Here is a 65,786-nt window from a genome sequence, read left to right on the forward strand (position 1 = left end):
CGTAGTATTGCAGCTGATCCATGTTATTATGCACTATGACTGTTAATCTCTTACTGTGCCTGATTTATAAATTTAGTTTTATCAAAGGTACAGGTATGTATATATAAGAAAAAATCATAGTATAAATAGGGTCCAGTACTATCCACGATTCCAGCATCCACTGGGGGTCTTGGAATGGAACCCCTGCAGGTAAAAGGGACCTACTGTAATTGTGGAGCCAGGCAAGACTAATAGGAACACAGGAAACAAGATGAGGACCAGCATTGTGGCCATAGCAGGTTAAGCCTCCTTGAGCATCCCATATGGGTGCCAGTTGCTCCACATCTGATCCAGCTTCCTGCTAATGCACCTGGGAAAGCAGCAGAAGATGGCCCAAGTGCTTGGACCCCTGCACCCACGTGGGAGACCCAGATGAAGCTCCTGGCTCCTAGCTTCAGCCTGGCCCAGCTCCAGCTGTTGCGACCATTTGGGGAATGAACCAGTGGATGGAAGACCTCTGTCCCTCTCTCTCTCTGTGTAGCTCTGCCTCTCAAAAAAAAAAAAATAAATTTAAAGAAACAAAAACAAAACGAGATGAGCCCTCTCCCAGCCTGGCGAATGACACCTCCTGTGGGTTCCAGGCTGCCTCATCCTCCCTGGCCCACACCCTTGAAGTCATGCTTTCTTCCCCACCCCTGAGCAGCACTTGGAGTCTCTGCCCTTGGACAGGGAGCACTCATCTCTGCCCAGCTCTGGAGGGCGCAGGTCTGCTTCCCGACAGCTGCTGCACCTCTGGGACCTGGGGTGGCAGGGAGCCAGCTCCCTGATCCCCTCCCCCGGGACCTGCCTCCAGCAAGCTCCTTTAATGGTGGAAATGGAGACGCACCTGAGAGGAGGCCCCTCTCCCCCTTCCGGTGCTCTGCGAACAGTGGGCTCAGAGACCCTCAGGCCCTGCTCTGGACAGACAGCTCCCACCCCCTCCCCCACACAACGGCACCAGAGAGCCTCAAGAGCCATACTTCTGAACAGCATTAACCCCAGTTGTCTTTGGGCAAGAAAAGGCATTTTTGGAGGCCCTGGGGTGGGTACTGGGAACAGAGTGATACATCAATTTAGCTCCTGCTCTCAGAGTTCCCAGTCTAGTGGAGGGAGGTGAAGCAGTAAGCAGAAAATAATGCACTATGGGGCAGGCACTGTGGCGTAGTGGGTAAAACCACTGCCTGCAATGCTAGCATCACATATGGACGCCAGTTCGAGTCCCAGCTCCACCACTTCCAATTCAGCTCCCTGTTAATGCACCTGGGAAAGCAGTAGAAGATGGCCCAAGTCCTTGGGACCCTGCATCTACATGGGAGACCCAGAAGAAGATCCTGACTCCTGGCTCCAGTCCTGACTGCTGTGGCCATTTGGGGAATAAATCAGTGGATGGAAGATCTCTCTCTCTCTCTCTCTCTGTCTCTCTCTCTCTCTCTGTAACTTCTTCAAATAAACTAAATAAATATTTTTTTAAATGCACTACAAGTTGTTGGAGCCCAGGAAAAAGGATGTAATCCCAGGCTAGGGGGGGCAGGGGTGGTAGAAACACTTGAAGTGGGGGTGACACCTGAACAGGAAGCAAACCAGATAGAAAGGGGGGGAGGAAAAATTAGACCCATGACCACAGAATCTTCTGCCCTTGAGCTCATTAATGGGTAGACTCCTAGACTCATTCTTTTAATCAACAACTATTTCTTGTGCCAACCACCATGCTGGGTAAAGAGACAGCACTGGCTCAGCTCCCAGAGCCAGGCTGGCCTCCACTGCCTGCTCTGCAGGGATGGGCTACCTCTTCCAGCTCTGAGGGCCTGGGGACAGGAAAGGGGTCTCAGGATGCACTGGGTGTGGCGTTGAAGGCTGACTCCCTCCTGCCACTGTCCAGGGAGGGCTATCCCACTGGGAGCTCTTTGAGACAGACAATGGGAGGGGTGCTGGCTACCTGTAGCCAAGTGACAGGTGAGCCCAGTGGTCAGAACTCTGTTGGCTGAAGTCAGAGTCAAACAGGGTGGAGCTGGGAATGATGGCCTCTCCCCTCCACAGGTTCTAGCCCAGCAGAGCCCAGGAGCAAATCCCCCCAACCCCCCAGAACCACACCCTGAGGCTGTTCTGTCTCCCTGCCCCAAAGGCCAGATCAGATTTAATTGTGTGTGTGTGTGTGTGTGTGTTATCTCCCCCATCACCTGCCACCTGTCTCGCTCATCACTGCATCCTCAGCATGGGGCAGAGGAGCAGGCTCAAAGTGGGTGACCAAAGGCTGCAGACATGAAGTCAGGCTGATGGGTGGGCAGACGAACACCCCAGCAAGAAGGGCAGCTTGGCAACAAGCTCCTTTCATTGTACAGAGTGGGGCCCAAAAGAGGACAGGTGCTGCAAAAATGAAGTTGGGGCTGGCGCTGTGGTGCAGTGGGTAAAGCTGCCACCTGCAGTGCTGGCATCCCATATGGGCACCGGTTTGAGTCCCGGCTGCTCCACTTCTGATCCAGCTCTCTGCTATGGCCTAGGTAAGCAGTAGAAGCTGGCCCAGGTGTTTGGGCCCCTGCACCCCCATAGGAGACCAGGAAGAAGTTCCTGGCTTCGGATGATTCATCTCCAGCCTTTACAACCACTTGGGGAGTAAACAAGTGGATAGAAGACCTCTCTCTCTCTCTCTCTCTCTGTAATTCTGCCTTTCAAATAATAATAGTAATAATCTTTAAAAAAAAATAAATAAATAAAGCTGCCTGCGTAGACAGACAAGGTGGAAGTGCAGTGAGGCCTGGCGCTGGGGGCCGGGACACAGACACAGAAGGGCACACGTGGACCTGGCCCCCAAGTCGCCCTAGCCTCAGTACTGTCAGTTTCCCCTGAGGACGCTTCCCTCCCCACACCCTCGCCGCCTTCTTGAGGTTGTGAACTTCCCGTCTGTGGCTGCGGGATGTGCACAGCTGTGGCGGCCTCCTGTCCACCCAGGTGTCCCAGAACTGCCTGAGGGGAGCAGAATGGAGCTGCTCTGGGGCAGCTGGGGCAGCCTGTTGGGGTGCAAGAGCTCCGTGGCTCCGGGACGAGGGCGAATCCAACACAGTCCGGGTGCCTGTCTGTGCAGGGTGAGCCTGGCCGGCCTGAACACACAGTGGATCTGGCAGCCCCAGCACAGCTCCCTGGCACAGGATTTGGCCCCCTCAGTTTGGGATCACCCCTGTTGGCTCTAGGCCAGGCCCATTACCCCCCTACTAGGCTAGGGTCATCCTTTGTAGCACCAGGTCATCCGGCTCCACAGCAAGGTCATTCCAGGTTGCAGAGTCAGCCTCTAACGGTGGGACCACCCCAGCCAGGCTGGGTCATCTGTCAGCTCAGGAGAAGCTCCAGGTACTTTGGGGCCAGCGGCGCCCCCAGGTGGCTGGGCCCGCCGGTGTTTGGGGTCCAGTGCCCGCAAGGGTTTCAGGAACCTGGGTCCTGAGCACTGCCTCTGGCTCCTCCCATCCTGCAGCTGGAGTCTTGCCCCCCAGGCATTGCACCTGCTTCCCAATATTCTTTACACACATCTTCTGGGACGCCTCTGCTCACAGAATGAACTCGGGCAAGAGCACATCTGTGCCGAGGATCCCTGACACGGGTGGAGAGAAGACTTGGCCCTGGGGAAACCCAGTGCCTGCTCCCGAGAAGCTGCTACAGAGTCTGGCCCGCCCCCTTGGCCCCCACCCCGTGTCTTGGTTCTCCCACGCCCACTCTGCTCTGTTGCTCAGAGGGCTGTCCTCCCCGCCAAGCTCTGGGCAGGTCAGCTCCTAGGCTTCGAAACTGGAAGTTCTCAAGTTTATCCTAGGGTGGGGCCATCTGGGAAGGAAGCAGAGCCCATCTCCCTCCCCACTCTGGCTCCTGGTCTCCAGCTCTCCCACCTACCCCCTGGGGGCAGGGTGAACAGAGATGGGAGTAAAAGGGAACAGTATCGCTGCAGACCCAGGAACAGGGCTTAGCACGGAAAGGCCACCCATCTTCACGCTCATCCACACTGCCCCTCTTCAAAGGAGGCAGAGCCACAGAGAGCAGGGGACCACCACGCCCACAGCGACTTGTCCATCGCTCCAGAGCTCTGCCTGGGGAGGAGAGAGCCCAGGAGCTTCCTGGATCCAGAAAGGGAGCAAGCCCAGCTTCATGGAAGCCCTGGGGTGGCTGCTGCAGCCGTCTCAAGTCCAGCACGTCTTACCCAGCACCCTCCCTGCACAGGGAGACCCGGGTTGGCAGAAAGAACCCTGAGACGGAGAGGGGGCGGTGGGGAGGTAGTTGCTGACCCCAGACCCAGGAAGGCACGCACACTTGGCTTACAGTTACCCCACAAACATATCTCAGTGCCCCACCCCCCGCCCCCCGCCCCCCGCCCGGAGGTTCTGCCAGCACATCTTCCTCCGTGGTTCTTGCCAGGGCTCCCTGGGAAATGGAGCACCCGGATTGTCTGTCTTTATTCTCTGCTGTGGAGGGCTTAGAGTTGGGTGGGGCACAGGAAGCCAGGCTGGGAGCAGTCAGGTGGGCCAGCTGGGGGAGATTCTCCAGGGGGACTCACAGAAGCCGCCAGGGAGGAAAGCCACCGCATCCAAGAACTGAAACGAAAGGGGCGATTCACTGGCAAACTCTGACCATTCCCCACCCCTTCCTTGCCTGCAAACAGGTTGCTGGAACCAGACCTTCTGCACCGGAAATTCCAGGCTGAGGACAGCGCCTGACCCCCTCGCTGGCCTAGGCACCGCCTCTCTTCCGCGCTCCCTTTGCTTGCCTCCAGGTGATCAAGCTCGAGCCCCATCTATGCAGAACAGTGGCTGTTCTACTGCACCTAGCTAGCGACTCTCCGCCGTCCTGCCCCTGGGTCCGAAGCAGCAACGGCCTGGACAACACTGAGATGTCCCTGGGTTTCTTCCAGGTGTCTGGACAAGTGCCTTAATCATCGTCTTCGTTGGTGCATAAAGGCTGCTGAGTCCAACATTACCTCCGGGATCCCACAGAGCACTTTAGGCAAACCCTGCCTCTCACCCCCGTCCCTACAGTGTAGGCAGCAGAGAACCGGCAAGCCGGTGTTACAGGCTCCGCAGTCTGCACTTGCACCTTTCATGCAGGCTGAGTGTCTCCGGGGAACAGAAGGGGACGCTCCAAAGACACACAGGGCTGACAGCCAAGTCCCTGTGTGCAGGCTGCAGAGGAAGAAGCACCAGGCTGGAGAGCAGGTCCTGGGCCCGACAACGGAGCCTCTAGATTATTCCGGAGCAATCTGGAGCGTGAGCCCCAGACAGGCTGCAGAGGCTGGACGTGCTGGGTAAAGAGGAAGCGCGAGCCACTGCCCGCCAAGTCACTGCGCCTCTCACATGCTTCGCGCTGTGCTCGGGATCCCAGACTAGTCTGTGGCAAGGAAGGACAGGTTGCAATCTGCTAAGGAATAAAGGAAAAGGCCCGGAACTGAGGTCTCCTCTCCTGCAGGGACCCATTCCCAACCCTCCACGCACATCCCCCAGTCTCTGTCCAAGCCACCCAAGCCAACTCCCCACACTTTAGGACTCACACTGATGCAGCCACAGACAGACATGCGTGCACATACGCAGTCATTCACAAGTACTCACCCTCAGTGGCCTCCGCACACTGACACCGCGCCTATTCCCTCTCACACAAAAACAGTCACCCAAAACCCCACAGACTCCAAACACCCAACACCCACCTACACACCTGCCGCCGTGACGCTGGAGCCTTCGACATCAAGTGGAAAGCTACGGCCTTAACCTTTAAATCCTAACGCCCCCCCCACACACACACACACACATACTTTTTTAAACTTAAAATATGGTTATAATAGCTTGTTTTACTTTTCCTTCCATTTTCAATGGCTGAATTACACTTCTTGGAATGACACTAGGCTGTTTCCTGCTGGTACCTGCAGGACAATGCCCCCAGCACCGTGAGCTCCAGAGAGAGAGAAGGAAGGAGATAGGGAGGGAGCCAGCCAGGAAAGATTCCCAGGGCCACGGACAGCAAATTCACTGGCCTGTGCTTGATCCTTTTCAGGTAGGTCCTCAGGCAGGAAGCTGTTGCTGACTGTGGTCTTGCGCTGCTCCAGTGGTCAGCAGCCGGCAAGATCCAGGGGTTCAGAGAGGTCGCCTTCCCAGTCATCTGCCCTCACAGCCCTGTGGGTTCGCGAGTAAATGCTCCCCATCATCCTCTGGGCACCTCAGCGCGAGTGACCGGGTCGCGGTGAGCTGGACGCGAAGCCGGCCCACCCTCGTTGCCAGCCCTGGAGTCCAGCTCCTCGGCTCCCTTTTCCAGCTCTGCACCAGACCTGCCGAGTTTCACCTCAGCCTGCCCCTTTCCGCCCGGGCCCTGCATACACTCCAGCTCCGCGGTCTGGGTCCTGGGCTAGTTTAAGCGGTAGCCTCTACAGCTGCTCTCTTTGACCCAAGTGTCTCCTGGGGAGGGGGCACCTGGTGCAAAAAGAGTGGGGCACATGCAGGCAACTTGCAGCTGAGGCGTGAGCCCAAAGGACCAGGGGAAAAGAGGTGGCAGGGAGAGAAGGCTCTGCCTGGGGTTAGGGAGGACAGGTAGACTGAAGGCACCGGAGTTGGGGGGGGGCACCCAGACATCTGCATCTGAAAGGGAGGGCGCTTCAAAGCCCACGACCCTCCTGCCCCACACCTGCTATGGGCGCAGAAAGAGCGACCTCCGTGAGCCGCGGCGAGTTAACTTCAACAACGTAGCCTCCGGCAGGCTCAGGAGCTCCCCCACCGACCCCCACACGCCGTCTGGGAGTGTCTACGCAGATGATGTGAAACACACCTTTCAGATCCGCAATGAATTTTAGGAATCGAAGGGAGGGATTTAAATATTTTGTTTCCGAATAATTCGCCCTTCCAGTCCTAAGATTCTACCTGAGCAGACAGGAATCCCCGCGTCCCCCAGAGGTGAGCCCATCCTCAGTTAATTTTTCAACATCCAGGGAAACTGAGCACAGCCCTCCCGGGCCCTGGGTTCCCGCGGCAAAGGATGCGGGTCCAGGCAGCCCTGGCCGAGCGCATCCCTCGGAGCCGCACGCACCGGGTCTGATGCGTCTTCCTCGGGAGCCAAGTATCCGGGCGGGATAAGGTCTGGGGGGAGGCAGTAAAGACCAGGGCTCTATCAACCCCCGCCAGGACGACGAGGTTTTGGCAAGGAGGCTGGCGTGCCGGGGCGAAGGCACCGCCAAGAGAAACGCTGTCACGGCCAGCAAGAGACTCCGAGTCCGCGTGGGACGAAAAGACGGCGCTCGGCAGCGACCGCAGCTCGGAGCTGGCGGCAGAGCGACGTTCAGAAAGCACCCGAGGGTGTCGGCGCGGAGTACAGCGGCAAGACACGCCAGAGACCGCCTCCCTCCCACCGCGGTCCGGAGTCTTCAGGCCTCCCCAGCGGCCGCCGCTCCGGGCGGCCGCGCTTGCTCGGCCAGGAAAGGAGGCGGTGCCGCTCCGCCCCGCGCCGCGCCGCGCCCACAAGCCGGCAGAAAAATCTCCTTCCCGAAACCAGAGCTGGGAACCTCCGTCCTCCTGCAGTCTCTCTCTGGGTTCGTGTCTACGCCGCCCTTAACAGAATTATTCCTCTCCAAGCGTCCAGGCGACACCGAATACCCAAACAGGCGAAGCGCTTTGGAGTCTGGATTACCCTATCGGAGCAGCGCGCCCACCTCTAACGCTCTTTCCGTTTCTCCCGAAACCTCCAGCGCCAGACCCAGGGACAGACGTAGGCTGGGTCTCCCCAATCCGGGGTGGCCCTCCGGCACGCCTCCCCAGGCCCCAGCCCAGACAACCTTCGGAGTCGCACATTGGAAGAATTTGGGCGCAACTCCGAGCTCGCCTCGCTTCCCTTGGGCGGGACACGCGGGATTCAGAGTAAACTCCGAATTCGGTCCGTAAAGACGCGGGGCCGAGCCGCCGCGTCCCTCCTCCCCCTAAGTCCGAGACCTTCCAAGGCACGCTCCGCACTCGATGGCTTTTCTCCCTTTCTCTCGCGGGGTCCCTCGTTTCAACGGCGTCGGCGCCTTTATTCGCCTGACCCTGCGCGCAGGAAAACCCGCCTGGTCGGTCATTGTCTGGTCCGCAACTGCCCCCGCCCCCGGCCCAATCAGTGTCACAAAACGCCCCTTTCAACAGATTCCAAACCCTCTTCACCCGGGCGCACCGAGCCTTCAACTTCATTAAGTGCGCGCTGCGGCGGCGCTGGAGGAGGCGAAGTTTAAATAAACCGGAGCGGAGAGCGAGCAGGGGTGGGCCTGGGAGGGCTGCTGGTTGAAGGGGTGGGGGAGAAAGAAGTGTTTTTGAAAAGGGGGAAAAAAAGCCTGGAGGGGGGAGCGCTTTGTAACCACGAAGACGCACCCGCGGTGGCGAGCACAAATTGGATACGGAGGGGAAGTGTCCGCCCCCATCTCAACTCCGGCTCCTGGGTGGTCCGGGGAGCCCCTGGAGAAAGAAAGAAAGATGTGGAGGAATAGGCGGTGAAAAGAATTAACCGCTTTAATTGGGCTGCACGAGACGAGCGCGGAGAGGCGCACCGAGGTGCTTCCGTCACCCCAACCGAATGCCCTTCCATAAAATAAAATGTCTGCCCCTGGCCACGGCTGCAAAACGCACGTCACGGTTGGAGCACCGCGATTGTCCTCAGCCGTGGAGTAAATCCTCGAGATCGGGGAATTCTTCCCGGAAAGGCTCCCTCCCCCTCCTGTGGCCTCGGGCCTCCCGGCGCCGGATGAAAAGGAATGAAATTGAACGAAATTGAACGAAATGAAGTGAAATTGACCAGCGAAATTCGCCAATTTTCTTCCCCTTTAAACTGCCCGCTCTGAGCAGCACTCTCGGAGCCCCGGACCGATTTCTTGCCCTTTTTTTTCTTTCTTTCTTTCTCACCTCGGAGATGAAGGTGTGCCCTGGGTAGTTTCTGATTATTGCTACCGATTGTTGGGGCTTGCTTGGGCAGAAACTCCGCTGCCTCCACGGGAGCTCAGAGGGGATGGCCCAGTTTCTCCCCAGGAGGATGGGCTCCCTTAAGGAGTGAGCCCCCTTAAACTTAGCACCGAGTCCTCTACGCACAAACCCTGAGCCCCTCCAGTCTAGAAGGGGGTGGGGCAGCCAGGGAGACTCTACCCTTTCCTAAGAGGTTCCCCTGGAGGACAACCTTAGGAAGTTAAGAATGTCAAACGCCATCCCTTCTCCCTGCCCTTGTCCCTGCAGCCTCTGGGGCTCCCTCAGTAACTCTCTTCCCCCGTACTTTTGTTGAAGCCTTTGGGCATTAACAGCTTCTCTCTGACCACCCCCCCTCCCCAGCTGTGATCGTCTCTGGCTCGGTTCTGACCTTCTGGAACCACTGAGACATTGGGGTCCGAGTCGTGGATCTGGGCTCCTGAAACCCCTAGAAGCCCCTGTGAGAGGGGCTCTCACTCTTTCCCCAGTCCTCTTTTTTCTATCTTGCCCTGGTACGCATCCTCCAACACACACAGGCAGATGCCAAGCAGTGTGTTCAGATGCATTCGCACGCGGAACGTGCACGCGCACACATCTTCACAGGCACAGTGAGAAGCCCACGCAGCACACAGCAATTGTGCAAGTATCTTGTCTGCCCACTATCAGATAGGAATCCTGGCTGACTTCATTCGCTCTCTTCTGCAGAGAAATGATCCATCTTTTCTCCAAACGGTCGATCTTTTACGTAAAGCTCCAACCTAAGGTCTAGGAGTGACATTTGCACGGTTAACTGAGGTCACAAAGCTGCAAAAGGCTTTATGGCCAGCACCCCTGTGCACACGCCCACGTCAACATGGTTACCTCCAGTCTTCCTCCAACAAGAAACGAAATCTAACTCAGAGCCAGGACTTCAGGCAAGCAGCCACTGGCGCCAGTAGACACTCGCCACCCCTCACCTTTGAACCTAACCCCACCTGGACCACTGGACACAATGGTGGGAAGGTGGCCCCCTGCCTTCGACCTCCCTCCACTCCTGCTCTCTCAACAAGATGGAGGACAGGGGCACCCCTCCTCTGGCAGGGGAACTGCATTTCCTAGTGCACCTCCAACCTCAGCTCTCTCCCCTGGGGGAAGAGGATGAGAGACTCTGTAGCCCCAACAAGCCTACCCCAGCTCCAGTGCCTTCTCCCCAGCCTCATCCCGATTCGGGTCCTCTTCCTGCACAGGCCTCTGTCCTCAACCGAGTCCTTCCTTCCTACAGCCCGCTAGCCACTGACGTCCCGGTGTGAGAGGCCCGAGGGGCTTCTCTGCCCGCCCAGCAAGCTCTCTGCACCTGGGTCTCTGCCCCCTTCCCCGTGTGTCACTCCGTCTTTCAAGCCTTGCTCTCCACAGGTGCTGGAGGCTGAACTGCCTCACCCTGCACCTCCACGCTTCTGCTCTCCTATGACCTCGGTGGCACGCAGAGAGAGAGAACTAAGCAACCATGTTTGCTTCCCCCAAAGCAGCACCTTCACCCCAAAACAGCAGGTCTGGCCCCTGGGAGACAGGGCACAGGCAGAGCGGGGAGGCTCCACAGGCTGGTGCAGGCTCCAACCAGGACAATGGACGTGCACCCGAGCAGTTTTCCAGTGAGGAGCACAGCTCCAGGGACTGGGTGGTGTCTCCCAGCAGAGTGAGACCTCACCGGCAGCCACTGTACACCTGCACTCCTCTCGGGCCGGAGGGAGGTTTCCCAGAGCCCAGTTCATGCCCTTCCCTCCACATGTGGGGGCAGGGGACTTCCAGAGGCCCCCCCCCAGCGGTCAGAGAAATCTCTGTCCCCTCCGAGACAGACAGCGATGGAGAGTTCCAAGCACGTGCACAGAGAAATAAAAACGCAGGTGTGCTACGATACAGGAAGAAAGTCGAAAAGCAAGGATTCGTGCTGACTCAAACACAAGAACAAACCAGCAGCTGCATAAAAAGCCCTGCACACAGAAACCCAGAGAACAGGCAACAAGACGGCTTCACCTCCGACCACCTCTAGCAAGCACAGTGTTCAAGAGCCCTTCAAACCCAGATCTGCCCAGGCCAGCCTCAGAGCTCAACCAGACAGAGAAGAGAAGCCTCAGGTGCATCTGGAACAGAATCCTGCCCAAGCTCAGGCAAAATATCCCTTCCAGGACCAGAGTGAAAATGAAACTGCTACACGGGTCACAGCCTTCCCAGTGACCTGGCCCCACCAGCACCTGAAGGCCAAGGCCACAGGGCCCCCCAGAGATCTGATGAGCCCCAGCCCTCCTCCATCTGCCTGGGCCTCCCAGCGGCCTGCGCCGCACTCCCCCTCTGCTGGGAGCCTGGGGTCTTCCAGGAGAGCCGCCCGGGAGCAGCGAGGGCAGCAAGCACACAGCTGGTGACTGCGGAGGTTCACAGACATTTATTCAATTGACACCAATGGGAAGTCTGGGGGGTGGGGGTGGGAATCAGATTTTTCTTTTCTTCCACACAAACCATCAGACGATTTCACAATCTCCTTGGAGTGGAGAAGTCTAAATCGATGCACAGCCAGTGGACAGGGAAGGCAGAGAGCAGCTGGCTGTACAGGTATTTACAGTAATTACAGGACCCCCTGCCACCCACCTCTCCCACCCATCCTCATTGCCTTTAGCTACAATAAATACGGCAGGGCCTGGGCCCGAGCAGGACGCCGGGAGAGAGCCGCCGGCCCTGGATGGCTGGACCCAGCCGGCCACCGGGAAGGGGCAAGTTCCTCTAAAAAGCACCCGAACAAAAGAGAAAGGATTTTCCTCAGTGGGCTGGGCTCTGGGTTCCTGCCGGGATTGTGCAGACCCCTGCTTCACCTCTGCGTTCAGCTTCGCTGGTGTAGACACTGCTTTGGGCTTCAGAGAGAGCGAACTTCCTTGGAGAACAGCAAGAAAAAAAAAGTTGAATTTTTCTCTTAAGCACGGAGCCGAACTAGACGTCTTTAAATTATAAAACCGGACAGGCAGGGTCTGAAAGTTGAGCTTTCAGGACGCAGGGCGAGCAGAAGGGGAGAGCTCCCTCCCGGCGAGGTGGCTGCTTCTGGCGGGCCCGCGGGCCCCGGCGGCGGCGAGGCTCGGAGCGAGGGAAGCTCAGGCTCCCCGCTTGCCCTGCTCACACCGCAGTGGCACGGTGGCCGCGGCCTCGGCGTGGCGCCCGCGTGGCCCCAGCGCTCGGCGAAGCTCTGAGCGTGCAGCGTCGAGTGCCAGGTCGCGCGTGCTGCCCCCTGGCCCGGGGACCCTTCATAAATAAGACTCCCTGAGTTCCGCTGGGACCGCAGGAGCTCCAGGGAGGGGCTGAGGAGTGCGGGCCTACCTGGCCCGGAGCCCGCCGCGGTCAGAAGTGGCAGCCACTGAGGCCGGCGACTTTGCCGGTGAACGGGGGCGCTGAGGACAGGAGCGCGTCCCCGGGGTGCGAGAGGCGGATGTGGCCGGCCACCGGAGCCAAGGCCGGGGCAGTCAGCATGGCCAGGACCTGGGCTGGGCCCCCGGGACCCGCGGCGGCCGCGAACGGCGACACCGGGGAGCCCTCGCCGCCTCCCGGGGGCGCTGCCCCGCCGCCACCGTGGCCCATGATATGGTCTATGGAGAAGGAAGGCCTCTGCCCGGCTCCTGCGCCCGCGCCGCCCGCACCGCCCGCGTCCGTCTTGAGGCCCTGGCGCAGGAGTGCGGAGGATAGGCCCGCCGCGGTGCCGGCGGCGGGAGGGCTTAGGGACGCGGGGTAGAAGGCTTTAGCGCAGCCCAGCTCCGCGCCCAGAAAAGCGGGCAGGCCTGCGGGGCCGGGGCCCGACCCCGGGGCGGGCGCGGGGGCCGGAGCCGAGGCCGCGCCCGCGAACACCGAGGCTGTCGGAGGTCCGGGTGGAGGCGCAGCGGCGGCGCGGCCCGCGGGGACCGACAGCTGGCACGGGGCGGCCGCGGCGAAAGCGAAGGCGTGCGGGTGCGGGTGCGGGGCTGGCCCCGGGGGCGGCGCGCCGTAGGCTGGGAGTGCCAGCCCGTAGCCGTAGCCGTAGGCGCCGTAGGCGGCGAAGCCCGGCAGGAAGGCGCCGGGGTCGCCCGCCGCGGCGGCCCCGCCACGCAGCAGCAGCTCGGGGTGCGGGTGCGGGTGTGGGTGCGGCGGTGGCAGCGGCTGCCGCTTGAAGCGCTTGCGGCGCCGCAGGAAGCTGCCGTTGTCGAACATGTCGGCCGACTCCGGGTCGAGCGTCCAGTAGTTGCCCTTGCCCGGGTTGCCCGGCTCGCGGGGGATCTTGACGAAGCAGTCGTTGAGCGAGAGGTTGTGGCGGATGCTGTTCTGCCAGGCGGGGAACTTCTCCCGGTAGTAGGGGAAGCGGCCGCTGATGAACTCGCAGATCTCGCTCAGCGTCAGCCGCTTCTTGGGGCTCTGCAGGATGGCCATGGTGATGAGCGCGATGTACGAGTAGGGCGGCTTCACCAGCGGGCTCCGCGTCGCCGCGCCCCCCGACGGCGGCGGTCCCGGCCCGGGCCCCGCCGCGCCCCGGGCCGCCGTCGCCGCCGCCGCCGCCGCCGCGCCCGGCCCTGGGCTTCCAGCGGCGGCCGCCGCCCCCCGGGGCGCTAGAGCGCGGGGCTCGCCGTCCGAGTAGCCACCCGACTCCTCCTCGTCCTCCGCGACGTCTGCCTCGGCTTCCTCCGGGGGAGGCTTGTGGCCGTGGGGGAGCACGTCCCGGGGGGCGCGGGGCCCGGAGCGGGCTGAGAGCTCCCCCCCGCCGCCGCCGCCGCCGCCCACCACGTCTATGTCTGCGTCGGCCTCGGACAGCGCGGCCGGGGAGCTCTCGGAGGACATGATCTCGCAGCAGCAGCTGCCCAGGGTCATGGTGCCGCCGCCGCCGCCGCTCTCCGGCTCCGCTCCGGCCGCGGCTCGGGCTCGGCCGCGCTGCCTCTGGGGCGAGAGTGTTTTGCGCGCGGGCGGGGAGGGGGCGGGGGACTGAGGCGGGCAGGGAGGGGTGTCCCCCAGCTCCGCAGCGCCCCCTGGTGGCCCAGCCGGGCGGCTCCCGCGGCCCGGTGCGTAGCCAGCCCGCGCGGCTCCCCCTGCGCAGTCCCGGGAGCCGCCTCTGGAACCTGCACCCGGGGCGCGGGCGGAAGGAGCCGAGGGCCTCGCCTTACCCTGACGGGTCTCAGCTCCCCGTGCCCCGGGTGGGAGTGGGGGGTTAGTCCCTCCCGCCTAGCGGCTGCCTAAGGCGGAAGAGCCGCGGGCCGGGGCGGAGCTCCTGGGGCGGGGCGGGGTGGGGAGGGGCGGGGCGGGCGCCGAGTGCCTGAGCGCCGGGGCCCGGCGGGAACAAACCGCGGCCGCGGCGGGAGCTGTGCTGGGGTGGCCGGAGGCGGGTCCTCCTGTGGTTCCCGCACCTCCCGCACCTCCCTGGAGCCGCCTCCTTCAGTGCGCTCAGCTCTTGGATGTGAAGGCTCACGCAGGAACCAGCCCGGAGCCCGGAGAAGTGGCGACAGCCTCTTCCCGCGGCGACGCCCAGGCCACCAAGGCCGGAGCGCACTTGGAACGCGAGCGGGAGCCTGAGACGCCCGGACCAACGTCTCAGAGCTGGGCCCTACGCAGCCTGCGAAGTTTCCGGCCCATGGGACGGACGCGCCCGAATGGTCGAGAGGAGCAAACTTGGCGCTCGCACACTCAGAGAGGTGAGAGATTCGCACCGAGCCCCTGCCTCCCCTCCAGGGCGGGGCCAGCCGGGCATCCCCGCGCAGCGGGACTCCGCGACGCGCACCCCTGCTCCGGGTCCCGGTCCCGAGGCCTCTAGGCGGCTCGGGGCCGCCGTCTCGGACGCGGGCCGGGCTGGCGCTCGGGGTTTACCCGGGGCTCCGACCCTTGTGAGTCCCGGGATCCGCCCGTCTCAGTCTCTGTGACCGCGTCTCTTACGCTCCGTGACGTTGTCGACATTCTGCATGTGAGTGTCCTGGGTCCGTTTTCCTCTCTCTGCAACCCCAGCCTTGCTGAGACCTGCCCCCGCCCCGCTTTCTGGCCGCGGGACCTGCAGGCGCCCCACGGAGACTTCACGCCCTGAAGCCTGCACTCAGCCGCAGACGGGGGTCCCTCTAGCGCTCAGGGTCGTGGGCACCCAGGGTTACTCCTGTGCGCTCTTTCTCGCCAGCCACGTTCCTGCCCACGCGGTTTGACCCATTCTTCCCAAGGTCCCCTCCAGGACTCCGACGCGAGTGGCTTCAGGCCAGACTGGGCCCGTTTCAGCCTAGAGCGTGGAAGGGGCGACGGGCTTTGCCAGGGGGCGAGAACCGAGCGAACTGCGGCGCCGCTGCCCCGACAGCGCCGCTCAGTGGCCAGAGATCCGGCGCGGCCCGAGTCCCCGCGGCGCTCGCTGTCACAGGGCTGCGTGAGCGTCCTTGGGGTACCTTCCCTTCCGAACCTCAGTCAGGCTCGTGGGGTCGCACCCTTGTCCTCACTACTTACTCTAGCCTTCATCTTGGAGGAGTTTCCTAAACGCTGCTCCCCTCTTCTCTGCACAAATGAGAGTAAAAACACCTCCCACGTGACTACTGCGTTAAAGCTAGTTGTATTCGGAGCTGTTTAGGAAGAGGACATTGGGAGCGCACCCTGCAGAGCCCAGGCCCCCTAGGGGGTTAGGGCTGATGGCACCTGCCACCAGGAGCTCGGGCCCTGGTTGCATGGCCTCTGCCAGCCGCCTCCAGCGCCCAGAGCAGGTGAGAGGAAATTCACATCCTGCAGCCCAGGGTGGGCACGAGGGTGGATGGATTCCAGTGTGGAATAGCCTAGTGTGAATCCAACTTGGAGGCCCAGAGAAGAGGGTGAAAGGCCCTACCTCTGCTTGTACAAGATACAGCAGGGGCGGGCCACACCCCAAGCTGAGAGCCCGCAGGTGGTGGCTGGACCCCCACCCCCCACCCCCACAGCCTCTGACCACAAGGGCCGATAGTCCTCCACTGGGGAGAATTTTCCCACAGGATTCCACATACACACACATACCTGAGCTTGTGGCATGTGGCAGATGGGTGCTGTCTGGCATCCCGGGGATCCCTCCGGCTTTCACGGTACTACATGGAACTCTTTCTCACGCTCCTGGGATCCTGCTCGCAGACACCCCACACCGTGGACCACACACCAACTGCAGCCCAGCACGGCTCCGCTAGTGTCTGAGTTACGGAGAGAAAGCGAGCATGGTCCCTGCCACCCGGTGTCCCGGTGTCCCCTCCGGGGAGTCCTCATTTCTGACATGCTGGACGGGAGCCCACACTGCCTTCCTCGCCAGCACTCTTGGTCCCCAGGCTCCAGCTCTCCAGCTGGCTTCAAGGTAAGCCACTCTTCCAGCCGCTGCTCCGACCTGGTCCAGCTGAGCAGCCCAGGCTGTGTTCTGCAGGGCTGGGACTGGGCCCCGTGTGAAGGGATCATCCATCACCCTTTACACACGCTCGCAGGAGTGGAAACTGAGACCCCTGCGATCGTGTTGCTTGGCAGGCTTTTGAGGGGATGCAGGTGGCTAAGCCCCAGGCCCAGAATTAGTAGCCGGCCCTGCTGGCGCAGCACCACTGCCTGGTGCGAGGGGTTTCTGGTGGCCTCCCCATCATCTCTCCCAAGGCCCCGGGGCCAGCTTGTTTTAAACAACGCCGGGGGATGCACACTGGGGCTGGCGGGAGGCCACTTTGGGGCTCCTTTCCTTTGCTTCCTCTGCACCCTCCTCCTCTCTGCAGTGTTGAGGCGGGTGTGCAGCTGTGGTGAGTCGGTAGCTCCTGGGGGGAAGCTGGGCTCCAGCACCCACTCCTACAGCGCCTGCGAGGAGCCGAGGCTGCAGGCTCTGCGGGTCACAGTGCCCGGCCTCCTCCCCAGAGCGGCCCAGAGTAATCGGGAGGAAGGCTTTGGGGAAGGGGGCGGCTGTTGCATGCTCCTGCCCAGCCTGTCAGCGGGGGTGGCCTCCGTTGCCTGTTACCCTCTGAGAGCCCCCAGTAGACCAGTAAACGTGCTGTTATCCGCTCGGCAGAGGCAGCGCCCTCCACGCAGATGTTTTAAGTCGGTTGGGAAACTGACCAAGAGCAGCCTGGCTGGCTCGGGACTTTGTCACAGAGTCGCAAGGCTGAACGAACGAAGCGGGCTTTCGAGGCCCGGATCTCGGTGAATGCCTGAGCCTGCCCATGGGCGCAGCCTGGCTGCCCCGGGAAGCCAGAGTGCAGCACGGGGCACTACCCAGCACACGGCTGCAATCTTGCTACACGAACCAACCAACCGCCCAGCCTCCACCAGTGCGGTGGGGCCAACCCTGCCTAAGCCCTCTGGGACACACAGCTCTGGGGCGACCAGTGGCAGCCCGCACACCTTCCGCCCCCGTCCCAGCTCCCGTCATCGCCGGCTCCAGCGTGGTCAGCTCACTGGGCCAGGTGCAAGGCGGGAGCCTCTGGAGCGCGCGACCTGCAGGGAAGGCTCTCGGGCGTCCGGGTTCCCCGGACAGGGAATTCAGGGGCTGCAGCCCGTGCGATCTTCTCTAATGCACCCACCTGCCCACCCCTGGACGCCTTTGCCTTCCTCCACACCTAGGAGTTTTCGTCTTCCGCTCCTTTCACTATGCCGGGCAGCCTCCCACAGTCCCGTTTACCCCACCCCAGCGCGAACCACGTGGAGGACCCGCGTGAGCTCCCTGCGGCCCCGAGCGCGGCGGTTGGAGTGGAGCGAGCTGTGGAGCCGCCGACTCCGTTTCGCGGGAAGAGGGCTGCACGCTCAGGAAAGGGGAAACAGCGCCGCTCCCACACCCCGGGCCGCGGGCGCCCCTTGGCCGACTCGCGGAGTTCGCAGCGACAGTGGTAGGGCAGGCGCCTCCCGTTGGAGGGCAGCGAAGCGGCCAGGCCAGGGGAGCGGGGCCTCTGGGCGAAGTGCGCCCTTGCGGGTCCCTCGTTCCTTGATCCCAGGGTCTGCTTCTCTGTCCGTGTGTCCGACTGCCCTGCGGGCGCCGGTGGCCCTGTGTGGCCCACTCTGCATGTCCTGTCCTTGCCTCTGGGTGTCACACCGTGTGCTTGCAGAACCGCAATGACGGGGACGTCCCTGGAAGGCTCGCCATCCAGGTCAACGGCTTCCCCCAGAGCCTGCAGCGGAGAGACCTGGTCGGGGCCTGCAAGCTCACTTGGGGCGGCAGCGAGACCCCGGCCCGCAAGGAGAGTGAGCGCGCGCGCGCGCCTGGGTGGTCTCCGGGGACGCCAGCTGGGAGAGGGAGGAGCACGTTCCGTTATGGAGCTGCGGGAGGGCGCGGCGGCCTTCTTCCTGCCGCTTGTGCGTGTTTGCTCCAGCGGCCGCAGCTCCGGCACAGGGGCGGCTGTCCTGGGCTCCGAGTTGGGGCCACCAGCCGGGTCCTCCCGTGCACCCTACGCGTGTACCCCACGCACACCAGCGCGCGTCCGCCTTTAACCCAGACAGGGAAACTGGCGAGGCCATACGTGCCCGCGAGGGCAGGGAAATACCGCCGGGTTCTGGCGTCCTCTGGGCTGGATGAGGAGCCGCCTAAAGCCTCGAGAAGCCCGGCGGGAGCCCGGGCCGGATTCCTGGGGAACAGCGACCTCTGGAGGAGTCTCGCATCCCCGCAAGGAATCAGGAACTAGGGGACCAGGGCTCAGCCCACGGTCGCCCCACGCCCTGGACCCAGTCGTCAGGACTCGGGATCTCCGGTCTCCTCTTCGCTCACCTTTGCATCCTTTTCCAGTCTGTGCCCATGCTTCAAATCCTGCCTCCCCCGGAAAGATGCTTTCTCTCCCAACCTTGCCCCTTCCTGCTCAGAGCTCCTCTGAGCCTTGGACTCCCGGGGTTGCCCACCACGCTGCACAGTCGCCCTGCTTCCGGCCTCGCCTTTCTCCAGAGAGACCTTGGCGCACACCTTTCTCCAGAGAGACCTTGGCACACGCCGTCAGCCCCTTGGAGCACATGCCAAGTGTGCCGCCCACGCGCCTCTCCCTCCCTGGAGAAGTCTGAAGTCATTTCCCCCACACCGGGACAGGAGGTTTTCAAAGCCTGTTTCTCAGAAGGGGAGACGGAGCCAGAGAGGGCTGACCTCCCCAAGGTCACAGCAGATGGGTAGAGTGGTGGAAGTGGACCCCTAGTACCAGGTGTCCCAGCCCCAGCCGCTCCATCTCACACGGATTCGGGGCAGGGCTTATTTTGCTGGAGGAGACCTAGGTGGGGACGTTCTGCCCCAGTAAGGGACAGCCAGAAAGGCAGAGGCAAAAGCTGTGGGGGAGGCGGGACACTTGCTTCCCCAGCTGCTGCCCAAATCAACATACTCTGAGTGGTTCCGAATGCCAGGACTTGGCTGACTGTCCTAGGTTAAGGAGGAGGTGGGGCTGAAGGTGAGGAACACAAAAATACCAGCCTCCTCCCACAACTCCCCCACCACTGAGGGGCTGAGAGGCTGAAATGCCTCTGGGGCTAGTGCACATCTGCACCTGCGTCTGAAAATAGGAGGCCTTCCGGTGCTTGTAACTCGAGAGGGGGGAGCTGGGAAGGTGCTTGGCAGGAGGCCCCTGAGACACCTGCCCCCCTGAGACACCTGCCCTGCCCTTGGAGGGCTGCTTCACCTTCTGTAGAAGACACCCGGGGGCCTCACCTCTGCCTCCTCGTCCAGCCTCACCTCCGTTCCTGGTGCATCCTTTCTCACCTCACCTTTGCCCATGGCTCCTGCTCCCCTACCTCACTCAGGCCTTGTCCTTCTTGGTCCATTTCTTAAGTCAGATCTAATGAGCTGCTTCCCATGGCAACACCCACGGCTCCCACCCCCGGGCCCCTAAAGTAATGGGTTTGTTTTCCAGCCTGTCCTCTGTGGGCTGCTGGAGCTCATTGGGAACGGGAATTGTATTGTCTTCATGCTCATCTTTCCTTCTCTACAAAATGAGGGTAATAATTGGACCCACTTCATTGCCTAGTGCCTAAAAGTTTTAAAGGGCTCCATATGTGTTCCATAGCATTATTTTTTTTATTTTTATTTTATTTTTTTTATTTTTTGGACAGGCAGAGTGGACAGTGAGAGAGAGAGACAGAGAGAAAGTTCTTCCTTTGCCGTTGGTTCACCCTCCAATGACTGCTGCGGCCGGCGCACCGCGCTGATCCGATGGCAGGAGCCAGGTACTTCTCCTGGTCTCCCATGGGGTGCAGGGCCCAAGCACTTGGGCCATCCTCCACTGCACTCCCTGGCCACAGCAGAGAGCTGGCCTGGAAGTGGGGCAACCGGGACAGAATCCAGCACCCCGACCGGGACTAGAACCCGGTGTGCCGGCGCTGCAAGGTGGAGGATTAGCCTAGTGAGCCGTGGCGCCAGCCTGTTCCATACCATTATTAACCATTATATCTGCTGCCAGGCATAAAGCCCAGCATACAATAGGTGCCCAACTAATGTTAGCTATATGGATGCATGAATAAAAAATATAAGTGAACCATGTGGCATAGCTCTGTTTTTGTCTGAGACTGCCCAGAGAGCTAGCTCAGATCATCATGGAAGTGTTCCTGACAGTGGAAGTACTCTTCTGTCAGCTCCCTGTCCCTGGTCAGAACTTGCTTCCCTTGTGTCTGTGGGCCCTGGCCCTGGCCCTGGCTAGCATTGGGTTTCTATTTTGTGCTCTCTGTCTATCCATTCCAGCTTCCTCCTGATGCACAGCCTGGGAGGCAGCAGATGATAGCTCAAATACTTGGGTCCCTGCCACCTATGTGGGAGACTCAGATTGAGTTCCTAGCCCCTGGCTGTTGTGAGCATTTAGGGAGTGAAGCCAGCAGATGGGGGAATCTCTCTCTCTCTCTCTCTCTCTCTCTCTCTCTCTCTCTCTCTCTCTCTCTTCCCCTCTCCCTCTCTCCCTCTCTCCCTCTCTCCCTCCCCCCCTTTCTCTCTGTCTCTGAGTCTCTCTGTCTCTGCCCCACTCCTCTGTGTTTCAAACAGAAAAATCGCATTTTTAAAATAGTTGTGGCAAAATAAAGCAAGTGCCAGACTGAGACCTGGAAAAATCTCCCAGGTGCTCCCCACTTGTTGTAAAGACACAACTCCATCTCTTTTGCGTGGTGAGCGGAACATATGTGCAGTTTGGGGTGTCCCAGCTCTCTGTTGAAGGAAACCTCCCCTCTGCTATTCCGAGCCGTTCTGACGGGGCTGTCCAGTCTCTGTCCCCCTCACACTCCCAGGAGCAGAGGGGTAGCATGGCTGGGTCAAACCTAGCTTTCCAAGTCCAGGGCCCAGCGATTGTCCCAGGCGGGAGCGAGTGACCTCAGCCCTGCAAGACACTGCTTCCACGTGAACAGATACTCTGATACACGGACTCTGGGAGTTGGCGCTAATTAAACGATGGGGTTCTGGGCCAGCCCCTTTCGGGCCACGTCATCACCAGGGAACACTGAAGCCCACACACAGAGGCAAACACCCTAACTAGAGACGCCTGAGTTCCTGGATCCAGTTCTGCCTGAAACTAGAGCTCTTAGCCTTTGTAGGCATTCCAAAGAAAGAAGGCTCCCCTTTTGCTAAACTAGCTTGAGTTAAATTTCACAAACAGCAGAGCCACAAGAGAGAAGGATTCTGGGTGCCCGAGACCACCAGACTGCGGTACCACCCTGAACTGCCGGCATAGGCTTATGTGAAAAGGAAATGAGCTTCGACCTTGTGTAAGCCACTGATGTGGGATTTGGAGGGGCAGCCTGTCACTCACAACTGAACCTAACCTTAACAGGAAGTGATGGGAAAATGTCCCATGGGAGCAGGCGCCGTGGCACAGTGGGTTAAGCTGATGCCTGCGATGCTGGCATCTGATAATGGAGTCTTGGCAGCTGCTCTACTTGCTATCCAGCTACCTGCCATTGCGCCTGGGAAAGTGGTGGAAGATGGCCCGAGTGTTCAGGCCCCTGCCACCCACGAGGGAGACCCAGATGGAGTTTCTGGCTCTTGGCTTCAGCCTCGCCCAGCCCTGGCCAGTGCAACTGTTTGGGGAGTGAACCAGCAGATGGAAGATATTTTTCTGTCTCTCCCTCTCTGTGTGTGTCACTCTGCCTTTCAAATAAAATAAAATGACCACCAAGAGGTCAGTAGTTGAGTCAGCCTGGAGAGTAAAGGGTTGACACAGCTGCCATCTCTCTCTCTCTCTTTTTTTTTTTTTTTTTGATTTATTTATTTACTTAAAAGAGTTACACACAGAGAGAGAGAGAGAGAGAGAGAGGTCTTCCATCTGATGGTTCACTCCCCAGTTGGCCACAGCAGCTGTAGCTGAGCTGATCAGGAGATTTTTGTGGGTCTCCCACGTGGGTGCAGGGGCCCAAAGACTTGGGCCATCTTCCACTGCTTTCCCAGGCCATAGCAGAGAGCTGGTTCAGAAGTAGAGCAGCCGGGACTCGATATGGGATGCCGGCACTGGAGGTGGCGGTTTTACCCGCCATGCCACAGTGCTGGCCCCACAGCTGCCATCTCCAAACAGGCCTGACCTGGGTCAGAGACCAAAGCCAAAGGGAGCCAGGAAGTTGTAAAGAGAGCCGGTTTCTGTGACCTCACAAAAGAAACACCTTCCCACAGGACAGTCCCTGGAGAGGCAAGAGGTGACCTTGATGGTAGTGAGCCCTCTGACATGGCGTGACAGGCACAGGATGTGCCATCATGGAGCAGGGGTCTCAGGCATCCAGTTGTACCAGAGAGAGTTCGGGTCTTAGAGCTAAACTCAAACTACGCCCCCAGTCGCCGATGAGTCCCAGCCTGATGATCTCTCTAAGTCTCCACCGCCTCGTTTGTAAGGTCTTTATATTGCTGGGTTGGAGACTGGGGCGAGGGCACCTGTTCTCAGCCCGCCTCCTCATGGGACTCCCGGGATTCCTGCTCTAGCTAGGGCCCTCTATGGCAGATGTCACCGTGAGCACCCTCGCCTTCCTCCCCCACCCAGACGTGATAGGATGCTTCCTCCAGCCAGCCGGGATCGTCCCTGCAACTGGAAAGGAGCAGTGGGCTTGAGCCCTCGCCTCCCGGTGCGAGCTGAGGCATGGCCGGGCCTTTCCCTGGCTGACAGGTGAGGAGTGCGTGCCCTGTGCAGGACAGCCTGGCCCTAGACTCGGGGCGGGGTCCTGCCGTGTCCACCCACAGCTGCACACATGAGCAGCGGCTGTTCCCAGCAGTGTTCATCATGTTCCCCTGAGGCCTTGCCCTTGCTCTGTCCAGCCCCTGAAGACCCCGCTGGCACAATTCTCCCTGCCCCCCAGTCAGGCCAGTGCCGAATGGCACCAACGGCCACACAAGCTGACGTCACGGGTCTGGGCCAACCCAGAGGTTCCCAGGCTGCCCAGGGCCCTGTTTGCAGCCGCAGGGTTTGGCTCCCCATTCGCCACATGCATGCACGCCTTCACGAGGGCTCCATTGGATCTTCCCTTGTTCCCTGCTTCCTTCAAAGCGGGGCCACTCCTTCGTGGGGGATTAGAGGCAATGAAATGGGGAAACCCGAAGTGGGAGTGGAGCGGATCCTAGGAGGCAATGCTCTGGTCAGAACAAAGAAGTCTCATCAATGGCCTGGGTGGGGCCTCCGCAGTGTTGGGCAAGAAGCCCCAGGCCTGAACAGTGTTGGTCCAGGAAGTGATCCCCTGCCCCTACCACTGATGCTGGGGCTTGGAGCCCTTCAGGGCATTCGGAACCATCGCCCTGGTCTGATTAACAGCCCGAGCTGTACAGGCTCTACCAGGGGAGGAGTGCAAGTGCCCAGATGTTTCAGATCCAGAGACCGAGGCAAGGGGCCCTGCTGACAGACTTCGACCAGGGGAGGAGGGTGGTGGTGTTTGAGCAGCTATGACTCTGACCACGGCCAGCGAGGGTCCCTTTGAGAAATAAAAGGGGACAAAAACAAAAGGAGCCAGTGTGGCTACACCAGAAGCTTGGTGTCCTGACAAAGGCTGCATGGAAATCCACTTTTAGAAATTTCTCCTGCTGGGTCTGGCATAGTGATGCAGTGGGTTAAGCTGTCACCTGCTACACCAGCATCCCATGTCTGAGTGCTAGTTCCACTCCTTGCTGCCTCAGTTTCCAATCCAGCTCCTTGCTAGTGCACCTGGGAAGGCAGAGGAAGCTGGCCCAAGTGCTTGGGTCCCTGCCACCCATGTGGGAGACCCAGATGGAGCTCCTGGCTCCTGGCTTCCGCCTGGCCCAGCCCCTGCTGTTGCTGTGGCAGTGAAGCAGCAGATGGAAGCCTCTCTCTCTCTCTCTCTCCCTCCCTCCCTCTCCCTCTCTCTCTCTCTTTCAAATAAATATATATTTAAAGAAAGATCTTTCTTCTGCACTTGCACATACGTGGTGTGCCGTGTGCAGGGGCTCATTGCTGTTTGGAATGTCAGTGTGTTGGAAACATCGTACGTGCCCATCCGCAGGGGACTGGTTCAACACATAATGGCCCAACCACATTGGGAGTGTATACTGTGAAAATGGATAAGTACATTATGCATTGATCTCAGAGAGCTCCAAGATATATCATTGACTGAAAAATGAAGACATAAAACAGTGTAAGCTTTATTCCTGCAATTGTGTTTTTTTCACAGGGATTGGAGCAGCCAGCACTCGTCCTCCTTCCTTCAGGACTCCAACTCAGAGCCTGCCTCTTCCAAGAAACTCGCTCTGTTAAGCCTCCAGAGCCCTGCCCTGCACAACTCAAGGAGACAGACTGATCTCCAGGTGAAGACCACCTGGCCTGTGGTCTCTAATTCTCCTTTGCCCCTATAGCTCCAGTGCAGCCCTCAGATGGTCAGCTCTGGCCAAGGCCCCAGAGCGACCAGGCTGGCCAGGCTGCCTGTGAGGGAGACAGTGGAGCAGAGAAGACCTAGGCCCTGCCTGGGAAGCCCCGAGTCGGCAGGTGGCAAAGCCTCACCCGCCATCACAGTGCTTTAGCAGGTGCAAAGGCCATCCCCACCTAGGCAGAGAGGAGAATGCATATTCTCCCTGGCGTTCAGAGCACACGGAGGCTCAGGGCAGGGCAGAGGCACAAACCGATGCCCTCTGGGTGGCCTAAGAGCCCCCTCATTCTGTAAAACACTGCATGCTATACTGTCATCCACCGGTGTTGGACTTCTCTGGGCTGGGGCAGTGTCTGATTCACCTCTGAGTCCTCCACTGGGAAGCAGAACAGGGCCTGGCACAACCTAAGAGTCAGGAATGAAGGGCAGAGAAAGAAAAGGATGTGGCCACGTGCGGGGTCTGGGACTTGACCCTAGGTCTTCTGCCCCAGCCTAGCCCCCTTCCTCTGTTTCTCCTGTATGGAGTAGATGAGTTTTCTGTACCCGCAGCCCCCTCCCATGCCCCTCTGCAGTGGGGCAGCTACTTAGGACTTAAGATTTGGGAGGGCTTCTCAGAGGCGGCGGGAAGTGCAGCCAGCCTTCTTCTTGCGCACCAGATGCGGGAGCTCCCGGCTAGAACCAGCCCTTACCAGCCACCGGAGGCTCCCCACCAGCCCAGATAGATCCAAATGGATCTGGGCTTCCTTCCAGTGTTTTCCTACATACAAGATGGCCAATAGGTGGCGCCTTTGTCACCCCAAAAATTGATGGCTGAGAAAGACAGTTGGCGTAGTACAGGGAAAGAGGGAGGGAGAAGGTGGAAAAGGGGTTCATGGAGAAAGGAAGCCCAAGGCCTGTCACTGGGCTTGGAAGTCAGGACTGTGGGAGGGAGGGCGTGTGCGGTGAGCTGAGGGCTGCACTGGGGCCTCTTCCAGCCAAGCTTGCACTTCCACTTGCCTCTTCCCCAGGCGAAGGAGAATAACTTTGGAGTCAGGCATACTTTGGGGTCTCCCTCTAGCCTGAGCTGGGAGATCCCCAGTTTCATCATCTATATGGGTGATGATCTATAGCGCTTAGAAACGGGAGATAGCAGTTCTAATGTCACCTTTGCATTCCAGGAATAAGCTGTACTGGCTTATGCATCTCTAAAACACTACCAGATTTAGTTTGCTGAATCGTTCTTGAGGAGCTTAGCGTCTTCTTGCATATGTTTCATTCTCTATGTTGATAGCTGAGTAGATATAAATGGGATGACAGCTGTGTCCTGTGTCCCAGGACAGTTTCTACAGCTAGAGAAATAGGTCTCTGGGTGGCTTGATAGAATTCCCCGGAAAAGCAGCTGGCCTAGGTGCGCTGTGGTGGGAGCAGTGGAGGACTCCTGTCCCTAATGTGCTAATTGGTCTACTGAGATTAATTAGTCCTTGAATCAGGCATGCCAGATTTTCAGGGTCAGCATGAGGCTATGACCAAATGGGAAAGGTTGTAGCCACGGTGGATTAGGAGGATTTTAACCGGTGGCTGGTTCTTTCTATAGTTTCATATGACTGCTTTTTTCCCCACCCCCTCCAAGCCACCATCCTTTCCTGCCTGGAAACCTCAGGCTTTTAACTGGTTTCCCTACCCTACCCCACGGCCTCTGGTTCCATCTCCGTGGCATATTTAGGGCTATGAAATTTCCTCTGAGCACAAGTTTGGCTACATCCTATGGTTTTAATTTAACGTACAGTTTTGATCTTTTAATTTATTACTAGTCTGTTATGTCAGCTTTCTCCTAACCAAAGTTACTTATTTAAAAGAGTATTTACAAATTTTCCATTGCTTAGTTTGAAGTATAGTCAAAGAATATATTCTTATACATGTAGGAGTTCATGAACAAAATCAATGTAGTTTTCACCGCAATAATCATCTTTAGCACATTCGTCTAAACATATTCTGAGTCACCAGGTGACCCCCTGATAACAGAGACCTGATGTTTAAAGGTCTTCATTTGTGTTTCTTTTCAAGTCATGCTGCTTTAATCCTGAGATGGAGCAAAAAAATGTATATTTTATAAGCGAAATGCTGCATTTGCGCTACATAAAGAAGTCCTTGCCTTTGTTCAGAGGAAGGAAATGGTGAGTGGGGTGAGCACTTGGTTCAGCTGTTAGGTGCCCTCTTGGGATGCCCACATCCATACAGGAGTGCCCGGTTCCAGTCCCAGCTGTGCTTCCAATCCAGCCTCTTCTAATGTGCACCCTTGGAGGCAGCTGGCTCAAGTGTTTGGACCCCTGCCTCCGACATGGGACACTGAGATTGGGTTCCAGGCACCTGGCTGCTACCTGACCACTGCAGTCCCAGCTGTTGCAGATGTTTGGGAAGCGAGCCAGTAAGTGACACATTCTCTCTCTCTCTCTCTCAATAAACGTGATAATAAATAAATAAAAAGTTTTTTTTTCAAATGGTGAATAAATGTAGTCATTACGTGGTTCAAGGCAACCAAACTCGAAAGACTGCAGAAAATCAGGGTCCCGTACACAGCGCAATGAATTTGTTTCAGCAAAACCATATCTTCTTTTATGTTTGATTCATGTTACGTATTTGAGTTTTCTATTTTGTTGCTCTGTTTGAATTTAGTTTATAAAATATTTTCATTTACAGTTACACAAGAAACCAAGCCTGAGAAATTCATAATTTATATCTGCCCAAACTGACATTATGGTAAGTTAAAGTCAGGTTGGAGGCCCACAGAATGTTTTTCCTTTAAAAGTAGATCACACTGGGGCAGGCATTAGAGGGGTTAAGACACCACTTGTTGAGGGGGGCAGTGTTGAGGTACAACGTGTTAAGCTACCTCATGCAGCGCTGGCATCTCCTATGAGCACCAACTAGAGTTCTAACTGCTCCACTTCTGATCCAGCTCCCTAGAAAGCAACAGAAGATATCCCAAGTGCTTGGGCCTCTGCCATCCATGTGAGAGACCTGGATGGAGTTCCAGGCCTCTGGCTTTGGCCTGACCTAGCCCCAGCCAATGTGACCATATGCAAAGTGAACCAGCAAATTGGAAAATTTCTCCCTTTCTCTCTCTCCCCAACTCCCCCTCCCTCTCCATATTACTCTGCTTTTCAAATAAATAAGCGACAATAAACACCACTTGGGATATCCACATCCCTTATCAGAATGCTGGGTTTGAGTCCCAGCTCCACTTAGGAGTCCAGCTTCCTGCTAATTTTATCCACCCTGGGATGCTGCAGGTAACGACTCAAGTATCTGCATCCCTACTACCTATATGAGAGATCCAGACTGAGTTCTGGGTTCCTGGCTTCAGCCCGGCTTAGCCCCAGCTTTTGTGGGCATTTGAGGAGTGAACCAGCAGATGGAAGATGTCTCTGTCTCAAATAAAACGAAAATTTTTAAAACACATTTAAAATGGACCCTATTAGCCTCCTGTGTATCCTCCTTCCCCTACCCCCGTATTCCTAGGACTTCCCAGAGAGCTGCTTCACATGGAGGGTCACAGTCGAGGGTCCCCATGTTGCTCTTTGCTCTTTCCCTGGTATTTACCTGCCTCCCCAGGGGATGCCCAGAGCTCTGACAGCTGTCATCGTACCCAGTCTCCATCCAAGTGTCACCTTCCTATGCACCTAATCCAAGTGCCGGGGTAATGCTGGCTCCTTCTTTGAGCTGGATCCGGGAGGCCCTCAAACCAGCTAATGAGCAGCGTGGGCCCAAAGCCACCCTTCCTGTGTCCCAAGCGCCCACAAGCCAGGGAGAGCCCTTGCCTAAGGCTTCCCAGTGCTCCATCTCCTCTGAAGAACCCTCGATGGCTCCCCTGCCTCCTCTCCTGCCAACACCCACCCCTCACTTGCACAACACAGCCACCTTGCCAGCTTTCCCACCCCCAGCTCACTTCCCAAATAGAAGTCTGACTCAACAACTTCATTGTCAGGGTGCCTGCTTGGCTTCTCATGCTGAAATAGTCATCTCAATTTTAGATGAGCAAAATTTCCCAAAAGCTTTTCCTCAGCTGAAACATGGGAATAAACCAAGAAAAAGGAGGACACAGAATACAGGAGCAGGAAATCCTCACAGGAAGGGAACAGAGGACTCCCGGGACAACAGACAAGGAAGTTCCAGCTCCCCACGTGCGCAGTGGAGGTGCAGCCGTCTGTCCAGGTGAGAGCTGGAAGCTGATGACTCCGAGGGGATGCTCCCAGAAAGGGAAACACAGCCACCAAACCCAGTGCCGTATTTCCTGAGAAGTGACCTCATGAAAAACTGAACCACAGTGCTACTGGCAGGTATGGGAAGATTTAGCCGTAGGTAAAAAGGGAATGGAACAAAGGAAAACATAAGGCATTATTAACTCCAGGAAAAAACAAAAGTTGCGTTTAAAAAATGAATTTTCGGGACCAGCACTGTAGTGAATTGGGCAAAGCCGCTGCCTGCAGTGCCGGCATCCTATATGGGCACTGGTTCAAGTCCCGGCTGCTCCACTTCTGATCCAGCTCTCTCTCTACTATGGCCTGGGAAAGCAATAGAAGATGGCCCAAGTCCTTGGGCCCCTGCACCCGCCTGGGAGACTCTGAAGAAGCTCCTGGATTTGGATTGGCTCAGCTCCAGCTGTTGCAGCCAACTGGGGAGTGAACCAGCAGATGGAAGACCTCTCTCTGCCTCTCCTTCTCTGTGTAACTCTGACTTTCAAATAAAAAAATAAATCTTTAAAAATGAATTTTAATCATAGTACACTAGTAGCTTATCTAATAACAGTTTTTATAGAATATTATAAATACCAAAATCTAATTTAATGGAAAGTTGGTGATTTGGGTGAAAATGGGAGGAAATAAGAGTTTTTAAGGAAAATGATCATATATCATAATAGAAGTTAATCATCACTGTTTCGGCTGGCGCCGCGGCTCACTAGGCTAATCCTCCGCCTATCGGCGCCGGCACACCAGGTTCTAGTCCCGGTCGGGGCGCCGGATTCTGTCCCGGTTGCCCCTCTTCTAGGCCAGCTCTCTGCTGTGGCCAGGGAGTGCAGTGGAGGATGGCCCAGGTGCTTGGGCCCTGCACCCCATGGGAGACCAGGAAAAGCACCTGGCTCCTGGCTCCTGCCATCGGATCAGCGCGGTGCGCCGGCCGCAGCGCGCTGGCCGCGGCGGCCATTGGAGGGTGAACCAACGGCAAAGGAAGACCTTTCTCTCTGTCTCTCTCTCTCACTGTCCACTCTGCCTGTCAAAAAAAAAAAAAAAAAAAGAAGAAGAAGAAGTTAATCATCACTGTTTCAAGAGAAACACAAGCATGGAAATAATGGGAATATTTACCCAAAGCAGCAAATATGAATCAAAAGGAGGTGCTGTAGGGGACACAGAAGGGATCCTGACGGTGGGGCAAGGCACCACCATCAGCCTGTGGTTGCTCTCTGACTTCCACTTTTGTCAATCCCATACAGCTAAAAGCAAAGCAAAGCCGATGTCCAGGTTTCCACAGTATAAAGAGGGGAAGTGTATGTTTATTTCTAAAGCTTCCAATCAGATTATCGTCTCCCCAAAAGGGGGGAGAATAATGCTAAAATCTCACTTCTAGATAAAAAGCGCTTGGTCATTTAGAGTTGGATTAAGTTTTCGTTTTGTTTGTTTCAACATCTGCCAAATTGTCAAATTCTTAGGACATTCTGGGATCTGTAGGAGAGTAGGAACCCTTGGAAAGCATAAAGAGTACTGTGTTGTATCTGTACTGGCTGCAGGATCCAGCACAGAGCCAAACACAGAGGATGCTGTTAAATAAAGGAACATTGAGGAGGCATTCTAAAAATCAATCTACCTGGCGTTCCAGTTCAGCACTGACCTTCCTAGTATCTCCCTACAGATATTTTCCTACCCCATCCTCCACGCGTTCCATGATCCTGGGGACCAAGACCTGCAGGGTGGTGGCAAGGATGGAATTCAGAACTCAGGAAGTGGCTTCGGGGAAGTGAGAAGGGCCCGACCTTTCCTCGGAAGTTTCTTGGATTTGGAAGAAATTTATCAGGCAGGAGTGGCTCTAACCCCATTTGGACAGAACTAAGCTGGCATTTAAACAAAATTTGTATCCATTTGTTTATTATTTGAAAGGCAGATAGTTCCCATCTGGTGTTTCACTCTACAGGTGACTGCAACAGCCAGCGCTGGAGCAGGCCCAAGTCGGGAACGCCGAAGTCCACCTCCAACGGTGCACATTCGCAGGAAGCTGGCATGGGAAGTGGAGCTGGGACTCAAAACCAAACTTCCATAAGGAATGCAGGCTTCCCAAGTGAAGTCGTGGCCACTGTACCAAACACCTCCAAAACAGGCATTTTGATGTTGGTGCAGCTCTGCTTCTTAGAGAACTCTGGCTGGACTGTCTACTACCTGCTGGGTCCAGGGAGGGGCGGGTAGTTTTCTGAACGTGAATGTGGGGGAGTAACCTCCAGTACCACCCCTCAACTCTTGTCAGCTTGTCACAGAACACCGTGAGGATTTCAGGTGAGAATGGAAAAGGCGCCAAAGTGCCACCCAGTCAGCCACTGTTCCACAGGCCAAGGGTTTGGGGGTTTGCGTTTGTTCATTCCATCAGTCAGCAAGTATTAAGTGGAGGGCAAATTCAATCTGACCCTTGCTCAAAGGGGTTAATAGCTGGGGGCGGGGGTCCTACCCAGGGCACCTGCTATGCACTGTGCATGCCTGTCACCTTCTTAGGTTGCCCACTCCACCTCCTCACCCTCGGTCACCACCCCAGAGCTCCAAACCGTGCCAGCTGTCAGAGGAGCATCCGGCACGCCTATCAAATCCCATTCACATGGAGTTCAAGACACACGGGGCTCCTCCCCTGTCCTTCTCTACCCCTAATCCAGGCTCAGACTGGGAGCTTTGGGATGGGCGAGGGGCTGATGCTTAGTGGTTAAGTGAGCACCAGGGAGCAGAACAGGGTCAGAGGTCAACTCCCCGCCCACACCTCAGCGAGACTCTGTCCTTGGTGCTGGGTTCAGTCATGAGTCAGCTCAGTCTGCTGCCCAAGCAAGGGAAGGTGGGGGGGGTGGGGGCAGAGTGGGCGGGGCAGTGTCCAGCTCCAGAAGTTCAGAGGGAGTGGTGTGGTCTAGTGGCCATCCCAGTCCTCACAACTGGGAGCTTTAAGCCTGTAGCCCGAGCCCCCACCTGAGCCCGGGGCCTTCCTACCCTGTATTAAAATGCAGGAGCTGAGGTGGGGTGTGAGAGCTTGCCTTTGCAATGCGCCCCAGGGGATGCTGTAGCTCCAGAGACTGCACTTGGAAGGCAAGGCTGTAGAACGTTTATCTCATTGCTCTAAGCACTAACAACTGCACTAACGTCTTTTCTCCATTGCTGCAGAAACTCCGGGAGGCAGGAACTTCACCCAGTGGTTCAGTGATGTATGCACTGTGCCCAGCACCATGAGTGGCACATTAACTCTGTGCTTGTTGGGGATGGGGGAGGGAATCAGGACCCATGCCACCTTCTCTGCAGGAGGTGGGAGGAATCCCAAATAGCAGGCACCCCTGCTGCCACACTACTCAGATGCCACACATGTGCCATCTCCTCTCTGCCAGGAGTGCAGGGATCGCATTTGACTGGTCCTACTATGCACAGGGTTACAGCTGACTCTCTTCCTAAATCCACTTCTTGAACCTCTGTCTGATGGCTCACAAGAGAATTCCCCACCCCTGCCGCGTGCATTGTGACACCACCCAGGATCCAAAGCTCACCCACTATCCCCCAAAGTCACCCTCTCAAGTCACCAGCAAGCACACCAAGCCCAGAGAAAGGTTTCTTTCTTTTTAATTAAACCAGTGTTAATTAAAAAATAATAACCCAATAAGGCCTACGTTTTCCGGGGGTGTAGGGGGGGAGCAGGCAGACATAAATCCCCCCCAACACTCCATTTAGTCAGGGAGCCCCTGGCGCTGCGCGTCTCAGCCATCTCCTCAGCTGGGGTGGGGGGCACCAGGGCAGCCAGGTGTTGGAAGGGGCGGGTGCTCCAAGCAAGAAACAGGACAAACTCGTGGGGAGGCAGGTAAGGCCGTGGGAGGATGAGAGGAGCTGGGTGAAGCAGAGTCGTAGAGCACAGGGCTTCCGAGCGAAGGTGTGGCTCCCAGGCGCTGGGCACTCGCCGGGAAACCCGGGGCTGGGGCTCCCTGGCCGTGGCCCAGCTCCGAGGCGGTGGGACCCGTGGACAGCCACGTGGGAGTGCAGAGATGAGGGCTCGCGAGGGGAGGGCGTGGGACAGCCACCGGGGGCTCCCACATCACGGGGTCGTTTGGGGCACGTGATGCGAGGGTGACCGTCTTCCCAGGGGTGGGCACGGACGAGGTCTTAGTGGGTGCGCTCGAGCTAGACTGGGGACTGGGAGGTGGGCTCCAAGCCGGCGTGGGGAAGGCGGCGATGGCAGCGTCCGGTCCTGGGGGGAGGTGGAGTCCTGGCGAAGGCTCACAGGTAGCGCTCCAGCCCCGGCGCGAAGCCCGGCTGCCTGAGGTACGCCTCCCCGGGGCTGAGCGGGCCCAGCGCACCTGCCGGCCCGGCCAAAGCCAGGAGGGGCTCGGCGGGCAGCGGGCCCGGGCCGGGGCGCGTCGGGGGCAGCCCCAGGCGGTCGGGCGCCTGCGAGTAGAGCGGCGGGGAGGCGGCGGCGCAGGGCGGGAAGGCGGCGGCGGCGGCGTCGGGCGCGGCCAGCTCCGGCTGCAGGCTCACCAGGCTGTCGACGCTGAAGAGGCGCGCGGGCGGCGCGGGGCCCGGGGCGGCCGGGGGCGGTGGCGCCAGCAGCCCGGGACCCGGCGCGGGCGCGTAGGGCGCGTAGGGGAAGGGCAGCGGCGGCCCCGGCGGCGCGGGCGCGGGCGCGGGCAGCTCGGCGCGCTTGAAGCGCTTGCGGCGCCGCAGGAAGCTGCCGTTGTCGAACATGTCGGCGGCCGCGGGGTCGAGCGTCCAGTAGTTGCCCTTGCCCGGGTTGCCCGGCTCGCGCGGCACCTTGACGAAGCAGTCGTTGAGCGTGAGGTTGTGGCGGATGCTGTTCTGCCACTTGCGCGGGCTGTCGCGGTAGAAGGCGAAGCGCTCGGTGATGAAGCGGTAGATGGCGGCCAGCGTGAGGCGGCGGCCCGGGGCGTGCGCCAGCGCCATGGCAATGAGCGCGATGTACGAGTAGGGCGGCTTCCCGCGCTGCAGGGGCCGCCGCCGCCGCCGCCCTGGGCCCGGCGCGGGGCCCGGCTCCGCCTCCCCGCGGCCCGCAGCCGCCTCCTCGGGCTCCCGTCCCGGCTCTGCGCCGGCCAGCGGCGACGGCGGCGGCCCCGACGGCGCGACCGAGGGCAGCGCCGGGAAGCCCGAGAAGGCGGCGGGCGGATCCATGTCGCTGCGCCCAGCCGTCGGGACGCGGGCTCCCGTGCCTGCGCGCCTGCAAGGGCCAGGGGCCGCCGACCCGCCTTATATGGACACCTCCCCCCCACCGCCACCGTCGCAGCCGCCGGGGGACAGGGCTCCGACCTTCCCTGCGGCCAGCGCCTCCCCTCCGTTTGGCTTTCCCGCCCCTGCTGGAGCACGCAGGACCCCCTCCTGCGCTTGGCCCCTCCCTCGCTCTCGTCCCTTTAGGCCAATTCCCCCCATAGACCCAGCCTCACCATCTCTATTGAGTCGCGCCCTGGCCCCGGCCCCAGCCTCCTTCCCTGCCCACCCCTCCCTAGCCCCTCTCGCTGTGGGTCCGTCCCAGCCGCAAATCCACCCATTCAGCGCCCTGCCCTGGCCCCCTCCCCATTTTGCCCCTCCCAGTAGCCGGTCCAGTCCATCCTCCTCCCGGTCTTGTGCCCCCAGCTGGAACGGAGCCGTGGGCCGCCTTGGCAGCTCTCGGTGTCCAGGCTGTGTGACTGGCCACCGTGGGAAGTTAGGGAACCGGGCGGGGCCAGGTAATGGAGACTAGGGGGTGGGGGGCAGATCCTAGTCTCAGGGGAGGATGGAGCAGGGCTGTGAGCATAGAGAGGCCAGTGAAGGGCCTACATGGTATGCTGAAGGAGTCTAACAAGGGCAAGGTCAGCATTTGAGAGCCAGGCCTCCTTGAAGTTGGGGCCCTGGTGCCTCCCTTTTGCCCCACCCCAGTCCAGCCGGGGTGGCAGGCCCCTCCCTGCAGCTCCCACAGTGGCATCCTGGAGCTCGAAGGTCCCTCTCTGAGCTCCAAGCTCGCTGCTAACATCACCCCTGCTGCTGAGCAAGTGCAGGGAGTGTGCTCATCTCCATCTTGCAGGTGAGGAGAGTCCGGCTCACAGCTTCACGCAGCCAAGCAGTAAGCGGCGGAGCTGCAGTTAAGCCTGGAGCTCAGAGCACGGGTACGCACACTCTGCCAAAAGCACTCTGTTTGAAAGCCGAGAACTCTAGAAATCATTGCTTCAGGGTTCCTGCAGCTCCCACGACCTCAGCGGCCAAAGTGGATTCTGGGCCAGTCTCCCAACCTGCTGGGCGGCATACCCTCCAGACATCGCCAAGTGGGTCTCTCCAGGCGTGGCGGACCTAGCTGTTGTGGATGAAGCACAGCTCTCCCCCCACCCCCGTACCCCCTGCAGCCCCAGCTGCCCCCACCCCTTTGGCATTTGGAGTTAAGCAAGCATAGCTCCCCCTCTCTTCCACTCTGCTCCCTACATCCAGGCAGCGGCTAGGTCCTGTCAGTGCCTCGCGGATCCAGGCCCAGCCCTCCTTCCGCTCCCCTGGCCACATCACTCTTCAGGCACTTCTGGGCCCGGTCCTTTGCTAGTCTCAGGGCAGGAAGGTGTAGTCGATGAGACCCACAATCTGGTGGAGGGGTGGGCGATTACAAGCTACGAGAAGTGGGCAGGAGGCTGTGCAAGCAGAGAAGGAGATTCTATTCAAACAGGGCTGGACCCTCACCACCTTGCCTTCTCCCACAGGAGCACAGGCCACGCCCAACACAAGAAGGCTTGCGAGCAGCTGCAGTAGCGGGACCCTGGCTCCCAGGCCACGGAGACCCATTTGAGCCTCCATTTCCTTGCCTGCCAGCCCAGCACAAGCAACAGTGTCTCCTCTGGGCCTTGTTAGGAGACTCAGATGATACCATGGAGCAAAGCGCCAGTCCACACTGGTGCTCGGTGAGAGGTGCTTGTTTGTCCTGCTGCACAGTGGCCACTTCCAGGACCAACTCGGCCAGGGAAGGAGCGAGGCAGAGCCGGAGCAGTGACTTCAGAGCCTGCTGCGTTTTCACAGCAGGTGCAGCCTAATTCTTGAGCTGGACTAGGCATGGAGCCAGAGCTGATGGGGGTTCAGCCACTGCCTTCCCCACCTTCCTTTAGGGATGGAGAACCTGGGAAACCCCTACTGTAACCTCTGTCTCACCCCTCCAGGGAGTAAAGGGTCCCAGGGAAAAGTGACTCTTGCCACCTGCCTTGGCCACTGCACTTTTTCCTGTACTTCTCTCTTTTCTGGCCCATGTCTCCCTCCTGGGACGTAGTACATGTTCAATAAATGGTACCCAATGTGTGGTTGGCTGTGCTAATCCTGGGGAGGGGGGAGTGGGGAGCTGGGCCAAGGGGTGAGAACCCAGACTTTTGGAGTTCTTTGTGCCTGTCTGGCCCCCTCCATTGGGCCTGCTTCCCGGAGCCAAGCAGGCCTGTGTCAGGGGGCGGCCCAAGGGCTAATCCGTGTTTTCAGCGTGGCTGGGCCCTCTTTTCACAGGCCCTGGGCCGGACGTGATGCGGCTGAGCATCCGGGCATAAGATGGCCAGTGAAGGCGGCCCCTTTCTCATGGGCCTGGATTCCAGGCGGCCCAGCGTCTGAGTGGAGCCCCTGGGGCGGGAGGAACACAGTGGCTGGGCCGGGCAGGCCTTTGTCTGACCACACTGGGTGGATATTCGGGCTGGCAGGAGGGATTAATGGCCAGGGATTGGCCCTGGGGCCGGCCTTCCCACTGCCCTTTGGAGGCCAAAGGCCCAGGTCAGGGCATACAGCGTTGATGGCTCTCTAGATAGGAGTGGAAATTCCCACCCTTGTCCAGAGCCATCAGCACTAGCCCCCGGGGACCTCCTGCCCCCACCCTAGCTCTGCAGAGGCTCCGCCAGCCGTGACTTCAAGGCGAGAAGCGGAGGGTAGGGGCCAGAGCTTCCCAAGGGCTCTGCCTAAGAGTGTGGGCCTGGCTGGAAGTCATCTCAGGTCCTTGTGCCAAGATTCCCAGCCCCTGGGAGGGTCCCGTGGTGGTTCCTCCCGAGCGCTGGGGAGAGCGAGTCATGTTAACCCAGTGAGAGCTCCAGGGGCCGACCTGACCTGTCACCAGGCCCACAAGGCTCCCTGGAACAGTCTTCAAACAGCTCTAGTTTGAGACTGTCCCACTTATTTAATTCTTTTTAAAGCCCACGTCACAGAGGCTGCGGAAGTGGCTCAGGAGCAGAAGGAAATCCGAGACCCCCTCAGCACCGCCTCCCACCACCCAGGGGTCCTGAGGGCTGCCACAGGGCTTCCTCCCCCTTGCCCCAAACCAGGGCTGCCCAGGGTTTGAAGCGGGCAGTTCCCACCCAGCTGGGGGGCACTGGGGACCCCACTCTAGCCAGGCCTGTTCTCACCAGGGTGCTCCTGGACTGGAGAGGAAGGCAGCGGCCCAGCCTGACCCGCAGGACCCAATGGCACACGGGCCCGAGCCAGACCCGGGGAAGGACACAAGCGCCGGCCTGGCTGTGGGAGCACCAGGGAGGAGCCCAGCGGGAGGAGGACCCTGTCCACGTCTTCGTTCCTCGGGCTCTTTCCTTCAGCACGTCCTAAGGAGCCCAGGCAGGCCGCCCTGGGTGCTGAGTCCGTGCTGTCGCACTGTTCTTGCCCGCTTGGCATAGGACGCGGGCAGAGCAGGGTCGCAGGTGCCCAGAGCGGGGGCTCCCTGAACCTGACAGAGTTGTGAAGGTTACCAGGAGGGTAGAAGGCTCCAGGCTGGGCTGGGGACCCATCACCTGTGCCCCACAGCACCCTTAACCCTGCACTTACCCTATTGTGCTCTCACCATCCCTCGCTGTCTGTCTCCCCCAGTAGATTGTGTGTGCATGGAGGGCATTACCATTCCTCACTCAGTTTTAGATCCCTGCCACTTAATACAGTGCCTAGCACAGGCTGATGGATCAACAACTATGTATCAGAGCAGAAAACAGCAGGGCCAGAAAACTCAAACGTCTGTAGACGGCAAGGGCACAGAGTCTAAGACTTTCAGTGTTTTCTGAGAATTCCACGAGCTAATATGTGTGACGTTCTCCAGGCACTGCCCAGCACGGCTCTGTGCTGTGTAACCAGAGCCTCTTGGCTCTGCTGTGACTCAGTTCTCACTATGACTAGCTATCATAGAGTAGCAAAGGCCTGAGACGAGGCAGGCAGACAGGATCAGATTGTAGATGACTATTTTTGGCAGGCTAAGGGGCTTGGACCTTTTTAGAGACAATAGGGAGAACTTTTCAGTGGGGTGGGGAGGGGGACACGGTGAGGTGTCCCATTCAGATTACTCTGTCCACACTCCCCACCAAGAGATGGGTGAAGCTAGCAGCTGAGAGAGCAGGTGGTGGGGCTGACCCTGTGATGAGGAGTGCACCAGGGCTGTGGCTCCAGAAACCAGCAGACAGCCCATTCCTATCCACTGCAGACCAGGATGCAGAAAGCACCTCCCGCTGTCCATCTCAAATGGTGGCTCAAACACTGACTTTCTGGGTGGGTGTTGTGGCCCCGAGGGGGAAGCTGCCACTTGGAGCACCCATGTCGTGTATCAGAGCGCCAGTTCAAGCCCCAGCTACTCTGCTCTCAGCCAGCTTCCTGCTAATGCACTGGAGAAGGCAGCAGATAATGGTCTAAGCTTGGGGCCCTGCCACCCTAAGGGGAGACTCGGAGCTCCAGGCTCCTGGCTTCAGCCTGGTCCAGCCTCTACTATTTTGGGGAGTGAGGCAGCAGATGGAAGATTCTCTCTCTCTCCCCCTAATTGTATCTGTATCTCTATCTGTATCTCTCTCTCTCTCTGTCACTCTACCTTTCAAATGAAGAAATGAACCTTTTAAAGAACGTCACTGACTTGGTGGGGGTGGGGCCTCTGACGGAGCAGTTAAGAGGCAGAGGGAGAAGCCTGCGTGCCCGCACACCACATTGGAATACTTGGGTTGGATTCCCAGCTCCCAGCTTCTGATTCGAGCTTCCTGCTAAAGCAGACCGTGAAGGGCAGCGCTGATGGCTCAAGTATTCAGGTCCCTCCCACCCACTCGGGAGACCTGGACTGAGCTCCCAGCTCCTGGCTCAGCGCCCTGGCCACGGTGGGCATTTGGAGGAGTGAATTCGCAGATGGGGGGCTCTCTGTCTGTCTCTCAAGTAACAACAACAACAAAAATCTAAAAACGCATCAAGTTACATGCTCCAGAAACCAGCATCTTCCCCATATTCTCTCTCTCTCTCTCTCTCTGTCTTCTCTCTCTCTCTCTCTCTCTCTCTCTCCCCACCTCCAGTGGCTGAGACCTCAGTTCTCAGAACTCTCCCTCTTTTGGCCTCGAGCTCTCCCACCGCCGATGACGGCAGCCTCCTGGCTGTCTCCCTGTCTCCCCCTTGGATTTCTCGCGTATCCAAGCAGCTGGAGAAGTGCCTCATGGCAGCCCCTGCGCACACAGCTCCAGCGGCTTCCCTGGACCTCAGGGCAGGCAGGTGCTAAAGGACCCCACTGCCCCACTGCCCCGCTGCTCACCATGCCCGCCCTCTCTGCCCCCACCCCCCACCCCGGCAGCGCACACAGTACCCCGAGCCAAGTGGAGCCGCTTTCAGCCCAAGCGCCGGGTCTCCCTCCTCCCTCCCTGAGCGGTTGTAACCAAAATCAGCACAACCCAATTTGCCAGCTTTAGATACAAATACAGCGTCATCTGTTGGTCCAACCAGCCTCTCGATGCCCTAAGACCTTTATTAGCAATGAGTTCCATCTGTCCCTCTGCCAAAGTCCCACCTCCACGCTGTCAAGCAAATGACAAACACACAAGCCAACAAAAACCCCTGCGGGGTTTCCCATCCAAAGCCAGGGAGGAACGGATGGCGTCCGGCACTGGCCCCTCTGTCAGGAGGGCCCTTTCTTCCCTGACCTGCTAGTGCATTCCTGCCGCTCCCTCGGGAACCGCGCACACACATGAGAACCATTTTACCTTCTAGAAAAATTTCCCAATTTCTCCTTCCTTTCTCCTGCCCCAAGCAAAAGGCCTGCTCACACCTCTGGCCTGACCCGGCTCCCAGAGAACTTCAACAGGCTGCCTCTGGCCTCGGGACCAACAGGCTGTGGAGGCGGGGCCCTGCCCGCTTCATCCGCGGACGCCAGCACAGGTGCGCAGCCGTGCTGCACAGCAGGGACTTATTGAGCGCCTGCCTCGTTACCCTGCTGGATGAATGAATGAGCGGATGAGTGAGCGGATGACCACCAGTGCCTGGAAAGGCAAAAGCTCCCTGTGCCCGATTTCGAGCTGGGCTCTGACTCCTGCTTTCCCCATTTTTCTGCTCAGTTCTGTGGTTCTGTGGCCCTGGGCCGGGCCCGGACCCCCCACGCAGCTCAGACAATGTTGACTGAGCCCCGAGGACATAATTCCACCCACTCCTAAACCACCCCGCGGCATCTGAAGCATGCTCCGCGTCATTTCGGGTTGTCAGCCTTCTGAGACGGCCACCTCGCCCCATACCCTAGGCAATCTCAGGCCTCCCTGTTTCTCATTTCCAGAGAGCCAGAGGGGAGCGGTGCTGGCAACCAGGCTGGCTGAGCCAACGGAACCCAGGCTGCGGAGGAGGGAGTTCGAACCCTCCGCTCAGTGGCTGAGTGAGCTGAGGTGCGTCGCGTTGCCTGCCCGCCACGGCCCATGTCAGAGCCACAAGCCTCAAATGCCCGGAGAACTCCGGGACGCGCTAGGCCGCTGATTCCCGACCTCTGGGCCCCTCCGCCAGCCGCATCTGGAAGCCATGTGGCGCCGAGCGCTGGCTGTACACGGGATGCACAAAGGGTCTCCCACCAGCACAAACGTTCATGGATGTGGACGCTGCCGTGATGGATAAACACAGCCACATTTGAAAGCTTTGCTGGCATTTTTATTTTTGTCATGGTTTTTTAATCCATCGATGGAAACTAAAAGCATAAAATGGATACCATAAAATGGATACTAAACTGCTATCATATGGGAGTAGCTGGCTGGTGTTTCTTTAGTCCTTCTTAAGCTACTGCTAGAGCCCAATATTCGGCTTTGTGAGTTTCTGACACTGAGGTTGAGGGGAAGAGATTTGCCTGCAGTCCCAAAGCAAGTCGCTGCCGAACCAGGGAGGGGGCCTGGCGCTCGGACCCAGCACCCTCCGTCTGCGCGTGCGCCACACCCCATCCACACGCTGGACACCCGGAGGCCAAAGATGAAGGCCAAGGATCTCACCCTCTGAGGGAAGGTGGATGGTGGTTATGCAGGGAGAGAGACATTGAACAAAGACCTTATCCTAACTGCTAAAGCCGTGAGAGGGGCCGGCATCGTGGCACAGTGGTTTGAGCACCGACCTGCATTGCCCGTATCCCAAATGAGCGCCAGTTCGAGTCTGAGTTTTGCTCTGCTTCTGGTCCAGCTCCCTGCTAATGCACGTGGGAAGGCAGCAGAGAACTGCCCAAGTTTTCGTGCCCTTACCTCCCACGGGGGAGACCCAGACAGAATTTCAGCCTTTTGGCTTCATTCACACTGGCCCAACTCCGGCTGTTGTGACCATCTGGGGAGTGAACCAGAGGGTGGATGATCTCTTTCTCTCATTGTCTCTCCCCTTCTCTCTGCCTCCTTGCCATTCAAATAAATAAAAACAAACAATTTCTTTAAAGAAGCTGTTAAAGAATTTGAATCATGAAATGCATCTGTAATGTGGGTAGTGGACTAGAAGGCCTTAATTTTTAGGATGTGCTTGGCACCAAATGGCAGAAAACTCAAACCAGTTTAAGCCACAGGGAAGGGCGGAGGCTGGATGGTTCGGCTTTGCTGTTCCTGCGGAGTCAGCATGAGGTGAGGACAGCACCCAGGTGGACAGCCCTCGCGTCCAGGTGTCCAGGGAGATTGACTTTTGCGAGCCTATTTCTTAGGGAAAGAAAGCTCCTACCCTTCCACTACCCAACGCCCCCCTCCTGCTCTGACTGGCAGGACCTGGATCATGTTCTCAGTCCTAGGGCAGTCATTGGAGAGGAGGAATGAATGACTGCCTTGCCTGGGCCTGGTTAGAACTTACTTTCCCCTGGAACTGGGGATGGGTCACCTCCCCATGAGACAGGCTGCTGTGTGGGAGAGAGCAGACACTAAAAGAAAGAGGTGCCAGTAGGGAGGAGGACGAGGACTCCCCAACAATGTCCACTGCAAGCAGAGGATGGAGGCTGGGACCAGACTGGAGCTGATGAACAGGGCAACTTCCACAGAGCGCTTGACCGCCTCGGACAAGCTGCTCCCCTCTGTCGGATCCCCCACACTCAGCTCTCAAGGGCAAGACCCATCCTCTTGTGGATGCAGGTCATGGGTCACGAAGAGGAGGAGGAAGAGGAATGGCTAGGCAAGACCGCGTACAAGGGCAGGCGTGACCCAGCAGCCAAGATGCCTGCATCGCCTGTCAGAGCACTGAGTCTGATCCTCGGCTCAGGCTCCTGACTCCAGCTTCCTGCTAACGCAGACCCTGGAGACAGCGGTGATGGCGCAAGCAACTGGGTTCCTGCCGACCTCATGGGGAGACCTGGATCGCATTCCTGGCTCCTGGCTTCTGCCTCCCTGCCATTGGCAGGAATTTGGGAAATAGGCAGCAAACAGAAATCTCTCTCTCTCTCTCTCTCTCTCTCTCTCTTTCTCTCTCTCTCTTGCCTATCGGTATCTTTCCATTTCTCTCCATCTCAAATACACTGGCAAATATTTTTATAAAGATTTATTTATTTATTTGAAAGGCAGATTACAGAGAGAGAAAGACAGACAGACAGACAGAGACAAGATCTTCTATCTGCTGCTTTACTCCTCAATGGACACAACAGCCAGAGCTGGGCCAGACCAAAGCCAGGAGCCAGGAGCTTCTTCCTGGTCTCCCATGAGGGTACAGGGGCCCAGGCGCTTGAGCCATCTTCTACTGCTTTCCCAGGCCACAGCAGAGAGCTGGGTTGGAAGTTTAGCAGCCAGGACTTGAACCAGTGCCCATATGGGATGCTTTACCTGCTAAGCCCCAGTGCTGGCACCAGTAAATTTTTTTAAAGACAGTGTATTTTCATAGCAGGAAGCCCTGGCTCCTAGCCAGAAGTGGCCTCAGCAGGGACCAGCCCTGTGAAAGGTGCCCGGGCTATCATCATGAGCCTGTTTCTCCCTCAGAGAACTGGAAGAAGCTGCTCTTGTTCTTTAGCAACATTCACCTCCCACAAAATTGAAGTCTCTCTCCCCTTGAAGGAGCCCCAGGATGAGGGGGGTGAATGGGGAGGGGCTAAGAAGAGGGAGAAGAGGTAAACTTGCTTGAGGCTGTGTGCATCTCATCCCAACTGTGCTGTTGGTACTTTGGAACTGGCCACAGTGAGACTATTTATGCCACAGAAATTGGTGCAAGTACTACAAATCAGCGTGCTCCTACCAGCCAGAGAGCCAATTGTTAACCATTTATCAGCTCACCACCAGGCAAGACTCCAACTGCTAAAGCAATAAAGGTCAGACAATACTGACAGAAATAGTAAATAAAATAATACTAATCAGAAAGCAACAAGGAGCGACAGGACAGGGGATTCCCCACCTGGCTCCCTCAGGAGGCTCCAGGCGGGGAAGCCCACATGGAGGACCTCTGGTGGGGCAGGGGGTACTTACCTGCGCTTTGCGCAGAACCCCCTGGGCACACCCTCCTGGGAGCACCAGGGCCAGGGCCTCGCCTGACATCTCCGCGCCTTTCAGCTGCCACTCTGGGGGTCGGGCCCCCACTTTCTAGTTGCCCCCGCGTTCTGCAGGGGACGGGTGAGTTGATTCAGTCATTCTCCTTCCAGGATTCATCCTGTGAGGTGTGCTTGGAGACGCACACCCAAGGACGGTCCTCGTGGTGGCACCCAGCACAGAGGGAACGCTGCCCCAGACATCCTGCACAGCGAAGCTGGGCGCAATTCCCGGGAACACTAGGCAGACATTAGGAAACTATTCTTGAGGAACTTTTAATGGCATGAGGAACTGTTTATAATATAATAGTAAATATAGAAAACAGGCTATAAGGGTTACACAGCATGGTTCCAATGCACACACACACACACACACACTCACACAAGTAATGGGAGGAAAACACACTAAGACATCAACAGTTCTCTCTTTTGGTGATTCTGATTCTTTTCTCTAATTTTTAAAAGGATTGAAATCATGAGCATCAGTCGCTGAGTTGTGTTACCGTGATGTGTGCCCTTTGCTGTACTCTATCAATCTAATACTTCAACAAGGAGTTTTAAGATTCATGCACGTTTAATACACGGGAAATCAATGGTTTCCTCCGAGGAAGAGACCTCGAGGAGCGGGAAGGACAACTGAACTCTGTCCTGCAGTATTTGCTTCCATCTTTTGAATTTGGAACCATGAGCACATAGCCTACTCAAAGACCTTTGATCAAAGTTCTAAGAAACCAATAGGCATGCATGAGTGCTTTAACTAGAAAAAATTGATTTCAAAACTCTCCCCAGTTTAGGGAAGAGGAGGTCAGAGGCAGAGGGGTCTGCCCAGAGGCACGGGTTAGAAGTCCACAGCCAGGGGCTGTAGCCTCGGAGTGCACGTAGGGCTTGAAGTTTGCAATCGGCTGCTCCCCTCCAGCTCCAGGACCATCGGAGGGAGGCCAGAACCAGACACACTCAGGCTTAGAGCCCACCTCCCTCACCCTCAGGGCCCCCGCAGCCATGACTCCCAGCTCGTGCCCGGCACTTCTCCCCCTCCCATCACAGCAACAAACCCTGCAACAGTCTGTTGGGGCCAGGACCGGGAGGCCGCCCCCACCGAGGCCCAGAGAGGGCCCTCACTCACCCCAGGGCCGCCGGTGACCGCACTTGCCCAGAGGCGCAGAGCCCGAGGGTGCCGGGCCTTGGGCGGAGGAAGGCAGGACGGCCCGGAGGCAGGGAGCCGCATCTGGAAGAGCTCCTGCCTTTGGAGCAGGCGTGCAGTCATTAGCAGGGGTTTGGCATATTTGGGGGCAGAAACCGCATATTCTCTCCAGGGTGCATTGTGAGCTGCCTTTCTCAGAATGTAATGAGTATGTTTCCTACAGGGGAGGGGTGTTCACACTCCTCCCAGGCCGCCGAGGCTGCTCCCCTGCCGTCTGGTTGGCATTAGGCTCACTTGCCTTCCTATTTTTAGATGCATCCTTCCGACAGCCCTGGGACCGGCCCCTGGCTGGGACTGCGAGCCTGGCTTCCCTGACGGGCTCAGGACCAGTGGGGCAGCCTCATCGACAAAGAATCATTCGCCCCAGTGCTTTAGTATGGTCAAAAGGCTCCTTGCATCTTCACTCAAAGACTATACTCAGGGGATTTTCCAAGCTTAATAAAAACTGCAGTTTCTTCCCCCAGAGGGAGAGGAAAGGCATGCTGTGTAGCCTGGCCGCGTGCCCCTTCTCCTCCTGCCCCGGGAGAGGAAAGGCATGCTGTGTAGCCTGGCCGCGTGCCCCTTCTCCTCCTGCCCCAGGCTGCTGCCCCCTCTCATTCTCCTTTGAACCCTTGCAAAGGTAATTCCTCTGCTCAGAATCCCTTTCCTCTTCTCTCTGTAGTCATCCCCGTCTGAAAAGTTCAGTGCATGTCACCTCCTCCAGGAAGCCTTCCGAACCTAGACAAGTTTCTTTCTCTGACTCCCCCACAGCAACTGTGCTTTGCTCTGTCCATCATTATCACACACAATACACCTGGAGCTGCTTAGCTCCCTCCCTCCCCAACCTGTGTAAGTCTTGAGCCTCCCCCCCACCCCGCCCCCAGCGAGGTTCTCAGGAGCTGACACAGGGCTGGGGACAGAATAGATGCACAGTGAAAGCTGACAGTAGCAGAGTGAATGAACGGACGAATGGAGCGCCGAGCCTCAGGCTGGAAGGGGACAGCAAGGAGCTGCATCATTCCGCAGTCAAGGAAACAAGGCTCAGAGAGGGAGGGGGAGGTGCGAGTAAAGATATACACAGACTGACAGTGAGAGGATGGAAAGAGATAGCCCAGCAAATGGAAATCAAAACTGAGCAGGAGGAGCCATGCTCCTGAGAAAAAATACACTTTAAGACAAAAACTGGGGCCGGCGCTGTGGCATAGTAGGTTAAGCTGCCGCCTGCAGTGCCGGCATCCCATATAGGCACCAGTTCATGTCCTGGCTGCTCCTTTTCTAATCCAGCTCTGTACTATTGCCTGGGAAAGCAGTAGAAGATGGCCCAAGTCCTTGGGCCCCTGCACCCACATGGGAGACCCCAAGGAAGCTCCTGGCTCCTGGCTTTGGATCGGCTCAGCTCCAACTGTTGTGGCCATCTAGGGAGTGAACCAGTGGATGGAATCCCACCCCTGCACCTCTGCCTCTCTGTAGCTCTGCCCCTCAAGTAAATAAATAAATCTTAAAAAAAAAAAAAAAAGACAAAAACTGTAAAAAGAGACAAAGAGGGTCATTATGTACTGATTAGAGATTAATTCAGCAAGAAGATGTGAGTACACGCATCCAGTGCTAGGGTACCCAGCTGTATAAAACAAATGTTAATGCATCTAAAGGAAGATGGTTGGTTGTGAGTGGCAGAGTGACACCTCACTCGAAGCTAAGGAAAGCCAGGTGGGGCTGGGGTGAAACTGAGCCCCGGGAAGTCTGGAACCGAGAGCTCAGGCCTCCTCCCCAGGTCGGCTTCGCCTCCACAGACCGCCTCCTCCACACTGGGGACCGGGCTATTGGCTGGTTGTCCGATGTCCGCATCCCAACAGCTCTGCAAAGGCACATCAAAGAGCTGCCACGGGAGGAAACCCCAGAGATGGACCCCGAGTGGTCCAGCCCGGGCCCCATGCTGGCCGGGTGGTGAAGCACCTTGAAGGCTGGCAGCTCTCAGCCAGAGGGAGAGCAATACTCCTCTGGGCACCTGGGCGCATCATAGACACCACCCTTGGGGGGAACCACTGTGGGTTCCAGTGTTGCTGGAACTTCTACAGCAACTCTGTACTCAACCCATGTTAGATATTTTCACTGCCAATTATTTTACAGTAACTCTGCAAGGGGGAGGGTTATTACTCCCATTTTACAGATGAGAAAACTGAGGTCCAGAAAGGGTAATTGAACCAACATATTGGAGAGTTAAGGGGCTCAACAGAAGACATAGTTCCACCTTCCTTGGTGTACAAAGGAGGAGTCCGCAGTCCAAGAAGGCAGGATTTGTCACCAAGGAGGAGAGTGAGCCAGTGTGGCCCTGGAAGTCCTGGGAGCATCTGGCCACGTTGTGATACAGACAAGTGTTGTGCAGCTTTGGGGTGTCTGCTCTGCTCGTGACAACTGCCCTTGTTTCAGAACAGCCCACTCGCCAAGCCTCAGGACCGTGCACCGTGGCTCCCAGGGAGGGGTGCAGCCAGCAGCTACCTTTGTGCTCTGGACGCCCCCCACCCAGAGCTGATTGGGCTCAGTGTCCCATCGCCTCATCTCTGGAGATTCTTTAGATGCGGGTGGACCTGTCAGGTGCTGGGAGCAGTCATCTTTCCTGTATGATCTGAGGGGCAGAAGAGATCTGGGTAAGAAGAGCATCGAGGCAGGGCGAGAGCCGCCCGCTGTGTCCCTGAGGGCTTTCCCGGATCTTGGTCAAGCCCTTCTCTGCAGGTGCCTGTGGTCACGTCCTGTCCTGCGGTGAAACTGCCTGCAGTGGACTTTGTGTGCACACCGCGCCCTAGTGCGCCGTGTGGCAGGGTGCCTCTCCTGTCGCAGGAATCTTCCGTTTCAGCAGCCAGGGGGAAGCCAGCGTGGGCGGGGGCAGTCAGGGCGCCTTCTTCGTCTGCCCTTGAAGGACCAGGTGGACGAAAGGGAGGAAAGAGGTAGCAGGGCTCCTCGGGGGAGGCACAAGGCGAGGCTGCGAGGCTGCGCCTACAACGGGCAGGGCGGCGAAGCAGTAGGCCCGAAACGCAGAGGTCTTCGGTCCCCTCCAGTGTCCGGTGGGAGCAGACAGGGGCTGGCAGGCGCTAAGTCCTGGAAAGGCTTCCCAGGGCTGCTTACAAACCAGACCATCACAGGGAAAGCAGGGGTGTCTCTACCCCACGCTCCCCCCGACAGCCTGGTGTAGGGACCAAGGTGGGCATGACTGTAGCCATGGTGGTTCCATGCCACCGTGCCCTATAGGTGGCCCTGAAAGTCATCCTGAGCCAATGGGAGAAATGAAGTCATGACGGCCATCTGTAGAGCACTGGCTGCTGGGCACTGACCCGGAGTGCTCTCACCGGATGCACGGAACGCCCACATTTCTTGAAAAAGTCCCAGTGTATTCCACTCAGCCACAGGCCACCTTTGTCTGTAACCCGTTTTTCTCCTGCCTCTCAGCGTGGGGCTCGAACTGTCTTGCAGCCGCCCAAGATGACGCTTCTGTCCGAACGCCCCTAATAAATGACGCTTGGTGTGATACTGGATTTGCCAGCCTTGGTCTTTGCTCTCACAGCACCTTCCACTTTGGGTGGCCTGGTTGTTTGTTTGTTTGTTTTATTTTTTAGTGCTAAGCTCATTTTCTTTATCTTTTAAGATGTATTTATTTATTTACTTGAAAATCAGAGTTGTACAGAGAGAGGAAAGAAAGAGAAAGAGAGAAATTTTCCATCCGTTGGTTCACCCCCCGAGACGGCCGCAAAGGCCGGAGCTGTGCCAATCTGAAGCCAGCAGCCAGGAACTTCTTTTGGGTCTCCCATGTGGGTGCAGGGGCCCAAGGACTTGGGCCATCGTCTACTGCCCTCCCAGGCCATAGCAGAGAGCTGGATCAGAAGTGGAGCCACCAGGACTCAAACCAGTGTCCATGTAGGATGTTGGCACTGCAGATGAAGGCTTACTGTGTTGCTCCACAGTGCCAGCCCCTGTGTTTTTGTTTTGTTTTGTTTTGTTTTGTTTTGTTTTTAAAGATTTGCTTATTCATTTGAAAGTCAGAGTGAGACAGAGAGAGTGGGAGAGAGAGAAAGATCATCCATCTACTGGTTCACTCATCCAAACAGCTGCAATGGCTGGGGCTGGGCCAGGAGGAAGTCAGGAGCCAGGAGCTTCATCCAGGTCTCCCACATGGGTGCAGGGGCCCAAGGACCCGGGCCATCTTCCATTGCTTTCCCAGGTGCATTAGCAGGGAGCTGGATTGGAAGTGGAGCAGCCAGAACTTGAGTTGGCACCCACATGGGATGCCTAACCTACTGTACCACAATGCCAGCTCTGGTGGCCCCCTTTTTTTTTTTTTTAAGATTTATTTGTTTATTTGAAAGGCAGTAGAGTTATGGAGAGGTAAAGGTGGGGGGGGGAGGGAGAGGTCTTCCATCTTCTGGTTCACTCCCCAGATGGTTGTGATGGCTGGAGCTGAACCAATCCAAAGCCAGGAGCCAGGAGCCAGGAGCCAGGAGCTTCCTTGGGGTCTCCCACGTGAATGCAGGTGCCCAGGGACTTGGCCATCCACTGCTTTTCCAGGCCATAGCAGAGAGCTGGATCAGAAATGGAGCAGCCAGGACTCGAACTGGTGCCCATATGGGATGCTGGCACTGCAGGCCAGGGCTTTAACTCACTGTACCACAGTGCCAGCCCCGGCCCATTTTTTTATACTGAATTTTTCTGCTTATCCAAAATGCTGGTCCTGTCCCCTCTCTTCCATCTGCCATACACACACCTCTGTCCGTCCATACAGTTCTGTCTGCCCTCTATCGCACCTCCGCCCAGGCGAAACCCTCCCTCAACTCCAGAGGGAAATGCAGGTAGGTTGCCTCTGGGACCCACTCTGTGTGGTTTACAATTACCTGGCCAAGTACCTGTTTCCCTGCTAGAACAGGAGCCCCGAGGCCAGGATGGGTGAGAACTCGCTTAGGGCCCGATTGTAGCCACCGTGCACGGCACGGCGCTGTGGGCAGAAGCAGGACATTCCTGCCTCCCCAGCTTCCCATCCCCCTTAGCAATCAGTAGAGAGCGAAGGCTGTGAGGGGCTGCGAGGCCATGCTCCCTCCCGGCGGGTGTGGTAGAGCTGGGAGCTGTGTGTGGCTCTGCACGTGTGTATGCTATGTGCAAGGAGCACCATCTTGGCTGTGGGTCAGGGAGGGCTCCCCTCGGAGCGAGGCTGCAGGCTGCACCCTAGGGCCTTGCTGTGAGGCCATCTGCTGCTGCAGCTCTTCGTTCCATCCCGTGGTCCTGTGGCCAACAGGCGTCGGGCCTGCAGGCCGACGGGAGACTCACTCAGTGGCCTCAAGCATCCATGCTGGGGCCCGGTGGACACCAGTCTACTCTTCTGTGGAATGCTCCCCCACAGGATGCGGCAAATCTCTGCAGACCTGCACTGGGCATTCAGCCCGCTCACGGGCCCCCTGCCTCGTGCAGCTCCCCATGCTCCTCCCGGCCAGGAAAAAGGACTGGGCATTCAAAGGTTCGACCAAGACAAGCTCACCCTTACTGAGTCCCACGGGCTCAGGCTCGGGCTCTGAGAGGCATGTCCCTCGCTCCTCCCAACTACCCTGGGTGCTGGTTATCCTGCTGCACCCTACAAACAAGGCGGGCATGCTCTGTCCCAGGTGCTCAGCTCAGAAGGGGCCGAATGGGGACTCGGGCTGTTTGCAGACGACTGCCCTCCACGTGGCGGCCTAGTGCCCACAAAGGGTCCAGGGGCCCAGCTCCGCTTGTACTGCGGCTTGCTGCCCAGAGCTTGCTGGCTCCCGAGCCTCAGCGGCCTGGACTCCAGTCCTCTCACAAGCAGCCCTCCAGAGCACCTCACCGTGGCCCGCCACAGTCAGAGCAGTCTCACTGCACCTGCCACCGTCCTGCCTAGCACTGATCACGGTTTAGCTGCTTGGTCCCCTGGGCAACTGGCCATCATGTCTGCTTCTACCGTCAGACTGTAAGCTCCACGAGGGCAGGGCCTTTTTTCTTTTCCACTGCTCTATCCCCGCTGTTTCTCCATTGTCCTGGGCCAATATCTCCTTGCAAGCCTGCTCCCCTGGGTCATTGCCTAAGCAACGTAGGTCAAATGTACAAGGTCCCACAGCCCGCAGGGTTCTTTAGGAGAAGACAGGGACATCTCGGAGCCACTTGCAACATCTGAGCTAAGGCTAAGAGTAGAGGCTGAGGGCAATGGCTGTTGCTGGCTGGAGAAAGCAACAAAGAGTTATGGAGCAGCTACAGCGTGACAGGCACTGTGCTAGGTGTGTGGGATACATCAGGAGAAACAAACAGCCCACTCGGCAGCTTCCCTCACCCAGGACAGAGACAGACAGGAAGCAGAACTAACAATTGCTTGTTAGTTACAACCTTACAGTATGCACGGGAAGGTTGGGAAGGTCCTAGCGCTGGGGACAGAAACAAGGCGAGGGAGGATAACAGGGAGGCCGAGGGGTCCAGCGTTGTGCAGGGAGTCGGGAGGGGCATTGGTGGAGGCCCCCGGGAAGCATCCCAGGCCAGAACAGCTGGCAGCAAGGTGTGCAGGCCGCCGGCCCTGGCGTTTTCCAGGAACGGCGGAGAGGCCCTGTGATTGGAGCAGAGAAGCCAGGGCAGGGCTGGAGAGCCAGTAGACACTGTGGGGGGTTGCCTTCCCCGTTCGGGAAGCTGCTGGAGCCTGACGGAGGAGCCCCATGATCTGTTTGGGCCGTGCAAGGGTCGCTGCGCGCACCGTGTTAGGAACAGACAGTCACAGTCTCGGGACAGAGCGGTTCGGAATGAGTAGATGCAGGACATAGGAGAGGGCGAGGAAGGAAAGGCATTGCTAAGGAGGAGGGTGCTGGCCGCAGCTCGGGCGTCTGGCCCCCGCCGGCCTGGACTCCAGCGAGTCTGGTTCTCAGGAGGCGGAGGCGGAGGTGGGGGTGGGGCCTCCTGGCCGTCGTCGCGGTCATCTCAGTGGCACAGGCAGTGCCATCCCTGGACTCAGGAAAACCCAGGCGCTCCGGCTTTCCACAACCAGGGGCAGCCCGCTTGTCCCCCTCCCCGCAACCCTGTCCCCACGGCCCCGCTCTCCTGCCTCCGGCTCCACGCCTCAGGTGGGCTCAGGGGGGTCCCCGTGTCCTCCAAGGTCCCACAGGCCTTTGGGGGGCTCCTTGGCGCATTCTATTCCCTGGCAGGGAACCTGGCTGGGGGCGCGCGGGGCGTGCGGGGCGGGGCCAGGAGGCCCTCCAGGGTGACAGGCGCTCTGCGGGCGGGCGGGCGGAGTCCCGGAGTCCTCGGAGGCCAGGCCGCCAGGCCGAGGCAGGCCGGGAATTCCTGGCCTTAATTTCTGCCTCTAATTCCCCCCAGAAATGAGGCGTGTCAGTCTTCAACTTCTCGGGTTTTTATGGAGCGATTATGATGATTACTCTAAGTCTCCCGTGTGTTGCCTTCAAAGGGACAATGACGTGGAGGAACCGGGCACCATTTTCCTTTCTCATTAAGTGATTAGGGTTTGTTTGGCAAACCCTGACCTCTGGGGCCAGAGGCGGGCTCTGCGGCCTCCACCCACGGTGGGCGTGGGCCTTCGCTCGGAGCCGGGGGAGCGGGAGGGGGCCTTTCGGTGCACGGACTCAGACACCGTGCTGCACCGCGGGACAGGGACAGCCGGCCGCCTCCTGCCGCGGCACGCACCTCCCTCCACGCTCCCGATGGAGACCAGCGCGCGGCTGCAGGTGCCGGCAGGCCCCTTCTTTATCTTGGGTCCTTTGCGCCCTGACCCTTCTCTCTCCTAGAATCACAGCAAGGAGCCTGGCAGGGATGCCCAGCCTGTCTCCCGGTTAGGAGAGGCCACGTGACCAAGTGTGGCCAATGAGCTATGTGGGTGGGACTGGGGATTTCCGGGTAAGAGTTGCCTTCCTCTTTAAGTCACTCAAGGAGAAAGCCAGTGCTCTGTGCTCACTCTCTCATTTCTCCTCCTTTTGCTTTTAAAAAATTATATTATTGGGACTGGTGCTGTGCCATAGCGGGTAAAGCCGTCGCCTGCAGTGTCGACATCCCATGTGGACACCGGTTCGAGTTTCAGCTGCTCCACTTCCAATCCAGCTCTCTGCTATGGCCTGGGAAAGCAGTAGAAGATGGCCCAAGGGCTTGGGCCCCTGCACCTGCGTGGGAGACCTGGAAGAAGCTCCTGGCTCCTGGTTTCGGATTGGCACAGCTGCAGCTGTTGCGGCCAATTAGGGAGTGAACCAGCAGATGGAAGACCTCTCTCAACCTCTCTCTGCCTCTGCCTCTCAAATAAATAAATTGATTTTTAAAATATTATTATTTATTGAAAGAAAAAAAAAAAAACAGAGATCTCCCAAAATGCCTGCAACAGCTGGGGCTGTGTGGAACTGAAGCCAGGAGCTGGGACTCAGATCAGGTCTCTCAGCCATCAACAATTGCCTCTCAGGATGCACATTGCCAGGAAGCTGGAATGGAGAGCAGAGCCAGATTCAAACCCAGGCATGCAGATGTGGAATGCAGACATCCCATTCAGTATCAACCTTTATGCCAAATATGCACTCCTTCTGCTTTTAGATGTGGTTGTTTGAAATGATGCCTGGAGCTGAAGCAACCATTTTGTAACTTGAGGCAGCTAAGCTAGAAGAAAGTCAATTGTTTCAATCATCATCACCCCCCAATTTCAGCATCTTAAAACAATTTGTTGTTATCATTCACCATTCTGTGGGCTGACAGCAGAGATTTCACTTGAGGTTTCTCACATGGCAGCAGTGTGATGCAGGCTGGGGCAGGGGTCATTGCCAGTGGAGCCAGAGCTGTGTAACTGCAGGTAAAGCCATCGCCTGCAGCGCCAGTGTCCCATATGGGCACCGGTTCGAGTCCCGGCTGCTCCACTTCTGATCCGGCTATTAATGTGTGGGAAGGCAGCGGAGGATGGCCCAAGTGCTTGGGCTCCTGAACTCACGTGGGAGACCTGGATGAAGCTCCTGGCTCCTGGCTTCATATTAGCTCAGTCCTGGCTGCTGGAATGAACCATCAGATAAAAGATCTGTCTCTGTTTCTGTGTCTCCCCCCATGTAACTCTGACTTCCGATAGATAGATAGATAGATAGATAGATAGATAGATAGATAGATAGAGGCAAGGCCTGTCAGGGCAGATGTCCGAGACAGCTCACTCACTCAGCTGGACGTAGATGCTGGATACCACTCCGACCCAGGAGTCACCCGGGGCTCATGACCATGACACCTGAAATGGCCTCTAATGTGGCTTGGGTGTCTCACATCATGGTGGCTGGTTTCCAAGGGTAGGCTAAGAATTTCAAGAGGCCCAGATTAGAAGCTGTCAGGCTGTGATCTAACCTTGAAAATTCAGTTGTGACTTCTGCCACGTCCTAGGGGTAAGCCAGTGACTAGGGCCGGCCCCAGTTCAAGGGCAAGAGGCTGAAAAGCCACCTCTTGAGGAAGGAATGGCAGCACCGCGTTACAGGGGCACTGGCACAGGCGGGGCTGCTGTGTCCACCTCTAGAAAACAGGGTCAGCTGGGGCCAGTGTGGTGGCACAGCGGGTTAAGCAGCTGCTCCGCTTCCAACCCAGCTCCCTGCTGATGCACCTGGGGAAGCAGCAGAAGCCGGCCCAAGTCCCCAAGCCCCTGCCACTCACATGGGGGACCTGGATAGAGTTCCAGACTCCTGGCTTCAGCATGGCCCAGCCCTGATCATTGCAGTCATTTGAGGGAATTAACCAGTAGGAAAAAATTCTCTCCCTGTATGTCTCTGACACTCTTCCTTTTAAATAAATACATCTTTTTTAAAAAGAGAAGAAAGAAATTGTAACCACCTCTGGACCTCTTGCTAAGTAAACAAAAAGATGCCCTAAAAGTTTGAGCCATTGCGTGTGCTCCATATTCCACTCTGCAGGCATCCTGGAGGAGGCGCGACCGGACATCTTAAGGCCATTACAGGGGCCGGCACTATGGACAGTAAGCTAGCCTCTGCCTGCAGTGCCAGCATCCCATATGGACACTGGTTCAAGTCCTGGCTGCTCCTCTTCTGGTCCAGCTCACTGCGAATGGCCTGGGAAAGAAGCTGAAGATGGCCCCAGTGCTTGGGCCCCTACACCCACGTGGGAGCCCTGGAAAAAGCTCTTGGCTTCTGACTTCAGACCAGTCCAGCTCTGGCCATTGTGGCCATTTGGGAAGGCTTTACCCGCTATGTCACAGCGCTGGCCCCCTGAAGTAAGTGTTTTAAAAAGAAAGAAAGAAGGACATCTCACATCCTGGGAAAGCTCCCCGGTCCTGGGGGAACCAGGGTGGTTGGTGAGATCCTGGCTGCAGGGGAATCTCCAGGTGGGGCAGCCCAGTCTAGGGATGTTCCCTCGCCTTACAGAGCCTGGGAGGAGCCAGGCTGTCCAGCGCCATAGGCCTCCGTGACCTCAGGCTGCACGTCCAGGCCTGGGGATGGAGGGTGGGGCTGAGTGCTCACAGGCCCTCGGTAGCCCCCAGTGGCCTGTCTCAGCCCTTCGGGAGGGGCAGTCTGGTGCCACAGTCACAGGTGAGAGACGCGGTATCATCTTAGGGGCCCGAGATGTACAAGGCCTGCGCTCCTGCCTGGGATCCATCTCCCCCAAATCAAGCCCAGGACAGAGACTGCACGATTTGCACACATCCCAGAAGCTTTCCCCTGGACACACCCTTGGGAAAAGGATCCAGGATTCTTCCCTGAAGCAGAAACAACTGGGAAAGGTGAGGAAGGGGGGCCGGGGGCTAGGGGAAGGGGGAGTGCGCGGGGCGCTTTGAGGGTCTCACGGCTGGGCCATTGTGGTGTCAGGAGTGATCGACAGCCGTGCCCTTCCGCACGTTCTGAAACGAGCTTTCAGGAGCAGACAGGACGCACACCCACGGCAGTGGAGACGCTGGCTGGGCAGCCTCGGGAGACCGCCCTCACAACCCATCTGGGGACGACGGGAAGCAAACGGAGGAGCTGCAAGGGGCACAACCAGGCAGTCTTCCCGTAGGGTGCGCTGCGCAGGTCACACAGCTGAGGAAGGCAGAAGCGGCCCAGAGCTCAACGCAGGGGCCTAAGTCAGAGTCTGTGATTTGCTGTGGTTTAAATGAGATTCAGGTCCGCAACTCGATGACACTTAAACCCCCAACTTTATGTTAATGGTGAGTGGAATAAGGGCGGAGACTGGACCCCATGGGAGGTCACTGGGGTGAGTGTCCCCAGAGGGGAGTACTTGCAAGAGGCTTGGATACAAAAGCCTTCAACGCCAGCATTCCATATGGGCAGTGACTCAAGTCCCGGCTGCTGGCTCCTCCGCTTCTGATCCAGCTTCCTGCTAATGCCCCTGGGAAGGCAGCAGAAACATGGCCCAAGTGCTTGAGAACTCTGCCACCCACGTGGGAGACCAAACGGAGTACAGGCTCCTGACTTCAGCCTTGTCCAGCCCTTGGCTGTCGTGGCCATTTGGGGAGTGAACCAGGAAATGGAAGAGCAGAGGTTGGTCTAAGTGCTTAGACCTGTGTTACCCACATGGGAGGTCCTGTTACCTTGTGGGAGCTCTGAGCTCCTGGCTTCAGCCTGGTCTAGCCCCTGCTGCTAGACTGGGGAGTGGGCCAGCAGATGAAAGATTTTTTTTCTCTCTGTACCTCTGTCACTTTGCCTTTCAAATAAATAAAAAAAAAATCTTTTAAAATAAAAAATTTTCAATATATATGTCTTTACATTAGTAGAATTCTTTTAAAGGTTTACTTATTTGAAAGAGTTACAGAGAGAGAGGGAGAAACAGAGAGAGAGAGAGAGCGAGAGAGCTATCTTCCATCTGCTGGTTCACTCCCCAGAGGGACACAAGGCCAGGGCTGGGCCAGGCCGCAGCCAGGAGCTCCATCTGGATCTCCCATGCGGTGGCAGGGGCCTGAGTTCCTGGGCCATCTGCAGCTGCTTTTCCCAGGCCATAGCAGAGAGCTGGATCGGAAACAGCTGCGAGGACTCCAGCCGGCACCCATATGGCCTTTACCTGCTATATCACAATGCCAGCCCCTAGAGTGTTTTAAAGTTAAGGAAACTTCTCAGAGAATGAAATAAAAAGATGAGAAGGCAGAAAAATATGAAAGAAACTATAGGAGACATAAAAAATTACTCTAGGAAGAAAAAAAATCTAACATAGGGGAATCCCAGCAAATACAACTGAAAATGAAGAAGAGGAATTATTTAAAAGTTACAATAAAAACAGTCCCTTAAACAAAGTTCATGAAGTTCCCATATTAAAATATTTATATGTCCAAAAAAATCATCCACATTTCAGGTACAACATCCTGACATTTTATTAAAAATGTATTTATGAGAGAGAGAGAAAGAGAAAGAGACAGAGAGCTCTCATCTAATGCTTCGCTTCTAAATGCCTGTAACAGCTGGGGCTGGGCCAAAGCTCAAGCCAGAACCCAGAATACAGTCCAGATCTCCCACGTGCGTGGCAAGAACCCAATTGCTTGAGCCATCACCACTGCCACCCAGAGCCGGCATTCGCGGGAAGCTGGGGGCAGGAGCCAGAGCCAGGCCTTGAACCCAGGTATCCCGGTGTGGGAGTGGGCATCTTCACCAGCATCTCAGCTGCCAGGCCAAATGCTTAGCCCAGCCTTGACACTTTTGAACAGAGGGATAAAGAGCTCTGTAAGCTTTCAGGAGGAGAAAAATGAAAATAAAGGAAAGGGATCCCACAGGAATGAGTCAGAATGACTTCCGGATTCTCAGCAACGCTGGGCACTGAAGACAGTGGCAAATGCTTCAACGTGCTGGGAGGACTGCGTTCTAGATCTGGACCCCCACTGGCTGGACTGTCGATTACAAAACATGTGGAGCCTCAGAGGCAGAATAGTGACATCTGTGCACCCTTCCTTAGGTGGCTACTTGGCGAGTATGTTCCAGAAATGTGACCTCGTGCAGGAAGCTGGGAGAGGAAGTCAGAAGCCAGCTGCCCACCAGGATCCCACAGCAGATCCAACGGGGCAGGACAGCAGGGGGCCCTGAAAGGAAGTCTCCCAGGCAAGGAGGAGGTGGGTGCAAGAGAGATTGGAGAAGCTGCAGGGAAAGACAAAGACAGTCAGATCAGGTGGTGCAAGCAAGGATACACAGCCTAAGCCTGCAGCTAGGCTGTGAACCGTGCCAGCATGGTTATCCAAAACACACCCTGGCCCCCCGCATCTGGGGAGTGAACCAGCAGATGGGAGCTCTCTCTGTCTCTCTGCCTCACTCTGCCTTTCTGTCTCTGTCTATCAAATAAATAAAAAATAAGCTCTGCTAGTTTCTAGTAAGCATTTTTTTTAAAGCATAGACTTCATTGCGGCTGAAGAAAAAATTTAAACCTTATCAACTTTGAAAATTCAGAAGTAAAACTACCAATGACAAAAGCTGGAGAAAAGTTGGGAGAGGAGGGGAGGGGAGGGGAGGGGAGAAAGGGAAACTGTGTTCTTTCTTTTGGTTTTAAAGATTCATTTATTGATTTGAAAGTCAGAGTTAAAGAGAGAGAGAGAGAAACACACACACACACACACACACACACACACACACACACAGACAGAGAAGGTGGGGGGAGGGAGAGAGTGAGAGAGAGGTCTCCCATGGTTGCTTTACTCCTCATATGATCACAAGGGCCAGGAATAAGCCAGGCCAAAGCCAAGAGCTTCATCCGGGTCTCCCACATGAGTGCAGGGGCCTAAGCACTTGAATCATCTTCTGCTGCTTTCCCAGGCTCATTAGCTGAATCAGAGGTAGAGCAACTGGAATTCGAACCAGTGCTCATATGGGATGCTGGCATTGCAGGCCATGGCTTAATCCACCACACTATAACATCGGTCCCAGTACCTACATTCTTATCTCAAAAAATGATTTAAAAATAAAGACTTTAGGTTACAGAAAAAAGAATAAATTGTCAGTATACTAATTTTTTTTTTAGATTTAAAAGCAAGATTTATTAGGGTCAAAGAGCTCCAGCCAGGGTGGCATGGAGGGAGGCTTCCAAGAGAGGGAAAACCCAAAGGACCCCATGGCACTGGGGTTTTTAATACAATTTTGAAGAAAAAAACCTGACAATCAGATTGACATTCAGTTACTAGGCGGAGATAAAACCCATCAAAAGACCTGATTTACAATCCTTTGTACTGCTTACATTTTAAAAGATAACCAGTATAGCAATTTTTAGAAAAGATTTATTTATTTATTTGAGAGGCAAAGTTAGAGACAGAGAGAGGGAGAGACAGAGAGAGGTTTTCCATCTGCTTGTTCATTCCCCAAATGGCCACAACAGCCAGAACTGAGCTGATCCAAAGCCAGGAGCCAGGAGCTTCTTCCAGGTCTCCCATATAGCTGCAGGGGCCCAAGCACTTGGGCCATCTTCTGCTTTCCCAGGCCATAGCAGAGAGCTGGATTGGAAGTGGAGCAGCCAGGACTCAAACCGGCGTCCATACAGGATGCCGGCACTGTAGGTGCTACAGTGATGGCCCCAATAAATACATTTTTAAAGGTAATTTTATTCTGATGCAAAAAAATTTAAAATTCACACATAGTTTTTTTCATAATATGCATTTTCCATGAAGCCTTCTCCTATGCAGCGATTTCAAAGTTATTTTTTTATCCAAATAAACTTCTCTTTTAATCCTATTATGTATGAACTTTAAAAAGCACCTTGTATTTTGCCTAAACATTTTACGAAGGAGAAGTATACATTCCACAAATAGATGGAGTCTACAGCGTCACCTGGAAGGCGTAGAGCAGAAGGCTGTTGCCTTTGACCACAGCATGCATCAATGTGATGAGGCTATCATTTAAAATTGTTTTCCTTGTGGTAAAATCTACCAAACATAAAATTCACCGTTCTAACCACTTTCAATTGTCCAGTGGCCCTACGAACGTTTGTCTGCAGGGTAATCATCACCACCATTCGCCTCAGGGCTTTTGATCCTCCCGACAGAGAGTCCATGCCCACTAAACCAACTCCCTTATGCTGTCCCGAGAAGCGCCCCTGGCACCCACACCCACAAGGCTGGGCCCGGCTCTTACCTGAAGGATCGGGGAGAGCCCACCACCACGCCACCCCCATAGCTTGCGGCATGTACTTGCCTCCGGGCACAGGACTGAGCTCCCATTTCTTTGCAGATTGTCCGCCGAGGGCCTCTGGCATCCTCCCTTGCACATGGCAAAGGCAGGTCAAGTACTTTTCCTAACTCAAATTTCCCTGGCTTCTTACTTTCCTACCAGCTAGAGAAACCTTGGTAAATGGGCTTTTGTGAGCCTACTGCCCCCACCCCCCGCCCAGGTCTTCCCCCCGTTTGCCACATCACCCAACACAATCACAGCTTCAATGCACACTCCCTGGTGAAGAAACCAGGCAAAGACCGAGGTTCCTGGGCGGCCAGCATTCTCCCCCAATTCCCTCCTCTGTGACCGTGTAACATTACACAAGGGGGTTTTTGCAGATGCAGTTCCAGTGGCTAACTGGCTAAGGTGGGAGGACCACCAGGATGGGCCTGCTATAACCCTATGGTCCCTTGAAAAGCTGCCCAGCTGGTGACAGAAGTCAGAGGTTAGAAAGGAGAGGAAGACCCTGCCTTTGCTGTGTTGAGAATGGAAGAGGCAGAGGACGGGCGTGCAGCCTCCAGTGCCAAGAGCACACCGCAGCGCTGACACTTGGCAAGGAGGCCAAGAGCCTGGTCCTGCCATGCAAAGGAGCGAGTGTTGCCAGGAGTGTGCCGGGCGGGGGCTGGGAGGGGGGGAGGGAGGAGTGAGGTGGGGGCGGAGGCCGATCCCTTCCCAGAGCCTGCAGGAGAACCCTGCCCAGCCAGCTTTCTGGCCTTGTGAATCTGTGAGCAGAGAATGCCGGTGAGCCTGCCCAGACGTCTGACCGACAGAACCGAGGTAATAAGCAGGTGTTTTAAGTTGCTGAGTTTGTGGTGGTTTTCTGGGCAGCACCAGGTAACGAATACACATGGCATGGCCTTGCCTCCGTTTGGCCCGTACCATGGAGAGCGTGGAGACTCGGGGAGCACTGACTGTAGACAGGCAAACCTGGACTAGCAGCTTTCTTGCCTGAGGGTGCGCGGCCAGGAGCTCTTAAACGCTCTTTCGGAGGCTCTCCCCCACTCTGTAAACGCCCCCACCCCCTCCACACTCGGCCCCTACTCCACTGTCCCTTGCCCTCCCCGGCAGCTCACTCGCTGGAGGGCAGAAATTGCTGTTTTTCAGAACTTGCCACAGCCCCGACAGAAGAGCTCTGAGAATGTCTGTGGAGGAGGAACAGAGAAGCGCTTTCTAGGAGTCTGAGCTACTCAGTGCTGAGGGCTGCTCAGGGAGGGGGGAGTTCTCCCTCACATTGGCAGCCACCTGTCACGGCTGCCGAAAGGGATGGATTTCACGACGCTGTGGGTCTCTCTGCCCCTAGCTTGCATTCTGACATCAAGATTTGCTTTACAGAAGCCAGGAGACAGGTGCTGGAGGGTGAGAAACCTCTCCAACTGGGGCTATGGGCTGAGCACTAACTCATTCATTCAATTATTTTTACAGGTATTTTTAAAGTTTATTTTCATCTACTTAAAAGGCAGAGAGAGAGAAAAAGAGAGAGAGAGGGAGACAATGTGCCAGAGAGAGATCTTCCACCCACTGGCTTACTCCACAAATGCCCACAATACAATGGGCTAGGCCAGGCCAATGCCAGGAACCCAGAACGCCATTCACTCTACACAGGTGGCAGGGGCCCAAGTATTTGAGCCATCATCTGCTGCTTCCCAGGGTGTGCATTAGCAGGACACTGGATTGGAAGTGGAGGAGCCAGAGCCCAAAGTGAGGCCCCAATATGGGATTCAGGCATCCCAAGCAGGGATGAACCCACTGTGCCCCACTTTTCACATGTACTGCTGACTCTGGCAATGCTGCACTGGGAGATACTAAAATAGACTGAAAATAGGTGGGGTTTTGATAGCTGCTCCCGAGGAAGCAGCTTTAGGTGGAAGCCACCCGACAGTTCTAGTTATCCAAGGAGCAGAGACAGGACAGGTAGGGAGCTCCAGTGGGAAGGAGGAGAGGGGAGTTGCGGTTGTTTCAGTGGCTGGAGCAGGGGATGAGGATGAGCACAGGAGATCCTGGGAGGTTGCTGGTTGGGAGCAAGGAGCCTCCCAGCTCTGTACAGGGATCTGGAACAGGAAGGGGAGTGCAGAAACAATTGACCAGCCAACAGAACCAGGGAAATGTGGGTCCTGGGCGCCCCTTGGTGGCCACTCTGAGAACTACACTGGACACCACCCAGGATCTGGCAGTGCCCAGTTGATGGAGTGTAGCGCCTCACTCATTCATTTCTGGGTGGGAAGGACACACTCTCCCTTTCAGGAGGATCACTCACTGCAGGAAAAATGATTTGTGTGAATACATCTGTGTCTGGGATTGATCGTATGCTTGTGGTGTCAAATGTGTAGGTGTATACACGTGTATGAAGGTACACATAGGCATTCGCGTACATGTCTGAGTATGTGTGTTGCTTTCTATGGGCACATGTGTGTGAGTTGTGTGCATATATGGACTGGGTGCTAGTATGCAAACACTCATGGGCAGACTAGTGCCAAAACGTGCATCTATGTTTGTGTGTGTATCTGTCGCTGTGATCTCATGTATGCTTGTGTCTGAGTGCATGTGTTAATGTAACTTTTTGGGGCTTGGCTTTCTTTTCTGTTACACATTGAAATAGTTAAGCTCCATAATCTTATTGTTTGTTTAAAGTTTGCTCTTGGATGCAGGCCTGTTCCAGAATAACTAGCAGATGCAAAAAGCATCCATTATGTATTTTTGCAATTAGCCGAAAACCCAGAAACTTTTCTTAAATAACAGACACAATTCTGTGGGTTGCTTATTGCTGGGACCCACCTCCTCTCCCCAGCTTGCCCTGGGCCCAGACCCAATCCAGGCCAAGCCAAAGAGGGTTTGCAAACTGTCCCTAGTGAGATGGAAAAACCATTAAGGCTTTCAGAATATAACTCAAGGGACAGCTTACAGTGAGGAGGAAGAAGAGGAGAAAAACAGGAGAGCAGCCTCCAAGATCTGAAAAGCCTTTGTCAAGCTGACTCATCCTGCCTCACAGCCGCCCAACTTTCTAGTCTGGACTCAGCTAGATAAACACAGGACAAAAGCCACATTCCTTTACCTGCTATTAAAGGTTTTTCCATTACATTTGCATTTCGCCATCCCCCGCTGCCATCTTTTTGCTAGTGCTGTGTCTGTCTACTGGACCACACATTTCTCTTGCCCAGTACAACCCGGGCACCTCCTGGCCCCCAGCAGCACTATCGCCCGCAAACTTTGTTGAGCACCTCCCTCCCTATCCTAGACACTGGTGAGAGCACCCAGGAGGCATAAGGAACATCCTCAGCATCTGAGTCCTTATGGGAAGAACATGATGCTCTTTAGCTTTCCCTCCCCCCATCTATGGACAGGGAGTTCCCACGCCATGGTTTCAGGAAGGTCCATGCAATGTGGCTGGGGTTGCAGGTGGACAGACTTCACAGCTGCAACTTGACCAGGGTGGTCCTCCTCAAACCACAGACTCTCAGTCCTGGATGACTACGAATTAAACATTTTGCCAATAGGCATCCAGGCTCTGCTTGCACACTTCTTGGGACAGGGAACTCATCATGTCCTCAGGCAGTCCAATGCTTGAGGCACAGCTTTCCTTCTAAAAAAAAAAAAAAAATTACATACAGTTAGAGAAAGAGGGGAAGACAGATCTTCCATCTGCTGGTTCACTCCCTAAATGGCTGCAACTGCCAGGACTGCGCCAGGCCAAAATCAGGAGCCAGGTGCTTCTAGCAGGTTTCCCCGAGTGAGTATAGGGGCCCCAGTACTTGGACCCTCCTCTGCTGTTTCCCAGGAGCATTAGCAGAGAGCTGGATCAGAAGTGGAGCAGCCAGGACTCGAACCAGTGCCCATACAGGATAATGGTATCACAGGCAGTGGCCTCACCCTCTGCACCAACCCTAGGCACAGCTCTCACATTGGTTCTTTATATTGCTTCCACTGCCCTAGCTGTGCCCTCAAGCTCACACTGAATACATCTATGCTGTCTCCTTTTAGAGGCCTGGAGGCAGTGACGGTGGTTTCATGGGCTCCCTCCCTTCACCCTTTAAGACAGTGGCAGCTGAATTAAAAGGTGGCCCCCACTATGATAAGTTGGTATCTATTCAACAAGCCCTGTAGTGGGCGAACACCTCAGCTCCTCTCGCAGTACTTCTCCGTCCACATCTGTCAGCTTCAGGGATGGCAGACTAGGCAACTGTCTGCCGTGTGGGCTTCCATTAAGGTTGTTACCAAGCATCAATTCTTCCAAACAATAACAGCCACTCTATGCTAGGCACTAAGGATACTCACACAAGACCTGGTCCCTTGTTGCAAAGTTGTTAGTTTCCAATTTCTGCCCTGGTAACAGTGCTTCTCAAAAGGTAAATATCAGCATCACCTGGAACTTTTTAAGAAATACAAATGAGGAGCCAGTGCTGTGGCCTAGTGGGTTAAGCCACTGCCTGCAGTGCCAGCATCCCATATGGGTGCCGGTTCGACTCTCAGCTGCTCCACTTCTGACCCAGCTCTCTGCTATGGCCTGGAAAAGCAGTAGAAGATGTCCCAAGGCCTTGGGCCCTGCACCACATGGGAGACCTGGAAGAAGCTCCTGGCTTCGGATCAGTGCTGTTCTGGCCGTTGTGGCCAATTCGGGAGTGAACCAGTGGATGGGAGACTCTCTCTCACTCTGACTTTCAAATAAATAAATATATCTTTTTAAAAAAAAATACAAATGCTTGGGGCCAGTGCTGTGGCGTAGTGGGTAAAGCTGCTGCCTGTGGTGCCAGTATCCCCTGTGGGCACCGGTTCGAGTCCTGGCTGCTCCTCTTCCGATCCAGCTCTCTGCTATGGCTTGGGAAAGCAGAAGATGGCCCAAGTGCTTGGGCCCCTGCACCTGCATGGAAGACCAGGAAGAAGCTCCTGGTTCCTGACTGGCTCAGATCCAGACGTTGAGGTCATTTGGGGAGTGACCCAGTGAATGGAAGACCTTTCTCCCCCTCTGTCTGTAACTCTACCTCTCAAATAAATAAAACTTAAAAAAAAAAAGAAGAAGAAGAAGAAAATAAATACAAGCACTTGGACCCCACCCCAGCTCTGCTGAACCAGCTGGGTCCAGCATCTGGGTTTACAAGCTCTCCAGATGATTCTAGCACACTCTGAAATCTGAGACCACTCGCAACCACTGGCGAGCCTTCAAAATTAGGGGACAGGTGTGTGGAGGGGAGGTCTAGATGCTGCTCCACTTCCCATCCAGTTTTCTCTTAATGCACATGCTGGGAGACAGCATGTGATGACGTAAGTACTTGGGCCCCTGCCACATGAGACCTGGACTGATTTCCAGGCTCCTGGCCTTGGCCTGGCCCAGTCCCAGCTGTTGCAGACATTTGGGGAGTGAACCAGTGGATGGAAGATCTGTGTGTCTCTCTCTGATGCTCTGCCTTTCAAAAAAAAATTTAAATCAGAATTTCTGGGGGTATAGCCTAGAGAATTTAAAAAAATATATATTTTATTTGAAAGAGTTAGAGAGAGGGAGAGAGAGCGATCTTCTGGCTTCTGTTTCACTCCCTATATGGCCTCAACAGCCAGGGGCGGGCCAAGCCGAAGTCAGGACATTGGAGCTTCATCCATATCTCCCACATGGGTGCAGGGGCCCAAGGAGTTGGGCCATCTTCCACTGCTTTCCCAGGCCATAGCAGAGAGCTGGACCAGAAGTGGAGCAGCTGGGATTCTAACCAGCGCTCATATGGGATGGTGGCACGGCAGACAGTAGCTTAACCCGCTGTACCACAGCGCTGGCCCCAAGCATTTTGTTTTAAATAGCATTTGAAGTAATTTAATATCAGCTCAGCACACCAAATGGAATCCTGCTACACAGTTAACAGTGGTTCTGGAGCATCACGAAATACTGCTTTGCCTTCCCAAATCCTTTATTTATTTATTTATTATTATTTTTTTCTTGACAGGCAGAATGGACAGTGAGAGAGAGAC

General features: G+C 56.6%; 2 protein-coding genes and 2 long non-coding RNA genes across 11 annotated transcripts; 2 read left to right on the top strand and 2 right to left on the bottom strand.

The window, feature by feature from the left end:
• Positions 1-11,338: 11,338 nt before the first annotated feature.
• On the bottom strand, positions 11,339-14,252 carry FOXD2 (forkhead box D2). The gene is made up of 2 exons (XM_051856490.2): positions 12,282-14,252; positions 11,339-11,844 (listed from the first exon to the last, which is right to left on the bottom strand). The coding sequence occupies exon 1, from the start codon at positions 13,791-13,793 to the stop codon at positions 12,303-12,305; it is 1,491 nt and encodes a 496-aa protein (XP_051712450.1). The 5' UTR covers positions 13,794-14,252; the 3' UTR covers positions 11,339-11,844; positions 12,282-12,302.
• Positions 14,215-29,396, top strand: LOC103350193 (uncharacterized). 8 transcript variants are annotated; one of them, XR_011390728.1, is made up of 6 exons: positions 14,215-14,608; positions 16,038-16,251; positions 24,462-24,594; positions 26,697-27,057; positions 27,330-27,389; positions 28,664-29,396. It is a non-coding gene; the product is annotated as an uncharacterized lncRNA (long non-coding RNA). The 8 variants fall into 8 exon arrangements; XR_011390725.1 differs by having other exon boundaries at positions 24,462-27,057; XR_518272.4 differs by lacking the exon at positions 26,697-27,057.
• Positions 29,397-32,135: 2,739 nt separating this feature from the next.
• On the bottom strand, positions 32,136-34,042 carry FOXE3 (forkhead box E3). The gene has a single exon (XM_017345585.3). It carries the CDS (start codon positions 34,031-34,033, stop codon positions 33,128-33,130), a length of 906 nt encoding a protein of 301 aa, XP_017201074.2. The 5' UTR covers positions 34,034-34,042; the 3' UTR covers positions 32,136-33,127.
• A 17,598-nt stretch (positions 34,043-51,640) lies between these two features.
• Positions 51,641-58,010, top strand: LOC138850431 (uncharacterized). Its single transcript, XR_011390173.1, has 4 exons — positions 51,641-51,821; positions 54,627-54,943; positions 55,284-55,450; positions 57,607-58,010. It is a non-coding gene; the product is annotated as an uncharacterized lncRNA (long non-coding RNA).
• The last annotated feature ends 7,776 nt before the right edge of the window (positions 58,011-65,786 follow it).

This window comes from Oryctolagus cuniculus, chromosome 7, assembly GCF_964237555.1.
Source record: "Oryctolagus cuniculus chromosome 7, mOryCun1.1, whole genome shotgun sequence".
Taxonomy (NCBI): Eukaryota; Metazoa; Chordata; class Mammalia; order Lagomorpha; family Leporidae; genus Oryctolagus; species Oryctolagus cuniculus.

Excerpts from the sequence above, each read along its gene's own strand:
- FOXD2 (XM_051856490.2), bottom strand. The coding sequence starts at position 13,793 with ATGACCCTGGGCAGCTGCTGCTGCGAGATCATGTCCTCCGAGAGCTCC.
- FOXE3 (XM_017345585.3), bottom strand. The coding sequence starts at position 34,033 with ATGGATCCGCCCGCCGCCTTCTCGGGCTTCCCGGCGCTGCCCTCGGTC.